Below are 72,089 nucleotides of genomic sequence, written 5' to 3' on the forward strand. Positions count from 1 at the left end.
ATTTCTAGTGATAGAAAAATGTGCACATTCCTAGCATGAGGAATGCAGATGTGTTCATATCACTAGGAATTCACATGCATTCCTACTACTAGGAAATTTAACACATGAGAAATGGTTGAGGTGGGGATGGGGAGGAAGATGAGGGGCGGAGAGAGAGGGGGAATGGATGGGAAAGGGTGAGGGCTAAAGAGGGGGAGAAAAAAAAAGTGATTGAGAGTGAAAAAGGGAGAGAGATAGGAAAAGAGGGAAGGGAAGGGAGAGAGAGGGAGAGGAGGGGGCCTAGGGCAGTTTTCAAACTACCATGTGTTTGAAAAATACTAAAATTGAAAATTGTATGATGAAAGTCACCAAGAAAGGAGACAAAAACTTCTTTAAAAATTACAAGGTGGGTGCTACTAGCCCCTTACATACCCCTTGAACAGGGGTGGATAGAAGTGCCCCTAGGTGGGTGGTGCATATAAATAATGTTGTAGCTAGTCATGCAAATGATATAACACATAACCAACATTCTACCATTTGTTGTATTTGTTGCATACAAGGGGGATAGAGTAGTACATAGTCAATAATCCAAGGCAGTTATGCCCATTGTTTCTCTACACCAAGCGAACTTCTCATTGCTTGCATATTTTTTTAATTCATTTGTAACATTATTGAAATTTAAAACAACAACATCTTCTTGTCTTCAATCATATCCCTCACAAAGTGATATTAAACACTAATATTCTTTGTCTTTGAATGATAAGTAGGGTTCATTGTCAAGAAAACTTTGCTTTTGCTATCACAATGTTAGGTCCCTATAATACTAGTGATTACCCCAATACTGTTGTATTCATATCCCTTATTAATATTGTTGTGCCCCTATTATCCCCATATTATTATTACTGTGCCCCATAGAATCCCTCTATTGTTATTTTTGTGCCTTTATATTATTATTGTTAGGTCGGCTAGGTTATATCATGACTCCTTAGACTCCTATATATAGAAAGGATGATCCGGATTTAAACAGGAATGCAACAAATTACAGAGATAACCATAAACACAGATATGTAGCGGAAATAATGCTTCATTTCATTAATGTAAAATACTGAAAAATGCTTAATAGTAATGGAAATAAACCAGCTAGGGCGATGGTAGCTTATCTCTGAGAAGAGATGTGGTGGCTACATGCCTCTAAACTGTGTTACAATGAGGCTCAAAGGCCTATTTATTGTTTAGAAACAATGGAAAAACCCTTAACATTCCAAAACCTAACCCTAGAAGATGAAACGCCAAACTGTGGGCCCCGTTTGGGTAAATTGGTATATCAACTTCCCGGGGTCGTAACTTTGGCTTATGATCTCCGTTTGACGCGTACAATAGCTCGTTAGAAAGATCTATCCGAGCAAAACCACTTTGTGAAGTGCAGCATCGGCCGATGGATCCATGTGGCCCCCATATTTCCCAAAAAACGTCGTTTAGGGCCTCAAAACGGCTCCGGAAGCTCAGGACCCGAAAAACTGCTAAAAATAGTAAATTGTGCTACAATTTAGGAAACTAAAAAGATCGAAAGAGACAGTTGTGGGGGTCCAAATGGGATAGGTGGGTGGCCACCAACATCCACCTGGATCAAAGGAGGTTTTGTCATTTGAATAATCAAAGAATCACTCATTTGTGTAATATAAAGGAGGTTGCCCCCTCAAAGAGGCTGAATTATAAGGCATTGATCTATCTTTTCTATCTTTTGGTGAGCTGGTTTCATAACATTTGGTATTAGAGCTTTGGATTCTAGGGTTTCGCGTCATCGTGGAATTTTCTCTATAACTTTTTTTTGCGACGTTTCAGAAGCGAAAAAAAAACCCATTTGAGAAGAAATCGTACCAAACCTTGGGTCTGAATTTCAGAGCTTTTCACGCTATATTTGCGGAGATATGATCTGAGTAAGTTGGTCTTTTGTAGACTCTTGAATTACATTCCAAACAGGTGACTTGGGGAAAATCGCCATAACTTTCTCTCTAAGCATCGGATTAAAGTTTCGTAATAAGGTACAGAAAGAGGAAGGACTATAGTTTGCATGTCGTACAAGTTCGCTCTACTGAACTAGTCTATAATCAGGTCATTGCGGGAGATTTGGCATAACTCTTCATTGGAGAATCCAATTTGGATCAGAATGGTGGCATTGGAAAGAGGACACAGAGGGCTACTGCAGGTCACAATTTCAGAACTGGATGATCTAAAATTACAGAGATACGTTAGAGGCAATATCAAGCTCCTACAAAGTGAAAAAAGGTGTGTAAATTTTTTTAAATTTTTGCTTAAGCTTGGTTAGAAAAATTATTTTGAAGGAATTCAAAGGGAATAGTAGAGCATTATTATTATTAATTGATGCCCCAAGGAAAGAAAATGCAAATATCTAGTAAGCAACCTAAAAACTCTAGCATGACTCATGAAGAAGAGGAAGAAATGCTACATGATATATCAAAATTACAAGACCAAGTGCAACAAATGTCACTCTCACAAAAGCTAACAAAAGCTAAGATAAATGGAATAGAATCTAAGATAAAGGGCGTGGAAGCTAAGATGAATGGCGTGGAAGCTAAGATGGATGATTTGAAGATAGATTTGAAGAGAGACATGGCAGATTTGAAGACAGTTTTGAAGACAGATTTGACAAATTTTCTACAAGAAATACTTACTAATGGTGAAAGGGTAGTGAAGGAAACTCATGATGCGAACAAAAGAAATGTTAATCATGATTTCATAGACTCTAATGTGGGATCGAAGACCCACCATATTCCAAAAATCGATATGAGGAAGTTTGATGGCAAGGATCCTGCAACATGGATATTACATATGGAGCAATTTTTCGATCTCAATAATGTGCAAAACACACAAAAGGTACGTATTGCAACTTTACATTTGGAACCAAATCAGTTTGTATGGTATAAATGGATTTTCTCTCGTAAACAAATTATCACTTAGGCAATTTTTATGGAAGAATTGACAACACATTATGAGGATACAAAAAGCAACACTTTTTTTAGCCAATTGATATGTCTCAAACAAAAGGGTTCAATAATGGAGAACATTGAGGAGTTCCAAAAATTGAACATAAGGGTAAAAAATATTCCAGAGGAGCATAGGATTGATGTGTTCATAGGGAATTTAAAGGATAATATCCAACATGATGTTCGCCTTTGGGAACTTGATTCATTAGATAAGGCATTCAAGTTAGCAAGAAAAATGGAAAGCAAAATTATGGCAACCAGGAAGCATACCACTCACAACTATAAAAATGGAAGTGTTGTTACCCCTAGTCTTCCACAACCTATAAGGTTGACACCACAACAATTAGAAGAAAAAAGAGAAAAAGGGCTTTATTATAGTTGTGATACCAAATGCACTAAAGGTCATAAGTGTGCTAAGAAGAAATTATTCTACATAGATTGGGAAGAGGAAGAAGAAAAGGAGCAAGAAAGGTCAAAAGAAGATGATATACTCCAAGAACAAAGCCTAGATAAAGAAGAAATGAATCCGACCATATCTTGTAATGCATTGGCGGGAATTACCACTCCTCAAACCATCAAGATAGAAGGACAAATCAAGAATAAAAGGGTATTAGTGTTGATTGATTCAGGAAGTACCCACAATTTTATTCATTGTAAGGTGCAAAAGAATTGAATTTCTTCCTATATCTAGCACTAGAGTGTCAAGTGATGGTTGTAAATGGAGGAACAATAAATTGCTCTGGAAAGTTCCATAATATCAAGCTATCCATGGGAGAATATGTATTGACTAGCCCAATGCTCTCCATTCCAATGGGAGGTGCTGATGTTGTACTAGGAGTCCAACGGCTACAATCCTTGGGTAGAATAGCTTTTCATTTTCAAGAACTTTTCATGAAATTTTCTGTGGAAGGAAAGGAAGTTGAACTAAGGGGTATTGCAGGGAAACCAGGAAAGATAATCAGCTCTAACGGTACGACAAAGCTTCTAAAAAAGGAAAAAAGAGGTGTAATTGCACAATTATGTTCGCTAGATGTTTCCACATCGAAATCATCTATTTCTCCAAATCTCCAAAAAGTATTGGACAATCATTCCAATGTATTTGAGACTCCCAAAGGTCTCCCACCTATTCATGATCATGATCATGCTATTCATCTGATTCCAGGAAGTGTTCCTCTAAACATCAGGCCGTATGGATATCCCTATGCCCAAAAGAGTGAAATTGAACATATGGTTTAAAAAAAGCTAGAGGCTAGTATAATTCGGCCTAGTCAAAGTTCTTTCTCTGCTTTAGTAGTATTGGTGCACAAGAAGGATGGATCATGGTGCATGTATCCATATTATAGGGAGCTCAACAAGCTCACTATTAAAGATAAGTTTCCCATTCCTATCATTGATGAATTATGGGATGAATTGCATGGATCAATTTACTTCACCAAGTTGGATCTTCATTCAGGATATCATAAAATCAGAATAAAGACTTAAGACATTCCGAAAACAACATTTAGAACTCATGAGGGTTATTATGAATTTTTGGTCATGCCTTTTGGCCTTACCAATGCACCTTCTACATTTCAAGGTTTGATGAATTCCATTTTCAAACCCTTCCTTAGAAAATTTGTATTAGTATTTTTTGATGATATACTAATCTACAGCAAGTCTTGGAAGGATCATGTTGAACATGGTGACAGGGTGCTACAACTATTGGAGGAGAAACAATTATATGCAAAAATATCCAAATGTTTCTTTGGAGTACAAGAGGTGGAATATCTGGGTCATATTTTATCTCATGAAGGAGTTAAGGTAGACCCTACCAAAATTAAAGCCATTAAGGAATGGAAAATCCCCACATCAATAAAGCATCTGCGAGGATTTCTTAGGTTGACAGGCTATTATCATAAGTTTGTTAAGAATTATGGGAGAATAGTAGCACCTCTAACAACATTATTGAAGAAAGATGCATTTTCATGGACTCTCGAAGCAACAAATATCTTCAAACATCTTAAAGAGGCAATGTGCCAAGCACCGGTCTTAGCTACACCGGACTTCACAAAAACCTTTATTGTGGAATGTGATGCTTTAGGAAATGTAATTGGTGTTGTTTTAATGCAAGATGAAAGATCCATTGCTTTTGAAAGTCGTCCAATCAAGGGAAAGTTTTTACACAAAGCCATTTATGAGAAGGAAATGTTGGAAATACTACATGCACTTAAGAAATGGTGACCCTGCCTAATGGGAAGACACTTCAAGGTAAAAACGGATCATGATAGCCTTAAATACTTTTTAGAACAAAGATTATCCTCTGAAGAGCAACAAAAGTGGGTCACAAAGATGTTGGGTTATGACTTTGAAATCATCTACAAAAAAGGGAAGCAAAATGTGGTGGCAGATGCACTCTTAAGAAAGGATGAAGATGTGGAAGCATTGTTGTGTGCCATTTCTATTATCCAACAAGATTTGATAAACGAAGCAAGGGAGGAATGGAAGAATGATGATGAAGTGTGGGCACTTATTCAAAAGTTACAACAAGATTCTAGTACATCTGATACATTTAGCTAGAAAAATGATTCGTTATGGTACAAAGATCACTTATACCTCTGTAAGAATTCCCAACTCAAACAAAATATTCTTATGGAATTGCACACTTCTCCCTTAGGAGGGTGCTCAGGATTCTTAAAAACTTACCACAGGGTTCAGAAGGAATTTTTTTGGGATGGCCTTAAATCAGATATTCAAAAGTTTGTGGCAGAATGTTTGGTTTGCTAACAAAATAAATTTGAAACAATTAAGACCCCGGGTCTATTACAACCTTTATCCATTCCAAGCCAATGTTGGGAGGAGGTTTCAATGGATTTTATCACAGGTTTACCCAAGTCTAAGGGAAAGAGTTTCATCATGGTGGTAGTTGACAGACTTACCAAGTATGCACACTTTTGTGCATTATCATATCCATTTAAAGCCAGTACAGTTTCTACTGAATTTATGGAAACAATTCAAAAGCTACATGGAAACCCAAAGATTATTGTAAGTGATAGAGATCCCATTTTCACTGGAAATTTTTGGACAAAATTATTTTCTTGTCTCGGTATTTAGTTAGCTCATATCTTATCTTATCATCCATGATCCGATGGGAAAACTGAGATAGTAAACAAATGTTTGGAAGGACATCTTCGTTGCTTTGTATCTAATAAATAGACACAATGGTTCAAATGGTTGCGTCTGGATGAATGGTGGTATAACACTTCCTTCCATATAGCAACAAAAATGACCCCATTTATGGCACTTTATCGATATCAGCCACCATCCATCACATCATATTTAAGAGGAAATTCTAAGGTTCAAGCAGTGGAACATCACATCGGGCATCAACAACAAGTCCTCCAAGTCTTAAAGGATAACCTCATGTTGGCGCAGAATAAAATGAAACAACAGGCAGATCAACATCGCAGTGAAAGAAGTTTTGATATAGGAGATTGGGTATTCCTACGGCTACAACCATATAAACAAATGTCCCTCAAGTAAGCTAAGAAGGATAATAAATTATCACCAAAGTATTATGGTCCGTACAAGGTGTTGCAAAAGATTGGTACTATGGCATACAAATTGGAGCTTCCTACAGCTTCTCGAGTGCACCTAGTTTTCCATGTTTCATGTTTAAAGAAGGTTATAGGTGACAAGCTCCCAGTTCAAACAATATTGCTAGAACTTGATCAGGAAGGAAAAATTATATTGGAACTGGAAGCAGTCACAAAAACAAGAACTCGACAGCGATGAAATCAATCAATTTCGAAGTATCTCATCAAGTGGAAGAACTTATCCTTCGAAGATTCCATATGGGAGGATGAGAGTTTCATACAGAAGCATACAAAACTACTCAAGCATTGAGGACAACACTTTTTTGAAGGAGAGGGGCATGTTAGGTCCCTATAATACTAGTGATTACCCCATTACTATTGTATTCGTATCCCCTATTAATATTGTTGTGCCCCTATTGTCCCCATATTATTATTACTGTGCCCCATAGAATCCCTCTATTGTTATTTTTGTGCCTTTATATTATTATTTTTAGGTCGGTTGGGTTATATTGTGACTCCTTAAACTCCTATTTATAGAAAGGAGGTTTTTTCATTTGAATAATCAAAGAATCATTCATTTGTGTAATGTAAAGGACGTTGCCCCCTCGAAGAGGCTGAATTCTAAGGCATTGATCTATCTTTTCAATCTTTTTGTGAGCTGGTTTCATAACACACAATCTATCCTTATAAATTGTTGTACGAACCCCATACCTAAACAAGATATCTATAACCAAGCTACTTCCTTTCTTGCATAAGTAGTTTCCAGGTAATTAAATTCTATAGTTGAAAGTGCCACTAAATATTATATTTATCTCATCCAACTAATTGTTCTTCCAAATAAGTTAAACACATATCCCCTTATATATCGTATGTGATCCATATCTCTAGCCCAATTTTCATCAACAAAGACAGGTATGTCTATCCCTTTTTCCAATCTTGCTCCTCCTTAGTACCACAATCCATAATCAATAGTTCCATGCAAATATCTGAAAATGATCTTCATTTTTTCCATTGCTCCTTCTCTAGTTTTGACATATACCTGATCAATACTCCCACTACATGTGCCATGTCAAGTCTTGTACATACCATTGTGTACATCAAACTTCCAACTACATAGGAATATGGAACATGTGTCATGTCCTTTTCCTCTTCCTATGTATTGGGGCACTTATCTACAAATAAATTTACACCAACATGAATAATGACATTGAACGAGTTACTCCAATTTCCAGAAGACCATATAGAATGAGTACACCAAAGATTAAAAAATTGCAAATGTAGCTAGATACTAGTAGAAAATGATGAAATTAATGACTAGGTGACTAAAAAAGTTAGTCACCGCAATTATTTCAAGTGAATTACTACTAAATTTGAGCAATTTTAAGTGACCAAACTAAAAATGACTAACTTAAATGACTAATTTAGTCTAGGGATAAAATATATGACTAGATAATAAGTGACTAAATTAAAAATGACTAACTTAAATGACTAATTTAGTCTAGGATTAAAAAATATGACTAGATAATAAGTGAAAAAATTATTTCAAGATGAGACTACCCTACAGGCCACCAAATTTTTATCATATCCATGAGGTCAACAATAATTTTTGGTTCAAGATATGGGTAATTTGGATCAAACTTAGCTTTAGACCCTATGATTTTTTTCCACCTCTAATGTTTATGGACAAAGAGATCAATTTTTAAAGCATGTGGGAGCCAAACTACCACCTTTCTCATGTTGACTCCTTGTATTAGAGATCATGGAAAATCTCCATAGATTAGTTATCCTTACTAAAACAAATATTTAATTGGAAATGATCATTAATCCCATGGCACTACTACTTCACTATACTTTTTGACGACATAAAGCATATTTTGATTTCTACCCTTCTTATTTCATGACAAGACTACCCTACAAGCCACCAAATTTCTATCATATCCATGAGGTCAACACCAATTTGTGGTTCAAGATATAACTAAGTTGGAACAAACTTAGCTCTAGAAGCTATGTTATTTTTCCACCCCTAATGTTTATGGACAAAAAGATATCAATTTTCTAAAACATGTAAGAGCCAAAGTATTACATCTTTTCCCATGTTGACTCCCTCTATTAAACATCATGAAAAATCTACATAAATTAATTATCCTTATTAAACAAACATTTAATTAGAAATGATAATTAATCATTACACAAAACTTGTTTTGATATCACCATAATTCACTTTCGATAAATCAACCAAAATCTCCTCAAATAATATTTGTAACACAAAGACCTAACAATTTTCATAAATTAATAAATATTTATAATTAGAAATACCTCCCCAAAAAAAAACTAACATTTTTTTTAATGGAATTTATTTCCCTTGAAAAACACACGAACATTTAACAAGAGCATTTCATTTTAAGTTCCATTCAAATTTTCATGGATTTGTTTCTTTTAAATATCAAAATTGTTTGTTTATTTCCCTCTATTTGAAAGGTTTGTCCATGGGAAGAAGAGAAAAATTCTTTATTTCCCTCCATCTGAAAGGTTTAAAATGGTTTATTTCCCTCCATTTGAAAGGTTTGTCCATGGGAAGAAGGAGAAAAATTATTTATTTCCCTCCATTTGAAAGGTTTATCCATGAGGAAGAAGGAGAAAGGTTTATCCACGGGGAAGAAGGAGAAGTTGTTTGCAATTTTTTGAAAATTTTACTAGTAAAATACAACTCATTACCCAATAAACACATTAAAACCAATAAAATATAGTTTATTCCCTGATACACATGCCAGCTGCAGCGCCTCACAAATGAAAAATTCGGAAGGATCGAGGGTCGAGGCCACTTTCAGCTTTGCATGCCCGCCATATTTGAGATCTATTCTCCTAGAGGGGCTCCCAATGTCCCATAATGACTTGTGGGGACAAGCATGCATACTGTGAAACACATTCCCCTAACAAAGTCCTTGTGTTCATGTTCCTCTTTTTGGTGGATTTCATGTGAACAGAGGAGACCGACTAGTGTTCATGTTCTTCTTTCTGGTGGACTTCATGTGAACATTGGAGACCGACTAAAGACACTAATATATCAATACATCCCTCATCTTTGGTATAGAACCTTTTTTTCATTCTCAGAATCCCACTTCTGCCATTGACCTATGGAAAACTCAAGAGTCAGAGTGGTTTCCTTTGGAGTTCCTTCTTCTTATTTGTGCATTGATTTCTATAAATTTTCTGGCATATCTTCAACTACCTATTGTTTAAATGCCACATCAACATCATTGGAGCCTTTCACTATCACTGGCTATGTCTGTCTTGGTCCCCTCCAGGTTTGCAAGTATGACAAATTTCTAGTGTGTTGCTGCAGTTTCAAGCCATGTTTGATTGCAAAAGTGGACCCTCTGTGATTTGGGTCAACATTTTTTGATGATTTGATGTGGGTTTGAGCTATGGACAATTGGCCTTGCTATTCTTTAGATGTGGGTGTGAGGTGGGGTGGATGAATTTGATGTGGTTATGAGCCATGGCGAAAGACAAGCCAATCCTTAGTGTTTTTGGAGTCTCACAATTAGAATCCAAAAATAGCAGTATTGCATAGAATGAGGATCCTCCTGTTTGATCCTCGTCCTCACAACAACAACAGAGGGCGAAATCTTCTGGAATGAGTGCCTTGAAGGATTCTTTTGCTTCCAAGGATTGTTCGACTTACTTCAGAGTGCCCCCAAGGAATAAAGTATAGAGACACATGCATATACCCCTGCTAGGAACCTGCACCTTAGAATCACTTTTAACTGAAGATAAGAAAATGATGTTGGAAATAAAGAAGACAATGCCTAAATATAAATTATTCTAAGCCTGAAACAACGAATCAGAATTTAGAACAATATGCTAAGGTTGGTGCATGCAGTAGCATGCATGTGCCTCATACACAGACCTATATCACCAAGCAGTGCCTCATTAATGCACCCTCTCAAGGTTGTATTGATCTATTGTATGTGCCTTTTGTACAGAAGCTTAAGCTACATAGGACTGTTGTGTACACTGTAGACATCAAGGCAACTGGATCTTCCATATGCTACTGGACTATGCCACCCTTATTGTTGCACCCTCTACTCAGCCATCACTACTGTCTCCAAAATGATGCCCCTCTCATCTGCACGAGGACCCAGGCATACTGTATCTACTGTTATGGCCCTGTTGTGCAGATCTTCCATGATTGGTATGCTCTGCTGGAGAAGAACCTCTGAGATACACAACAGATAAACTAACACAGTTACTGTTCCATACCAGCTGCTTATAACTGGGCACCCTGCTTCGATTGCTCATGTTGTTGCTAAAGCAGGGCTAAGGCTACCACTAGGTAAGTTGTTTAATTATAAGGGGAAATAGTTGATGATTGTGAAATTCATACTAGTATTTTCTTTTCACTGTAAAGCTGAGTTAAATTATAGGATTGGTAGAAGCTACACATTTTTATGTTGCTATATTCTTTGTAGTTGGCAAGTCATTAGTAGTGGATGGTATACCAAAGTCACATGCCTTGTCATCAACAAATAATCAGTTCAGCCTGTCTTAGCTTGTAGTTCAAACTCCAATTGCATAATGCATTTGACAATATTCTTCAAATATATTTGGTTACTAGTTTATCTATCAGGAAATTTTCTTCCAAGAATCATCCAATGTATCAAAATTCAAGTAAGTCACCTTCTCATGGCGTAGCACAACATATGGCAAAGACCCATAGTAACAATAATAATAGCAACAACTATAGCAGTCACAGGGATGCAGATAGGGTAGTGTTGCTTGTGAATGATTTTCAGAGCCTAGTTCCCTCTCCTGGAAGTGCCCACCAATAGGCCCTCCAACAACAGGGTCTGCATCAACAGGAACTCCACTAGAAATCCATTAAACAACATGGAATTCAATCAGTTGGGTTCCAGACCCCACTCGAGCCCAGCAGACCAAGACAAACGAAGCAAACTTCGCAACAGACTCAGCAAGAAAAATGCATAAAGGCAGAGCCAATGGATGCTTATGACTTTCTTAATTTGGATAAAAGTAGGACAATGCAAGAAATGATTGAAATAGATGATGGGAAGGGCAAGGAAGGGGCAAGAGAGCATGCCCATGGGAGAAGACATGCACAGGGGGAATGACTATATACAAGTGCAGTCTCAGTCTACATTGAGGACGACCACCAGTCGTGAAGCGGTGTTTGTAGAAATTAATGCGGAGCCACCAATAAGTGATGGCAAGGATTCTACAAAGAGTGAAGGAATCAAAATTGCAGCCCGAACTTCATGTAGTATGTTTTAACTTGACCATCATCACGCTTATTTTTTACTTTTCAGTTGCAACTTCTTCAACGGTGAATTTTTTCGAAGTTAAAATTTATTTATTTTTAGGCACTAGTAGGTGTTATCCCAACACAATCCAATCAACACCTACTATTACAGTGAGTAGACCTTAATTCCTCTTTAATAGTAGACAAAATTTTAGGTATACTCTTTATTTTAACATTTAATTGCCAGAAACTAAATTGAATGTATTAGCCTCATTAACACACAATTTGAAACTATATAAGACTATAAGATTAGATAAGGTGGTTTTATTTATTTTCAATAAACGATCACAAGTGTAGCTTAATGGGACTAAATACTACATCAAACAAACAAAAGGACAATGTGGTAGTGTGAAAGACATCTCCTAGAACAAAAGTATAAAGAATTATAAGTACATGGAGGAATATAAGTGCTAAAGTATTTGTTAAAGTGATAGAGACTAAGATTAATTCAATGCAGTTGTATATAAGATAAGAGAATATTATGTATAATGTCCATCTAATGACCACAAGAGTTATTTATTGGGATTCAAAAGTAGATTTACTGCAAGTACATAATGGGAGTGCAAAAGAAACTCCTAATCCTAATCTACAAAAAAGAAAAAACAACCAAAAGCTAATCCTTAATACTCCAAAATAATATAGATACAAAGAAAAACTCATGTCAAACATAAGATGTAGACATTAGAAGCTCATTGGATGTCATTAGAGCTAGAAGTAGGATGAGAGGAGGAAGAAGAAATAAACACAACATAAGAAATAGTTTTAGAAGAAATGGCTTCTAAAAACGTGTAAATGGTAGAGATTTTTGCAAGAGGCACATCCAGAGATGTGGGCCCATATCTTCGCCATTGTATATTTATATTTATTTTTAAATTTTCTGTTTTGTTTTTATGGGATTTATATCTTTAAATCTTTCAAGTCAAGTCTTAGTACCTAGACTATCAATACAACAAATTTTCATACAATGTGTGACTGTAGAGAATAGAGGTGTAGGCAAGACCTATATGCTCATCTCATATATGAGCTAAGTAACCTAACATGTGGATTTGGGATTCAACAGATACAAGGATTTGAGTGTCGGATTCAGATACATTGGACCCCCGAAACATGACACTTTCAGATACGTTATCTATCTATATATATATATATATATATATATATATATATATATATATATATATATATATATATATATATATATATATATATATATATATATATATATATATATATATATATATATATATATATATATATATATATATATATATTAAAAATTAGATATTTCTTACATAAATTCTCATTCATGATACAAATTCATTGATTTCAAACATAGATCTTCATCTACATGTAAGTTTTACTATTTACAAATTAAGTTAGTAACATTATAGCATGCATAGTACATACAAAATTCAAATACAATTGTAATTTGTGACATGCCACATAAATGATAAGTGATAAATGATAAATTATAAATTCATAAATGATAAATGATAATACATATTCAATTCATCAATGATCCAATAGGAGAAAGATAAGATAGTAAGATAAATACACTGACACCTGTAGTTTCCTTATTAAGTCATTAAAATCAAAATGTGTTACATAGGTAGTGCAATGCCAATGTCAAATAGAAATATAAAATATAAAAAACTACAGGTATACAAGCCTCAAGGCAGTAGGTAGCTCATGACTCATGAGTCATCAATCCTCATAGTCATCATCAAAATCAACATCATTGCCCTCATCATCATGGTCACCATTGCTCTCCTTTGTTGCATCCTCCTCCCCTGTATCCAAAGTTGCCTTTGCATCTGCTGATGTGGAGTATGGTCCCTCTATAGTATCACCATCATCAAATCTAACAGGCTCTAGCACTAGATCATTGAGATCCATGTTGGCCAGTGCCAACTCAACACTATTGTCCAGACCCATATCATCAGGAAATACATCCCACATATTTGTCTTTCCCTTCAACCACTCTTCCCTCTGCCTGTAAATAAGATGAAGGTTGGTGTGCACATACACCATTGTCTCTGCCCTGGACTTCTCAAGCTTGCTCTTCTTAACACTATACGAATTCCAATATGTGCTCCAATTCCTCTCGCAAAAAGAGGATAAAGTCACCTAAGAAAGGTTCCTCATGGCTAATTGTTATAGAGGAGGGCTTGTTACCGCATGATTTCCCCACCAAGAATAGGTTTTCTTATCCCCCCTATCTCTAATCAGACCATATCTTGCAAATCAACTAGTGCTAGTGGAAAACTCTGCAAATGCATCCTCCACCTCATCAAGCAATGATCTATCTTGGAAAACTCGCCTGAATGCATCTTTCCTCCCCTATGAGATTTCACCATCCATGTGAGGAGGGGATTTGCAAGAAGGTCCACCATTCAGCCACTCATGGTTGTAGTATTTTGGGTTCAATGAGTGAGACAAACAATGTAAAGGTGTGAAATTCTTGTTCCATATGCTGACAAGAATATCTTGTATAATACCACAGAAGCCCTTTGGTGATGTCTCATACTCGAGGCACTCACTTTGTAAAATAAGGCTACTCACAGACTCAATCATGGAATCCTATCCCTCATAAACCTCTCATAGGATGGGTTGGTCTGTATCTGCAAATTGAACCCAAAGAAATGATAGGGTCCATGATTTGAATAAGTAGATATACCCTCTCCCACCAAGTATCATCTAGCACTGTGTCTTTCACTCTTTTAGAGGCTACTTGATCTGTCTTTCTCCAAAAAGACCAAAACTCTAAAATTACCATGGCCTCTTGACCTCCATCAACTTCTTCAACATGATGAATGAAGATGCAAACTGTGTATCCACAATCTTCAATAATGTTGTATTTATGTACTCCTTGTAGATAGTGAGGGAATTTGTATGATTTTGTACAAATTTACGGATATGTCGTGCATCCCCAATAATGTTACCAATCCAAAGCATATCAAAAGCAATGGATTTCAATGCTAAGTTCAATGAATCGACAGTGCAAGGTGTCCAAAATACTTGTGGATATTTAGCTTCCACAATCATGTCTGCATCCTTGAAAATAGGTGCATTATCTGTAATGATTTGCACACAACAATCAACACCTACATCTTCAATAACTTTAATAAACAACTCACCCATATGTTGTGCATCCTTGTATTCTCCAAGTGTATCCACTGCTTTCGAGAAAACTGGACCATTCAAGGAAGACACCAAGAAGTTGATGAGTGGGTGCCGTGTTGGATATATCCATCCATTAGAAACAATGCTAACCCCAGATGTTGGTCATGATTCTTTAATAGGCTCAAGCATTTTTTTCACCTCTTTTTTTTTCCTTCGTAAAAAATGTGGTTCTAAGATTCTCTGAACTAGGAATCACATACCCTGATGGAGCCCCTTGAGTTAGAGCTCGACACATCTCAATAAATAGAGGTGAGCATGCAACATTAAAGGATATGAAGTTTCTATAGAAAAAGGCAATGGTGAGATCAAGCTCTTCCTGTTTCTCCTTTTGAGAAATCTTGTCCATTGGACCAAGTGAAATTGCCTTTAGTTTTGTTGCTTCTCCCGCACTAGAACTCTCAAATGGGAATTTATTGCTACCTTTCCTAAAAAATGGAAGGGTGTCATCATTCTTGGTTTTTATTTTTTATTTTGCAGCCACATTTTCCATACAAACATTGAACTCTCTTTCCATTTCTTTCCTCTTTAGTAAAGGAACTTTTGTACAAGCTCCAATTCCAAAACCTGGTAAAGCCAACAATTGGCCTTTCACATGGTAATATGTGCTTGTGAAAGTACTGTGGCAAAAGTTTCATCTCAAATTCACATTGCCTCCTCCCTTCACCTTGTTGCTTGACCCTTGATCTCTTGTGACATATTTCGACAAGGGATATTTCTCAATGTTACATTGAGGAAGCCTTCCCTCAACATTACTTGCAATAGAGGTAATACTTGCAACAAACTCTGATGAAATTGGGGGAGGAGGGGAATCTCCAATGGGGAAATTATTCCCATTCCTTTGCCCCTTCCTTGCTGCCCTTGATTGAGCCATGAATATTGTGAAAAAATAAACCAAAAATGCACAAATTTGTAAAAGAAATGCATATGAAAACTTCTGTAATACAAATGAAAAAAAAATAGAGAGGAAATGCACTTACTTGTTTCTTGAATCTCCTTGAAAATTCTCCCACACCCTTTTCTCCTTGCTTCAAAACCCTCACAACAAACCCACAACAAATTTACTGCAAAAGAGAGAAGTGAAAATGATAAAAAAGAAGAATAATTTCGGCTTTGTATGGCCACGCGGGTCACTTTTGCCGGATTTGTATCTGGAAATCGGGACACGATGTGTCCGATTGGGACACAATCCATATTTGATCGTGTCCCAATCGGACACATCATGTGTTGATTTCCGGACATGAATTGGCATGAATCGTGTCTGATTCACCAGATTTGGGACACGACGGCCTATTTCAATGAATCTAGTTTCAGAGTATATGAGCAATACTTTTCCAACTGTAAGTTCAACTCTCATAAAGTTATGTTTGATACTTCAGTGTTTTCAAGTGCTTAATTCTATTTCCCCTAAATATGTTTTTGATTTGCAAGGGTTTAATTCTTTTATCTCAAAATATGTTTATGAAGAAAGGAATTAGCATAGTTTTTGTGATTTTGTTATTTTAGACTCCTTCATTTTTAAAGGCACTGGCTGACTAACAAATTGACAATCCTTATCCTTTTCATAAAAAAATTTATCTCATTGATAATGAATAGAAAATGATGAATTTTCATTGATTATGTTTTTATATGAAAAATATTATGCAGGGTAAAAGTAAATATTAAAAGTTCTGTGAAGGGCAGTTTAAAAATAAAACTATCATAAAAAAATTCCATGATGGGTAAGGGGACCCATCAAATTTAACCCTTGATCACACGTATGATCTGATTCTTTTGGTTGAATTCATGAGATTGGATTCTCCATGCCTCCAATCATGGTGATTTGGTTCTACCGCGGGAATGTGCACAAGGTTGTCCACACTACTGGGCGATGGCCCATACCCAAGCCCTCCATCTCTCTGAGCAACTTCAAAATACTTCTAGACAAGCACAAAGAGGTGCTCAACCAAAGGAGATCTATCTGGGTGGGTTGGAAATGTCAGGAAACTAGGCTATGGAAACGGGCCTCACCCCTAATAAAGATAGTCGTATCAGGGGTACTACCATCCATTAATCAAGCTTTCCAGCCAGATTATGTATTGGGGCATGGAGGGAATCCCAACTATTGGTGGGGTTGGGAAGGCACAAACAGGGGCCTAAAACGAGGATTCGAAGATAAAGCCCATGTTTCATACATTATATTTTGTATAGGAGACCGTTTGGTTCTCCCACATTGTATGGACATCATTGTACTCAATAGTCCCTTTGACCTACTTTGTGGTCAATAGCTGGACATAAATATAATTATCTTATCTTATCTACCCTACGGCCAAGTATTCGAGATTTCTCAAACTAAGAAACCTAGAAGGTAGAGACCCAAAGAACAAATCACTGCCCACATCCAGCAACTGCAGGTTTTCATAATCACCCAATTTGTGAGGCAAAATCCCATAAGAAAATTCTTTTTAACATTCATGTGAGCCATAGAAGTTGGAATTCATATTTGATTGGGAATTTTTCTGACAAGACTATTGAATGAGAGTTTGAACCCCACAAGCTTCCCACATTGTGACAATTCAAGCCATTCGAATCATCGACAACTCATAGACTCTCTTGTGGAAATTGTAACCAAGACATTTAAAGGCTTTGTTTGAATTTTGAACTTCTTGGAGGGATCTTTGAGTCTATAAATAATTTTGTATGTCTTTTAGTTTCGATGTCAACAATCTTATCACTTTGCTTAATGTGGCTACTTGCATTAAGCATACAACTCACTGAATTATTCAACCATTAAGCAAATAGGTTTTGTCAAAGGCCATTTCATCCATGGTGATCTTGTTATCTCCCAAGAGAGTATTACATCAACCAACCAGGCACTTGGATATTAGTAAATATCTTACCTGTTGTAAATGTTAGCCAACAAATCCCATCGTACACTGACATCGATCCCAACATTTACAAAGAACCTTAAGCATAGAATTATTGGCCAGAAAAGAAGAAAGAATAGGCTCGCTTCGTATATATGCATACCCGAAGCATGGAATAGTTGGCCTACCAATAGATAGCATGGAATAGTTGGCCTACCAATAGATAGCTTGAAGACTGATTCTAGGAGCAATTGGGTAAACAAGAATAGGTAAAAGGTCCTTTTTTGATAGCGCATAAAACAAATTTTAGTGGGGTTCCATTCTTGATATGATATAATGGTTGAAGCAGTCATAACACATTCTTCAAATGCCTCTACTACTTTGTGTTAATGGACAACTATTAGTAGTGGCTCTACTTCACCAGTCCACTAGATAGGGTTTCCTTTGGCCTCTTATTTATATGTTGTTGTATTCAATGCTCTAGGATATCTTTTTGCAATTTTTGAACTCAAAAAAAAAAATTGAGGAACTCACTTCTCAATTAGGAGAAATTCCCATTTTGTTGATGGCTCAGTTATCACTCCCAACCTATCTTGTAAATTTGTTAAAGACAACCTATCTTATGATTCTGTTAAAGATGTAGAGTTATGTGTTGACTTGACATTTTTGCAAAAGTTTCTAGAGCTATTGTGGGGAAGGAAAATATGGGCATTCATCAAAGAGCAAGAAGGCTTTCCAGTGTGGCTTAACATCTAATGGAAAATCATCCAATCATGGCATATGGAAATACCTGTTGGAAAGAAAGCTTCAACGTTGGGTAGCCCAATATGTTCTGTTTTAAAGCTGAATCACTATCATGTTTAGAAACTTAGCTACAAGCCTGCAAATCATGTTTTTACTCTTCCTGTCTAATTCGTAGTGCGGGATGCCAGCAATGGAAGATGTTTCTTTGACCCTTCTCTGGGAGAAGTAGAAAGGTAGGAAAATTAACCTATTGTTGTTTTTATTGAAGCTCTACTTGTTGTCTAGAAAGGATGGAAGGATTGGATGGATATATATTTGTATTCAAGGGATAAAGTCAGTGGAAAAATAGGTTATCAGGGCCATAGGCAGAAATGTGACCTAAGAGATACTTGTATAGAATTTCATATGTAATCACACATGTAGAAGATATACCAGAGAAATATGAGAATTGCATAGTGAGCTCAAATATTTTAAGATATCCAGTTCATTTATTATTAAGTAGATATGGCAAGCATGTCTGTTGGTTTCCCAACAATTGTGTTGTTATGATGACTACCATCAATACTAGAATATTTTAGTGTTTCTTTGTAGCCTAAACAACTACCTCGTGGAGTAGGTCTTGGTGATCTCACTCCCACAGTTTATGCATAGGCCATAAAATTAGTGACCGATTTCTTGTATTAATTTCCATATATAGGGGAGACTCTCCCCTCATTTGAGCATTGTTCAAGAAGTTAAAACCATCTCTTAGGTACTAATTATCTACCTTATATATGCATTGTGTTTTAACAATGGTATCAAAATGAGAGTTTGAGTGCTCAACTATATGAACATGCACATTGGTGTATGTGGTAATGAAGAATACTACCTATAATTTAAAATAAGCTCTTGATTATTTATGTGTTTTGTGCATGACATGTGACAGTTGTCCAGTTCAGTCTATCTAATTATTTTACATATAAAGGCATTTTCAAATAGAGAAGTGAAGATCCTGAATGCAATTTTAACACCCATGTACATTGTCATTTTATTTGAGACTCCGCTAATGACTAGAAACAGTGTGATTGTTGTGGGAGGCCAACATAGGACACAATACCTATGAACTGTAGAAAAAAGATCTATGTAAAGACTGCCACTAAATGCAACAACCTTGTAGGCTATCACACTTGTGGATCCTATTTCAGCTCTATTGCACCACAAAAATAATGGGGTGAAGATACAGAGAGGAAATTGGGATTAAGCTCATTTCCCTCTTTAATACAAATTCCCTGTGTTGTGTAGAAAAGTATTGGCTAACCTAGGAAAAAATGTTGAACCAATAGGTACAACCATGTACAAATGAGGGAGGAATCCCTTAATATTTGTAAGAACCCACTCCCTAAACCCAATGTTCAGTCAATTACTTGCATGTCAAACCCCCTCCCAAGGAACATGTTGCAGAAAACACAAGGTGTGAGGGTATGTATGTATTGATGCACTCCACATTTTCATCAAGGCCACACAACGAACCGCAATCGTGGCCTTAATAATCCCATTTCTATCTGCAGGCAATATGTGAATCAGATAAATAAAGGCCTCAACCCCCGACGGAGATTGGCTATTCTTCGATATTCACATTTGCTACTTTATATTAGATTACTATGTATGTCCTCCCCACTAAAATAATCCATTATGGATGCACTACTTGTCTGTCATGATTTCCATGTTGGAATTATGATACAGGTGTTGTACTTGATGGAAACTCACACAAATGACAGTTTGCAGTGCAACAAGTTAACAACAAAGGATTACAGATCAGACTCCAGAGGTTGAAGAAAGAGAGGTATACACTAGTTCACTTTGTCAAAGTAGTGTATACATGTGGGAACACAGAACAAAAAGAGCGTATACCTATACACGCACTTTCACAAAAGGAAAAGAGCATATGGGATGGAAAATCTAGGTTTTTGTCCAAGGTATTGGTCCAAGGTATTTGGTCCCTGGTATTGACCCTAGGTTTTTGGTCCAAGGTATTGGTCCTAAGTGGTTTTGTTCCAAGGTATTGACAAAGGGCCTAAAGCTATATAAGGAGGAGAAGATCATAAGGCCAGGAGTGCAAGTGCATGGATTTCTAAGGAATACTTCTATTTGAAGTATATTTTATGTTGTAGGGGCTATGTTTGTGATTTGATCTAAAATAATTTGTGCACCTTGAATTCAATGTTGGATCAGGATCATGAGACCTGAAGTGACTTATTATTGGATGATCTGATATTGGTTGGGCTAGATCTGACTGTGTACTCATGTTTTATTCTTTAAATGTCATGATTTGAGTTTGTCTGAAGTTTAGAAGTGCAACAATGTTATGAGTTGATATTTGCAGATATGTACACTGGTTCGTCTCTTAAAATGTGCACGAACACATAGGTTATACTCTTCAAAATAGTGTATACAAAATAAAAGCTTCTTTTTCAGATCTGATTGATCTATTTGATCAAATTCTGTTGTTTTACTGTTGTCTTTCAATGAAGTCTTCTTAGATCTGAATGTAAAACTAAATGCATAAGGAGGCTGGTATTTGATTGATTGATTGTATAAGTGAGAAGAAGTGATCTTTGTCACTACCTGTGTAAAGCTTTGTAAGTTGACAATAGATATTCAATACATTGCTGGTTGGTATAGACTTGATTCAAAAGTTTATGTTTGTAGTAGTTTTAAAGGTATACATAGGTTTGATTAATAGAAGTAGCATATACACATAGTTTTGGTTCATCCAAGTAATGTATACACTCTGATGCATGGTTTTTGAGGTTACAGCTGGTTCTGAATGATGATGCAAGTTTCTGGGTTCAGCACAGTGTTCTGGTGTCAGTGATCTGATTGTTCAGATTAACTAAATGTTGGTTGATGGAGTTTAAGTTTAAAAGTTTTTTATGGGTCCAATATGAAAATTGGATGAAAAGTGGTCTTTAGATGGTGGTGTTGTGATCCAGGAGTATCCAGTCTGGAAATTCATGAAACGTGGTCCCTGGAGGAAGAAAGAAGGTCGTAGCCTTCTATAGGTCGGCGCCTACATACTAGTAAACATATTGGTTAGTAAAAGAGCTAAGGGGTTGCAGCTCCCTTCTAGTAGAAGCTGGAAAATGAGAGAAGGTTGTAGCCTTCTACAGGTGGGAAGCTGTGTACTGGTATGAGTCTACACTAGTACAAGATCGTAAACAAATTTTCTTATTATTAAAAGGAGATAGAGATGACAACAACAGGTGCTTTTCACCCACATTGGGTTTCCACCTTAAATATTGGAATTCATGTGTGTTGCTTATGTGTGATGCTTTATTCTGCTTTTACTGCACTATTTAATAAGTTACTGATGTACTGGTTTAAGATCAACACATGATAAATTATCTAAATCACAAGTTCTTTGGATATACGTTGGTTTCTTTAATCATAGTTGCGTGTACACGCTAGTTCACTTCATTGAAGTAGAATATATAAATTTGTTTATGAAATAAAATTATTGATCTGATAATATTGATTCACCCCTCCTCTCAGTATTATTTCCAACATTCCATCGTTAATCCAAAATTTGAAACTTTAGCATCTTTCTTCTTCTGCCATTGAAAAACATTTCTAGAGATATTCTATATATTGACTACTCATATTAATCTGTTCAATCCCCTGATTGGACCCCACACTCTGTATGCCCTAAAGAACATGACCTGTGTTCTTTTAAAGCTTTGCTACTTTTTTCAAATATGAATCTAGGTGTTGCTTCACCTACCATTTGTTTCTGTGATTGACATTTTCACTGTTTGTCAATCATGATTCCTTATCCTTTGTTATGTGTTTGGCCCTAGAAACTACCATCTTTCCTATCTCCTAGAATAAAATACAATATCAAATACACTACCTCTTCATTTACAAAGAATATGCAAGTTCAACATCTGTGGTATTATTATGTGTATCACTATATATAAAATTTAAATTATTTGGAAAAAACCTCATGTATAAATGGGTTCTGATTTTAGAGGTTTTATTGTCTCTTTTGGGCAAGGAACTTCTAGGAAACAGTGTGGCTTTAGGCTTTCCAAGAATATTTTTTTGCATCCTCTTGGGTTCACTTGTAATTATAAACATAGAAAACTGAATTGCAATGTATAGCCTAAAAAAAATTCCATGTGAAAGATGCAATATTTAAGCGAACTCAGGCACCATACTCTTTGGTTGATTTCTCACTTGATGAATTGGAGAAGTAGTAAGAACACTTGGGCTTTGTTTTAATCATGAGTGGCTCCTTGTGATTGGAAATTCTTGATGACCATTATGAAAATGTGACCCTTACTGTGGGCATCCTCCATTGTGACTATAATGTGACCTCTCAAATGCCATGACTGACAACCTTAACAGTGGCAGTGCCACACCAAGCCTGACCTCACATAAAAATTCTCTCCACACAAAGTGATCATATGTCGTCTCCACACACATTATAAGGCGAGATTTCTCTAACCTAATGACCAAACGACTTCCACTCTAACTCAGCCTATGTGCAACTTAGAGCCACAAAACTAGAGTGGCCTCCTCCTTCCACGCAAACATTGAGAACATGATCCTATGCAGACAACAATTATCACAGGGCATATGTGCCTTGATCTTTATGAAGGAAAAAAAATCATGACTGGAAATTATTTTATTTCTTTGTGCATTATTGTTTGAATATTCTATGTGGGGAGCTTGTAGAGATATTCTATGAGAAAATAGATTTGATATGTCCATCTACAAACTAATTCTAGATACATTCTAATGGATAACAAAAATATAGTACAATAACATTGTAGCTAAATAATACTAGCTGCCATTCTATCTGGTTCTCTAGAGAAAAGTGGTGTGTCATGACTAAAGGTAGAGTGAGATGCATGTAGCACTGAATAAGAAAGCAAGTCTATCTCCACCATTTATATGTCAAAGGACGCACTATATAAAGTTGCATTGCTTCGTGGGTGTCCAATCCTACCAGTAGAAACCCAATAGTGATGTTTGGTTTAGGGATATTTGGAACCAGGCCCGTAAGGATGGCTAGCTTGGAAGTTTACTGGAACAATTCTACCCATAGGGGAACAACTTAAGCAATTGAATCATGGTTACTTGAGTTAGAAGGTAAATTTATAACTTACCTGAGTGTACCAACACCCTCTTGGTGTCTATCTGTAATCTTAGTTTAGTTCTTATTAGGAATTTAACCTTACCAGAATTTCTTCCAGCTATTGCCTTCATGCCATGAGTCCTTATCTTAAGAGCAAGGAATGAGAAGCAAAGGCATGGCTAGTGACTAGAGTGAAGTTGCAACAAGTTAGTTGTACTAGAAGGTGCAATTGAATCACTACCTTCAAGGAGATCTAATGCTTGTGAGGTATTTTAGTTTTGTTGAGCTTGTACCTCAAAGGAAGTTATAACTAATGGAAGTTTTCTTTCCCTTCATATAGGTGCTTTCTTGTCCTCCACATACCTAATTAAGTTTGAAATTTGAAAATCCCTCTACATATGAGAAGTGAAAATCCCTCTATAGATGAGAAGTGAAAATCCATTCTTGTTTTTTCTAGCTTGTTTAGTTTCGGATTGATGTCATCCACTTTACTATTGTCGATTATCAAGATTCATAATCTTGCATTGCTTTAATGGCACCAAGAGTAACATAGATTATATTTGTAGGATTTCACTGTTAAGTGCACTTGTAGGAGGTATGATATCACAATAGACAAATAGAAACTCCATTATGTTTATGGAATTCCTAACTATTAGATACTTCTAGATGAGCAGGTTTAGAGATACTTCCTTGGAAAGTTAAACTTTTAACATGAACTTATAGTCTTCCAATGATAGCAATGAGCTCTAAAAACAATGAAACTGATTAGAACACCATCCTCCCCATAAGTAAACCACAATTAGTAAATTATGAACAAATTACTTGAATGGTGCTTAGGTTATGTAACTGAGCTTTTTGAAACTGAAAAGAAATCAGTGTTTATGCCATACTAAGTGAACAATGCTACTTGGAGTAATGGCTAACTTCTCTATTTCTTTCTAGCACAAAGAAATCTCGAGCATTTAGATAAGCTAATTTCAATTTGATGGTTTTCCAGATTATGTAATGGTTGCTGACCTAGACTATGAGTAAACTTGAATTTTTTTAGGCATCATATGGTTTGTACCTTTAAATTGAAATGAAATCGAATATCTTCAGAGTAATTACTCCATTATTTCTTGTAAGGACAAATTTCTCTAGCCATCAATGTGGAAAGCAAAGCATTCTCTTCTCTTAGTTAATTTTAGTTTTTCCCTCCTTTTGGTATCTATTTGAGAAAATCTTGAATATTATACTGAAATTATTGAGTATGTAAATTGTTGGCAGGACTATATAAAAGAAATGGATACCTAATGGTCTCTTGCAATGGAGGCCTGGATCATAATAGGTTTGCTCCCCTTTTGTCTATCAGAGGCATGCACATCTAAAAATACAATGAGAACAAGCCCAACAACACATACTCCTACACCAATAAACTGTCTGATTTTGTATCTTGTCTTCAAGAATATCCATGTAAGGAACAAGACACAAGGAATTGTCCAGCAGTCCAGCAACATGACACTTGTTATTGATGTATAGTCATATTCCCTCACCACGACATAGTTAGCTTCAACATCCACGAAAGCCAACAAAACATAGTAGTACCACCGAGCCCGAAGCCATCTCCTACGATATATTAATTGACTTCCAAACACAATTGACAGAAGAAGATAATTCAAGAAGGACTGTGAGGTTGGTACAACAATTCCTCTGTGGGTAAGCTCATTTGAGGAGAATCCAGTGGATGTTATCAGCAGAGAAGCCACCTGACCTAGAAGAAGGGCTATCAATGTCTTCTTGGAGCAGAGTTTTTCAAAATTTAGAGCGCAGAATGGAAGATGTGAGCTGCAATATGCAAGTTGGTTTATCTCCACCTTTTAGAATTATGCATGATTGTCCTTTAGCTAGGGCCTTGATTATGGTTCTCCAAACTCTGTAATTATTTACTTCATGTTGTCATTGTGTTTGCTGAATTTTCTTTTGTGACTATTTTGTGATATATTATCATTTGATCAAGGTCAATATTTTTCTCATGTTAGATATGTGACATGGTTACAATTATCTCAATGTGACTGTGGTTGTCCCAAAGCTAGACAAGGCTTCATTTTGGTCAATATTTTTCTCATGTTAGATATGTGACATGGTTACAATTATCTCAATGTGACTGTGGTTGTCCCAAAGCTAGACAAGGCTTCACTTTGGGCAGATCCCAGGTGTTTAACTTCAATATTCCTCCTATCTGTTAATAGATCTTCAGTATGTTTTATTGATTCATTTCAACATTGGGTATTTCATGGCATTGGTTACTTGTGCGGGTGGTTTATCCTTCATGCTTCCTTTTGCAAAAATTAATCTTTAATTTTATGTGAACAATGAATTTGAAGACATTTTTTATGTGGATCAGTTTATCACATCTCTTAGAGGCAAGTTTCAGATAGTAAAGAAGCTTCCTTCAAAGCTGAAGGCAAAGGCAGAAGATGGGGTAGTCTTCACCATGCCTCATGTGAGCTGGTCAAACATGTCCTATTACCTGCATTAGGTTGAGTATCGAAGACTATCATTTAATACTTTGGGCTTTGCACAGAAGGATACTAAAAAAGTTTCCTACCATGATACAAATCCTTCCCCTTATAAGAAAGCACAAAGTTTTGCATTTGAATAAGGCATATGCACATCTAGCAAATGATAGCCTGCCACTTGAGGTTTAAAAGCTATGTTGTCATGTGAATTACAACACTCTACTTTTCACTTCAAAAATTGATGAATTGGGTAATTTTTTTTAAATATTGCAACAGCATGGTCCTTTTGTGGCTCTTCATCTTTGTTATGAAATGGATATATTGGTTTTTTCTGGTTGCACTCTTCGCTATACCGATGAATAAGTTGAGGAACTCACCAGACTGAGGTATATTACATGTTTGGAAATCATAATATTTTCCTGGTCAAGTCAAAATCTTTATTGTTAACAATGTTGATCCTATTATCTTGTTGTATTTCTTTCACAAGCATGCCTACCCTTGGTGGAAGGAGGTCATAATTTCTTAAATGAAGAGGAAGGACGGACTATGTCCTGTAACACCAAAGGAGACTCCATTAGTATTGAAATATTTTGATTTTGATAGAAATATTCAGATATATATTGATGCTGAAGAAATATATGGGGGAGAAAGAAGGATGCCTGCCCTCTATTCAACTTATCCAAATATTGTAAGTTGACTGATTCACTCACTTCAACTCATTTTCCTTTGAAGTTGGATTTTCTTATGTCATGCACTCATGCTGATCAACAAAAATATGTAAGTGAGGAAGGAGACTCTTCTTAGTCCTATGGATTTAAAGCCATTCCAAAATCATTCATCTGAAATGGCTACACTAGATTACATGGTGTCTTTGGCCAATGATGTGTTTATTCCTACATATGATGACAACATGGAAAAATTTATGGAAGGGCATTACAGGTAATCTTATATTGTTTTGCATATATCTGGCAGAGAGGATATAATGGTTACCTAGTGGTACGAGTTGTAGTGGTGACAAATTTAGTTCTCTTAGAACAGACCTTTGTAAGTAGCATTAAGAAGCCTTGGGAATCGGGTCACATGTATTATTAGTAATTTTCGATTTAGTTGTTTACATTATTTATTATATGTTGCCTCTTTCTTTCTTAATTTTGTTGGATACTTTCTAGATTGAGTTTCATTTCAATGTAAGTTGTGGAAATGCTTTGGATGCATTAATCTTGTTATCCTAATGATGCATCAACATTTGAGAATTATTGTTATGTTAATATTTTAGAATAAAGATCCCTAGTTGTGAAATCCTTAAATGAACCTCTTAGAATCCCAATTCTAATCAACCCTAAAAGGCCTCAATTTTAACTTAAAAAGTCACTCTGAGTTGGAATTATTTTTTAAAGTGTGACAATGCCTTGGCGATTGATTGAGGGCTCTCTTAGAAATCCTTTGAGTCTCCATATCAAAAATCATTGGAAGCGAAGTTTCATGCAATTGGGAGAGGGGTACATGCTGGAAACATGATCCTTACATCACCCCCCATCAAAAAAGCAAAAAGACAAAAAAAATTGAAATAGGGAAACAATATTTGTCTGTATATCTATAAATATAAAATAGAACAAGAAGAAAGGATAATTGAGTAAGAAAATTTAAATGTAGCCTCCAATAATATCCATGTTGTCCAAAATGCACATAACATGCTTGTTGTAGCTATAGAAAACACTTTTTCCTAAAAGTTGTTGAAGAAAATGTGAAGAAATGAAGTGTGGAAGAATTTTGTTGCTCACAACTGTCTTCTAGTTGTGACAACAAAACTAGATCATAATGCTTCACAAACAACAGAAGTGCTTCTTGTTTGTGTAGGAGATACCTTTGCTCAAACAGTCTGGAAGAAAGTGTGAGGAAATAATAAGTGGTAAATTGTATTTAGAACAAAGACAGGGTGTAAGGGTTTTCTAGAAGCTTATTCAATGTGAAATTAGTGTCAAAATTTATGTCAATGCCAATTTAAAGCACTTGGGCAGGTTCCTATGGTCAATTTCCCTATCAAAACATAGTTAAACTAGATTAAGATGTGCCCATTTTTCCTTGAAATGCCACTTGCCATTTTAGATGGCATTTCAGAATTGTGAAACATTATTTGAAATGTTTTATGGCATTTCAAAGGCATAACTTCTTGAGATTTGTGCTAACAACTGAAAAAGGTTACAGTCATCCTTATATCTAGGGCATTCCTTAAAAAACTCCAATCATATATTAATATTAAATTACCCTTGTATCCCTCAAGCATGGAGCACTTTACTTCTTATTGACTCTTTGACCTTGGAGAATATGACAACTGCCTTGTATCCCTTAAAGCTTGGGTATTCTTCTTCATGTTAACCAACTCCTCATAAAAAGGATCTCAAGTGCAAGCTACAACTTCCTCAAAATGTGGCCACCTCCAGGCTCCAAAAGAGGTGCATTAAAGTAGTGATCCATGTGCACGGGATGGAGTTCTCCTCTAATGTGGTCCTTCAAGATTTTTAACCAACCAACCTTCAAAAATAAGAAACTTTCAAAAATGAGTTATGCCTTTGCAACCTGATGAAAATTTTCTTTTCAAATCTGGGTATAGAAATCAGATCTGAACTAGTGTTCTGATATAACTGTTGGCTGAAAACAATATCTCTGCAATATCATCATATCGAGGCAATGATAAGGTTTTCTTAACACCTCTGCATATTGTCACCAATATCCAAAGAAGGTAACTTCTTTAACTTTGTAAGTCATTTTTGTAGGCTGTAAGCACCCCTAAATCATGATTATAGACCTGACAGGGGTCACAAGTTACAACCCTTCTAAAGAAGGGTTTTTCCCTATTACTATATGTTGGCTTGGTTAATATCTCATAGAATTCATTTTCCATATGTTGGATGATAAAATAGGAGTGCTGGCATAAACTAGAAATTTGTACCATGTGTAAAGGTCCACAGGATCCACTTTTGTATCTGCTCTTGCTGATGTGAAAGAGATGCCAGAAGAAGGTACAAAGTGAACAATTTCCAGCAAAGTGTATCCATGTGGACAGATTGCACATCATTATAAAAGCTACAACAATAAGGTCAGCTCAGAAACAAATCTTGGACATTATTTCAGTTCAACAATCATTCTACAAATGATCCCCTCCCTTAGCCAGTGATGTTCCTTGGTCAAGCTTTCTGGAGTAAGGTAAAACAAAACTTCCTTAAGTGGTAGTCACGACCACTTGCACACCCAATCATAGAATAGTCGGGCCTAAAATCAACTATGGAAAGTTTTGGATGGAATCCTGAGAAGAGGATGGTATAAGTGATGTAATTATGTACAGACAGTTGCACTGGTGCACTGACTTCCATATTTTGGTGCTTCTTATACCCTGAAGCCCAGAAAATGGGACATCCCTTGCAAGGATGGAAAAATAACTGGTGTAAATACCTCAAAACCCTTAAGATTCACACATTAAATTATCCAGAGTAATGCAGATATATCGGTATTTCCAATGCCTCGGAGATGGTTGTATGTTGTCTTGTAGTTGCATACAATGCTTCCTTGTGCATCCTGTTTGCATCTTTTATTTGCATAAAGAGGAACTCTTTTACTTCTTCTCTATGCTAGTTATTTCTCCACACAGTAAACAATTCACTTACTATTGGTAATATACTAGAAAATGAGACTCAACACCCGTGCCAATAACATGCTGGGAACAATTTTTTTGGTGCCCACCTCTGCTTTTTGTTGAAATGTAACATTTTCTTAATTCTTGCATTCAAGTGGAGAATGTCTAAATCTAGAAAGGTGCGAAAGGTTGAACTCATTGTGACAATGAAGGAAGAGATGAATCAAGACCAAACAATTGGTTAATAATTGTCATTCTAAACTTGATCAATGACTACTCATGCATAAATAGTGAGGCATTATTTAGTGACAGCCATCAAATTAAAATTCTCTTGGGCTGGTGCATTATTGACAATGGTGGCATAAAAAATTTGACTTATAGGACCTATTTCAGCAATAATGCTTGCCCCAAATTTCCATCCACATCCATATACACCAAGACCAATTATATAATGCATGCCACAAACATTGAATCATATTTTTAATTTGAGGAAATGGGAGGTTGAACCTTGGGCCTTCATGACCATTTTAGAGGGAACCAGTTGAAAATGGCTTCAATTATTGAGTCTTTATAAATGATGGTTGGGTGCACATTGGTTCACTTCAAACTCCACCTAGAGTTTAAGCAATTTGACACTCTCAACTTAAGCAACACCTTTGTAGACTCTACCTCCTCTGCCCACCTCATTCTATGGATACACCCTAAGTGGTCATATCTCAAAGCTACTGGAAAGCCCCACTGAAGACAATCATGTGGCTATCTACATTGATACTGGCTCCACAATTGTGAAATATGAAGCCCTAGCATGTCATGTGGACCAAGTAACTAAAGCCCAAAACGGGCATTACATTTTTACCTTTTTTTAGTAACCTAGTATGTTTTGTTGAGTTCTGTTTTTATTATGCTAGTATGTTAAGCAATATACCTATGGAATTCTAAGAAGCAGATATAGGTAGGCCTCCATAGTATTTTGACTGGTTCATCCTTAACTAGCATTTCCATGTTATGCTTGCCCACGATTAAAATTAAGTTGTATCATATGGCCACAACTTTTTAAATATAAGCTCTACTAATCCCCACCCCCCTCACCTTGAAAAAAAAACATAAAAAAATAACTAACCTAGCAAAACTTGAAATTTACAATATCCCTTAACAATGAACAGGGATAGTGTTTTTTGTTTCTGTTGGGGGGGTAGGGTTTAGGTTTAGGGTTTTGAACAGTGCCCTTAACTAATACAAACTACACCCAACCCAACAATGACAACTTCAAGTAAAGGTCAATATATACTTCAAAGGAATCCAAAAGTAATGGAATGTATCAATTGCTATACTTACTACCTAGAAACAATTGCAAAAAAGATTCCAATCAAGTCAAAATGTTTACATCATATTACTTCATATTCAAGAATTGGATATTCTATGAATGCATCCAAATAAAACCTTTATGCTGTCATTGTTACTCTATTTTATTCATTTGTAATGGTGAGTGCCAAATTTCTTTTTAACCTAGAGATATAATTTTTTTGTAAATGATTGTGTGTGTGATCCTAAGCACAATTGTACTTTTATTTCTATTTGTTTTTATCTCTGTTGGGCAAGAAATGTGCCAAAATAATCATAATACTATTTGTGCTTCTATTTCTTTATGCCAAACACTTTATCAACAAACTCTATTGTTGTCTCTTAGTGAATGGATTGATTCCAAGATGAATTTTCTCAACAAGCATTTTTTAATGGTAGCAATAGTGTAGTTTTCATTGAATTTTTGCAGTATGCAATGTCAGTGGAAATATGTAATTCACAATAAGAGCATAATATGGTAGGCTCTGTAACATAAGAAGCTACAAAGCTTATATGCAATCATATTTTGTGATCATTTTTCATACCCTCTATTTTGGTAACATTATTAAAAACTTGAAACTTTGCAACAATTTTTTGTATGATCCGTAGAACACCAAATTGATTGCGATAGGTCCGGAGGAAAGTATTTTCCATCATTTTGTACTTGGCACTAAATCAAGCATCAAGTAAGTATTACTCATAGAAGTGATGGTGTATGATACATAGTAGAAATCATTTTTGACAATAATTGCTAACTATCGTTCCCTTAGCAACCAACCTTTCACCTTCCTCCATCTTTCCTGTGAATGCCCCATAAGTAGTACAACTCAAAAACAAACCCCTATTCAAAATTTATTTCAATTGGTTGTTTGCATCCTGAATTTGGCTAGCCTTGCAGAGGTCATAGATCATAGAAAAACAGATGAATGCAAACAATAATCTTTAAGAGCAATATTCCATCACATTATTAGAATGAAATTTCCTTTGGTAGATCAAGAAACCTTCCTAACATGAAATTTGTGTACTTGGACTTCAAATCATCTATTGCAATTTTTTATGGCTTTTTCCCTTTACTTGATGGCAATTTCTCCAAAAGAGTTTCTTCCACCAATTTCAAGATCTCCTCACCTGATAGATACTTCTCCTCGACATTGACATTGGTGAGAAAGGAAGAAATATTATTTTTTGTTAACTAAGAGGAAAGCTCCTTGGTAACTATGATAGGACCAAGAGACACTAGACCTGACTCATATGCAGGTACAAAGTTTCCATTTTGGTATCCAACCAAAAAGTGATAGGAAACTTGACCAGGTGTGAGGGCGTTAGCTTGAATATGTCATTTTATTATTTTGAGTGCTTTATGTAGCTAAGTGACTCTTATTGTTAGGCCTATCTATACTAATAGAGATTGGATGCACAACCTTAGGATTCCCCTTGGTTCATTCAGAGTGGGCTCCCACTAGCTTTGGTTTGAGATAGCTCATGGCATCACACACCTCAAAGGGAATTTTCAGCTATGTGACTTACAAGAGATCAAGTTGGGGGAGCACATTGTCTTCAAATGTTCCATCTAGTAGGAGATAGCACTGTTACATATTTATTGGATTTATTCTTGACTGATAACACTTGTTGTTTGGTTTTTTTTCATGACTCACATCTTATTCATCAATTTTAAAGTTTTGTTTGTTTCTTAGAGTCTATAGCCGAGGGACCAGGCACTATGTCTTGCCTAGATTTCCATTTCAAATCTTAAAAGACAAAAAAAATATCATTTTGAAAATATGTTTTTTAGCGTTTGAAGGACAAGTTTGTAGGCTTATCATGGATTCCTCCCTTATGTTGGAGGAGAGCTAGCCTTATGTGAGAAGGATGATCACCAAGGTGACAATGGGTGATGTTGTCAAGTAACTTTTGGGTTTATAGTTGATAATTGAATCTATATTTCGAAGCATAGATTTTAGAGGTAGCAATGAAGTGCTTTTCTCCTTGGATTGATGGAATGAGTTTAAGCACTTATTCCATTTCTTAACAAACCATCATTTGGTTGATGTTATGGTTCTTTTTCTTTTGAGAAAGAAGCTTCCACAAGATATTTGAAAGCTTTTGTGGCTGCCTCAAAGGCTGGATCAAAGGAGGAAAGGGAGCCACCCCTCCTTAGGGAAGTCATGGCTACCTCTAAGAATAGAGAACTTGAGAGTGAAAACCTAGTTGTGCAAGATGTCGTCTCTATTAATTGTAGGATTTGAACAATCAAATCTATATTTGACATCATATTTAGCTTTGAACAATTTGCATGCTTAATGTAGGTGTTTTTTTGTAAAGTAACAACCTGCAGTACTTTGTATTAATTGGGACATTGATACATTCTATAAGTTATTCTGGCATTCATTTTTACCATTTAGAAAGACATGACAATTAAGGTGATTAGACATTTGTGTCAATTGTGCCATTTTCCTGAATGCATATATTTGCAATATGTTGTAGTTTTCATCTGTAGTGTGCTCTTCCACTTAGTCTCACTTGAGAAGGGATCAAATTTCCAGTTCTGCAGTTTGAAATAATCCATTTGGAAGGATATGAAAAATAATAATTGGTTTTATATGTGAGAACCATTGCAACAAAACATCTTGTTCTTGTTTCTATCTGGAGCCTTTTCTTTGTAATATTGTAGACATTTACTCAGACATCCGTATTAGTCAGGCTTCAACATGCCCCCTAATTTTGATCATCAATAGTCACAAGGTTATCTACATGGTAAAATTTCATGCTGGTATGTTGTGATAAACACAATGCTTAACAACATTCTTCATGTTTTATAGTGATAAAAATACTTTTGTAATTTTTTTTGTGAAACGGATTACACTTTAACTTTGCTTACATTATATATTGTAAATTTGACAGGTTGAGCTTCAATATATGCATGATTATGCAGGGGTCAGTACAAGCATTGTATTGACACCATCTCCAATAACACATTTCTCAGGAGTAATTGGAAATGAGAATCTTTCTGTAGGGGGTGAAGTTGCTTTCTACATTGCATCAGGAAACTTCTTGAAATATGATGAAGGCTTGGGTATTTCAAAGCTTGATTTTGTTTCTTCTTTGACCTTGTAAGACTTGGTCCTTGCCATTCTTGTAAACTAAAATAGTGAATTTTAGTGGGTTTTTTGGTAAAATTTAGGGGCAATTGCAAACTTTTTTATGAAGCATTGCATAGAAAGTTTTTTGGTGTCATACTGAAAGTGACTCATGCTTTGCAGAACTGGTAAGGGTGATACCTTGAAGGCATCTTACTTGCACATTGTTAGTCCTCTAAAAAAGACTATTGTTGGAGCAGAGATATCACATAGCTTTTCAAGGAACAAGAATATGTTCACCATAGGCACTCAACATGCTTTGGACCCACCAACAACAATTAAGGGGTGCCTCAATAATTATGGAACGACAACTGCACTACTTCAGCATGAGTAGAGGCCTACAAGTTTTGTTACTCTTTCTAGTGAGGTGGACACCAAAGCCTTTCACAACCATGCGAAGGTGGTGTTATCTCTGGTTTTGTAGACTTGAAGGATCTGTCATGGATATGCACTATTTGGTACAGATTTAAGTGAAGGTCTGTGCCAAATTTTGATTGGAATTTTTTAGTTTTTCCTTTCAGAATAATTATTTCAGTTCATGTGTTTTCTTTTGAGGCACAAAGCAGCTCAACACCTTGACTTAATTAGCAATGTAGTTTTGTGAAGTCAGATGTTGTAAATTTTATAAGGCATATGCTCTTGAAAATGGGTGTTGCCAAACATGGTTGGCCGGAGCTTCAATCTGGTTGAAAAGTTGTGAAACATTTTTGGTTTTAGGTAATGGTAAGATTATTAACTGAGCTCTTCAGTATTTGATATGGGTGGGGTTTTGTTCAGGCCCTTCATTTCATATTGTTTCAACATTTGGATGAGGGCTTAGACCTTCCCATTTTGATTGAATTAATAATTTGAGGGTGTGTTGGCTTGCCCAAATTTTCCGTGGACATCAGTGCTCGACCTTCAACTAATCCAATTGGTTGTCTTTTTTCTGCAAGAAAAGGAGCTGGCACTATTGTGTGTGTAACATATTCATTTTTAGCCAATAATAATTTTTTGTTGGGATTGATATTAACACCATAGTTGATATTTCTGCTTTATTTCCATCTGATATTTAAAGTTGATTTAATGTACTTTTGCATAGGTGTATTCAAATTCCATAGAAAATTCCCAAGAAGCATATTTATTTGAATCATACAAGGCCACGCATTCCATGCATGACTTGATGGCTATAATAGCAAAGGTATTTTTCCATCTAGTTCAAGATCTTGTGTTATTCTTTTTTGTAGTTGGAAAATGGAATTTTGTTATGAATTGGGATCTACCTTTTCTTAGAGGCCATGGCCAAGGGTATCTATTCCATTAAATTCACCCAAGATTTCATCTTTCCTTATCTATTGAGATATGCCATAACCATGGGCCATCAAGGTTGCTAAGACTTCCACCCACTTTTGGATGGGGTTGATAACTCCGTTGGCCACATTAAATTCATCCAATACTTGAATCTTTCCTCGCTCGTTGAGACAGACCAAAACCATGTTCCATCATGGTTGTTAAGACTTCCACCCACTTTTGGATGAGGTAGATAACTTCGGTGGCCATATTAATTCAGTAGCATGTCTTTGGGTGGCTTTGAACCCAGTTTTGTGCACTGAAATTGCTTTGATTTAACCACTTGACCACAACCCACCTAAGAGGATTTTGAGCAATTCACTTCGATTTGTTTTAATATACAATTAACCATTTATTTACTAGATAAATTGTGAGACTCTTGTGAAAATATCCTTCACAGATCCTGGGTGAGGACCAGATCTAGTTTTACCATGTCAGAACCTAGGTTCATTAAGATTATGACCTCGGTTTGAAGATATCCACCATATAAACTAGGACCACCCATATTTATCATTTCCATCTGTCTTTTGTCATCAAGACTAACATACTGAGGACTTATAACCCATGGAGGCCCATGGTAGTCATTACAATGCAATTTATTAGAATACATGCTATATCCACACATTTTTCTATTTAATCTTTGCATCCAATGTGTCCATTTCTTATTGTGAGATTTACCACATCCGAAAATGGCATTATTCACATCATTTTGAAGAAGTCTACAAAGCTCAAGATACTATTTTTAACATTTACAACTTCCCTCACATTTTTTGGTTCCTGAAGCGCGAGCACTTTCATAACAAAAACATTCAAATTCAAGCGGAAAAAATGGTCCACTCTCTTTTCATCTACTGATATTAGAATGAAGTTTTATTACATGCACTATTTGTTTGTTTGTTTTTTTTGGTTAGAAGAGGGTTTGCTATTGATTTTATGTGACTTTTAATTTATCATATGTAGCATGTTGAGAAATGGGAAAGAATAATGTGTGACATTTATCTTGTAGAAATTGATGATGAATAAAAGGATACCAAGTCTAACCAAGCTACATTTCGGTCTATTAAAGGCGGAAGAACATCTTACAAAGTTGTCTAAGAATACACCATATATAGAGTTTGAACATAAGTAATATATGGATTTTTCTTTTCCAAATATGTTCTTTTTTATACCCAAGATATCATAGCATGAAAAATATATTGTAAAAATTGTTTGAGGACCTCATTGAGGTCGATTTTTCTGATGTCATGCTTGATTGGTACCTTCTCATATGTCAGGAAGACTTTAAATATGAATTAATATGTTCTCGAAACAAATCAGATTCAAATTTTATAGATAGAAAAGATAAAAACAAATGTCAATGTCTTTGTTTGATTGTTACTTGACTCTGTTGTGGGCATGTTACAGGAAATGTGATTGGAAAAAGGATGGGGAGACAATGTAGAGCATGTATTGGATATGATTCATTTGCTGTTAGAGGTCCTCCAGGCACCTGAGCCATCGAATTTGGAAATGTTTCTAGTAGGGATTCCTATTGTTTTTAATATTGTGATTCTTTCACTTCATGGTTATTTTGGGAAAGCAAATCCTTTAAAAATTCCAAACAAGACATCAGTGGACAGGTAAACATTTTTTTATAATTGCAATGTTCATTCCATGATATCCTCTCTTTATTGTTTGATTGTATTTTGAACATTTCTTATGATTTTGTTTTTATCCTTTAACTATGAAATTCAAAATACTTGGTATCGTGTCAATTTAAACAACAACCAAAGCTTGAAGATGAAATTAGTATTACACGATATTGATTGGAATCCTTATAACTATTTTGTGTTAAAAGATTTTCATGACTATCAGAAAAATTTACTTTCATGTTGTTATTTGAGCACATGTTGTTTATATACTTGACCAAGTTCATGCATTAGAAAATGAAATGTTGTTGTGAATAAAATGACAAGGATTAAACATCACATCTTAGATTATTTGTTTTCACAAGTTACCTATAGCTTGAACTTTTTAGCATGTAACTTAGTTGGCATGATTGTGCCTAAGCTTTCCCTGAAGGTTGAATACTAAGTTACTAAGGTGTTATTTTATATGGTGACATTTTATTTGCTTTGTTTATACAGGTCATCTGGCCACATTATAGTGGCCACTATCGCCAAACTGAAGAAAACTTGTTCGAGTTTCTTGCTTGTATGGGGAAAATGGATTTGACATTACTGATGTTGAGGTATATGTCATATAAACTTTTTATAGTCTACTTTAGTTTATATTTTACTGTTCATTGTATTTCATGTCTTACACTCTACATTGTATCTTCTTTTGTTTTCAGAAAATGAACTCAGTATTGATGTTAAGAAGCAGGAATTGAAGAAAGACGCTGAGAGAATTAACACTAGAGCGACAAATGCAAAAAGAGAGAGAGAAGAGAACCGATCTAGCGATATTCTTAGATTCAATATCCCACATAAGACACACACATAGAGACTGATGGTCAAGTCTTCAGAGTTGGTGAATTCACTTGTAATGCCTTGGCAACACAATGATAATGTTTTGAAGTGATGAAACATCATTTCATGTGTAAATTGTAGTTCAAACAATATTAAGTTAGAAACTCATATTGTAATACTTTAACATTTCATATAATATAATTTATGTGGTTGAAATTATTTATAGATGCAATTGATATTGTTTAGTATTGTAATTAACATATGAAACTCTGCGTTTTCATATTAGATGAACATGCACATTGTATGACATTTTTTAAATTTAGTTGCAAAATCATACTAATTAATTTATGTTGATTAATAATGAACACATAAAATCAATCTAAAACTACTAAATTAGTAGTTTATATTGATTAATGATGAACACAAATAAAATGAATATATGACTAAATTAGTCATTTATAATGATTATTAATGAAAGTAAATGAAATGAATATAAACTACTAAATTAGTTGTTTATATAATAAATATGAAACTACAAAAAAAATGACTATTACAAATGGTAAATTTGTGATTCCAAAGGACGACTAAATTTTTCATATATATGACTATTAGTAGCTAATTTGCAATATCTTATAACATGACCAAAATTTAGTCATATTTCTCTTGTCATTAATTGGTTTCAAACGATGACTAAAATTTGCATATATATGACTATTAGTAGCTAATTTACAGTATCTTATAACACGACCAACATTTTGGTCATATTTATTTGGTCATTAATTGGTTTTCTCGGGTGACCATATAGTAATATATTTTGTTGTATATTTGGTCATTAATTGTGGCAATTAATGACTAAATCAATGACCAAATTTATGACTAAATATACTACTAGACGATAAAATTGAGACAACCAATTAATGACTAAGCTAAAAACGACTAAAATTTGGTCGCATTATAAGATACTGTAAATTAGCTACTACTAGTCACCGACTGAAAAATGGTCATTTATATGCAAATTTTAGTCATTTTTTTAGTAATTAATTAGCCATTTTGTACTAGTGAGAAGAAATTTTGAAGAAAAGATATATACGTCCAAGTGCATCACCTTGGCATGCATCGGTTCTCTTTGTTAAGAAGAAGGATTAAAAAATGCAATTATGTGTTGATTTACATCAACTGAATAAAGTCACAGTTAAAAATAAATATCCTTTACTAAGGATAGATGACTTATTTATCTAGCTTAGGGAGGAAAATATATTTTTCTAAAATTGACCTAAGATCAGGGTATCACCAACTATGAATTAAGGAGGAATTTGTCAGTAAGGTAACATTTCAAACTCATTATGCTCTTTATGAGTTTGTAGTTTTACATTTTGTACTATCGAATGCACTAGGAGTTTTCATCTTCCTTATTAATGAAATTTTTAGGAATTACTTGGATAAGTTTATTAGTGTGTTTCTAGATGACATCTCAATATATTCCAAGTCCAAAGAAGAACATGAACAACATTTGACGTTGGTTCTACAAGTACTTGGGGAGCATCAACTATATGCAAAGTTTAGTAAATGCTCATTTTCATAAAATATATACATTACTTGGGTCACATTATATCATAGAAGGGGATAGTAGTGTAACCAAAAAATATTAAGGTAATCATAAAGTGGCTAACACCTAAAAATGTAAAAAAGGTGAGGTATTTCATAGGATTAGCAAATTAGTATGGAAGATTTATTGAAGGATTTTCAAGAATATCCCATACTATCACTTTGTTTTAGAAAAAAGGGTGAAATTTGTGTGGACTCAAGGATGTGACAAGGCCTTTCATCATTTAAAGGCTTTTCTAACCAACTCACCCATATTAAAATTAGCAAATATGAATGTAGACTTTCCTTTTTGGACGGATACATATAAGGAAGGTTGGGGTGGATTGCTATTTGAAAATGGCCATGGCATATGTAACAACCCCTAATTGACTTTCTATGAAAATAAAATAAGGACAAGCTCATGGGACAAGTATTCCAAGCTCAATGGTAGGCAAACACTATAGTGGGAATCACTTGTGGCTTATTAATGGCTATGGAAATTGAAAAAGGAAAAGAGACAAAAATTAGAATTTAATTATAAGGAATAATGAAAAATATGAGAAAAGGAAGGTGAAGAGGCACAAATATTCATGCAAAGGAACATAGAGAAAAAAATGTAGGAAAACGAAAGGAAAAGGAAATGAAAACACAAGACATCAATGATGAAAAGGCACTTGAGAAACAGTTGATAGTTTTTTGACCCAACCCTTTATCAATATCATAGAGAGAGCTCCAAGAAGAGAGAGCAAGCAAGCAAAGGAGAAGCAAATGGAAGTAAAGGAAAGAATGGGAGCGCAAGGAGAAAATTGGATCAACAGCTTCAGCAAGAGGATCTTGCACATAACATGTTGCATGTGTGATTTTCTTGTTGAGATGTGAATGCATGGTACACAAATTTGGTATTTAGTTCATTTGTTGTCATTGGCATGGGTTTTTCCTAGTTTTACTGTGGTTTCAACCTTTCCATTCCATTTCCTGGATAGTCATGGTATGATAGGATTCATTATTTCTTGAGAATTATATTGCTAGAATATTTTGGATCTGGGTGAGGTGGTCTCAGGAAAATCCCAAGGGATGGGGGTGGATATTTTTTTTCTGTGGGAAGCCCTTGACAGGTGGGTGGAAATAGTAAAATTCCTCAAGGTATGGTGAAGGAAATTTAAGGAATCTAGGCTTTGTTGGGTTTTGTGATCTCGAAATGGGTTTAGGTAAGATCACAGTAGCTTGAGGGTGGAGGTGGTTTAACCTCTAGAGTCCCTTGTTGGTTATGACGTAGTTTATCCCATGAGATCCCACATTCATGCTTGGAATATGGCATGGGGGTGATTGGCTAGAAGAAAGAATTAGTTTAGTCCAATCTATGGTCAAGTGGTACATGAAAGTCCCTGACTTGGTTGGCATTTGTATATGTTATTATAATTTATTTTATTATTGAAATTAATGAGCACATGTACTAGTTATTATGTGGATTTAATGGTTGATTTTTCATGGCCTTAATTCCAGTTATATTTGGGTTATATTCATGGTTCTATTATGTGATCTAGTAATGGCTCTTATTCATGATTTGATAAGTTATTGAATGGTTGATGAATGTATGGGTTAACAAGTGTTTCTACAACTAGCTTGAGAGGGACTTGAGTCTTCTTGGATATTCTCATATGAAGTTCATAAGTTTATTTTCATATATGCATTCATGACCTGTAGTTTTCATGTTTACTATATTTTTAAGAAAATTTATACTATACATTAGGCATGTCTAGGTCAAGACCTTGTTCAAGTTTTGAATGGTTGGCATTGTTATTATGATCTTAATCATGACTCTAGAAAGTTATAGGCAGTTCTAGGTAATGGTTTGGAGGATAAACTAAAAAAATGGCATAGATCTTGCAATGCTGGCACAAAACTGAGGAATTTGGGTCATAACCACTGGTAGTTAGGTTTATGGTTGTAGATAGCCTCATAACTCCATGTCTGAGGTGTTATGGGTGTGTTTGTGGATCCAAGTAAGTGAAAATGAGTTCCAACCTAGGGATTGATCACCTTGGGTGGTTATCAGTCTCCTGAGTGGTCTATAGTTCATGTGGGATGTTAGTAAGGTTTTGGATTGGAAGCCCCACTTCCATAACTGGAACTTGGAGGTCGAATCATATCATAGTGACACCTAGCTCATGTTTACTCTAGAGAGCTTCTAAAAGTGGGTAAATGTGGGAGAAGGGTTTAAAAACTAGTATCAAAGTGAGGTTGCAACACCATACCTCAGGGTCAATTCATATTGTTATGTATGAATATCAGTTGTGTACATGTTTACTATGCATGCATTGTGGTGGTCATGGTTATCATGTACGCAGTTTGTGTCATCATGCATCATGTTGAGATGTTGATATATTGATCTCTCTCTCTCTCTCTCTCTCTCTCTCCATATATCTATATCTATATCTATATATATATATATATAGAGAGAGAGAGAGAGAGAGAGAGATATAGATATATATATATATATATATATATATATATATATATATATATATATATCATGCTAATCTGGACTGATTTGTGGAGATGTGATAGCCTCCCCTGGGATACATTGAGGTATGATTTTGATTATGGTTTCTATTTGGTTTATCATACATAACATGTCTACAGGAAAGAGAAGGCCAAAGATGAAGAGAAAGGATGGTGGACTACACTTCACACGACTCCCCTCACAGGCATGATGTGAATTCCACGAAATGGGAAAGGTCAGTCGAGCAACAAGGAGAAGAGTATTATCCTAATCTAGAAAATGCACTTAGGAGTCTGAAGGAAGAGATTAGAAGTTGCAAAGTAGATAATAACAGGCTCATTGAGGCACAAGAAATGTTTTCCAAAGCTTAGGAAAAACAAGCTAAAGTTAATGTAATCATTCTTAAGATTCTTACATATTTGCAAAAGAAGGGATAGTTGGGGATGAGTTATGAACATGAGGAGAACACTAATGGGGCATATGGAAGCAAGTATCATAGAGGGCATAGGATGGATAGAGAGGATACAGTAAAGAGTGGTAGGTTCTTGGATACACCTCATAGGAGGGGTAGTACTTATGGATTTCACTCTAGTTTCAGTTCTGAGAGACATCATTGTCATCACCGCCAACACCATAAGAGGAGTGAGTAATTTCCAGAGGAATTTAAGGAAGTTAAGACTCCTACTTTTGATGGAGAGATGAATAAATCAGAAGATGTAGAAGCATGGCTGCTCGGGATGACGAAATTCTTCAGATTTCATGATTATTCCTAGAACATGAAAGCCAAGATAGTTACCTTCAATCTCAAAGGGAAAATAGATATCTAGTGGGAAGGTGTGAAGATTGTCAACAGAATTAGAGAAGAGGAGCTGGTTGGGATGAGTTTGAGAGACTATGCAAGAAGAAGTACCTATCCAAGGAAAATGTGAGGATTGTCTTAAAGGTGGGATTGTCTTGCAAATGTGAGGAAAAAGATGAAAGGGAAAGGGCAGAAAAATGAACCAAGATTCAGTTGGATTGAGGTCAAAGGTAGGGTTCATAGTTTCACTATCAAAGGCATAAGGAATCCATAACTAAAATTTATCTATGGGAAGTTGGAGGAATTAACCAAGTTGATGAAGGAGGCAGGGTATGTGCCCAATACCAAATTTTTTCTGCACGATGTAGAATACAAGAAAAAATAATAATTTTTATCCTATCATAGTGAGAAACGGGCGATTATGTTTGGCTTATTAGTATTCCTATGAGAATTCCTATTTGAATCGTCAAGAATCTTCATGTTCGTGGTGATTTTCATACTACTTCCAAACTCATTTCTAAAATTGCAAGGCAAGAACTTATTCTGAGGGACACAAATCGATATCAACATTTCAAGGATGGGATGTGTTCTTGTGGGGATTTTTGGTGATACTAAAAAAAGATACAATTATATGTATGTGAATTCCTCTTATAAGGAAAATTAATTAATTCCTAGTCTTTAGCCTCTTGCATCGACAGTGTACACTCCAAGCATTAGAAGATGATCACACTAAATTAACAGAAATTTGATCCTTGACCTTACTAGATTTAGGATCAAAGACCAACCAGTCATTTTGAGAAGACACGGGTAGTATAAAATTGTATTTGATTGGTAGTCCCAAACTTTCTATTGGCAAACACCATTGTGATCTAGTTTCATGCCCTTCACTGTCCCCTTTGATTTCTAGTATCTTGTTATTTGGAGTTGGAGTACACAATTACCATTGCAGAAGATACACAAAAGGAAAGTTTTGTTGTATCTAGATATTATCTCAGGGAAGATATTTAGCTTTCACATGATTGGATACCTTCTTGAAGAAAGATAAAGAAAATTGGTGCTATATGTTGATGGGATCCAGGAAATGGATTGAGTGTTAGGTGAAGGCTCTCACACCCGTATAAGATCATCGGGCTAGTCCAAGAATTTTTCCACCAGAAATAGTTCCTAAACGTTAACCACTTTACTATGAACAAAATATGCATTAGTATCTAGATTGTTTCAGTGGCTAGAATGAGTGATGAACACCAGTTTAAATGCACCTAACAATTTCCACCTCATTATTTGAGTATTGGTTATTCTTTGGAAAAAAATATCTAAAGTATTATTACCTCTAATAAAATTGTTGGAGAATTGACATTCAGCCACAAAAACTTCGTTTGTAAAGTATTTCAGTATTTATCTTATGCAAGTAATTCATATAATATCAATTTTCAAGATATATATTGTAATATACCCAAATTTCCACTTTGTAGATGTCTCGACTTTAACACATTCATTGATTCAATGGTTTATGGAGGGTACTAATTTTTGCTCGGAAACTTTTGTAGAAGGTGCAACAGTATTTGTTAGAGAGGAAAAACAAGTTTTCCTTTTGGCCAAGATGAATCCCCTACTTGCTGAATCATAAATGAAAGGTTATAAATCTTGGGAAGACTATTTCTTGTTTGGGAAATTCCTTTGGTAAATATTTTTTTTTAGTTGTTGATTATTGGAGATGGATAATAGCCAACTTTAAAAAAATAAACAATCAACCTCAAGTAATCTTGACCTACTTCCTTCCAACAATATTGCAATTGTTGATAAATTTCTAGAATTATGACACATTTGTTTATCTTTCCTTTTTCTTCTTCTCCGGTAGCCTATAAAATGTTGGAAAACGTATCCCAAATATTTTATTGGGCAAGCAAAGTGGGGTGAAAAGGATTGATATGCTATCTTTGAATTTTTTGTAATTGCACTTTACGAAGTGATCAAGGGGGATTGGACATACCCAACATTATTATACACATGATTTCCATTGTTCCTGTGGATTTGTGCAACATCTCCACGAGATTTCCATAGTTCTGTTATTCCATTAGAAGCTGATGTACATTGTGCTTGTATGAATTTCCATTGTTCTAGGACATTTATGTTAGTGTATCTTTCTTTTTAAATTTAACCTCTTGCTACATTCTTTAGAATGTATATAGAAACTCAAATTTTGATTGTATTTCACTGTCGATATATTTCACTTGCTTATTGGCTTCCACATTCCCCACTCCTCCTATCGGCATTCCTATGCACCTTTCATTGCAATTGCTAGTTATATACACAATTTTGAAAAAAGTTATTGATCTATTTTAATTTTTCATACTGTCTTAAATGTGAAATGTGTTGTAACACTGATATGATGTATTTTCTCGTCAAAAGTCATTATATTCCTATCTTTTATTTTTTGTAAAAAATAATAATTCATTTTCACTTTTAATTCATTTAAAGTTTTAATTTTCAATAAATATATATATATATTTTACAAAATATATATTTTTATTATTAAATTTTAAAACTATTTAAAATATATATATATATATATATATATATATATATATATATATATATATATATATATATTATTTTATTTAATGTATTTTTTTAACTTTTATTATTCTATACCAGCATTTTAAACTTGGTTTCGTAAAATGATTTATGTCTAACTATATGTGATGAAATGAATTTTAAATCAAAATCCATTCCAGTTTCAATTCTCAAATTTTATAACGTAGAAATTAAAAATAACATGTTATTTGAGAAACATTTACATCATTTTCACTTAGTTACCATCTCATGAATATTTTGTGAAGGTTTTTTAAAGAATGTATTTTTGAGTGGGTTTATTATAGAATAAAATTTTTAAAATAGTAATAATAATTTTTATGTTTATTAATAATAAATTAAAATAAAGTTAAATTTTAGTTAAATTTTATGTTTTTTTTTAATTTTTTAATGTAAAATGTATTATGAAATAAGTGTTTTGATGTTTGTGGATAACTATTTAATTTAGATAGTTAACTAATATAAAATAAAATAATATATGAGCTAATACATGGGAACACATGGTAGCATCTTATTTGATGATGACATGGATTTATTGATGAATGACATGTGATACCTTCGAACAGTGAACAAGACACATCATCATGAGAGATTTGGTGCCACCAGATGCCACCACTTGGCAGGAAATGTTTGGCAATATCTTATTGGTGGAAAGTCTAAAAGTGGGTGACACCTAGCACCACTCATAGGTTTCCAGGTTTTGTAAGGATGTCATCATGGAGATGACTAGGGAACCCTAAGGAAAAGGTCATATGGATTGGTCACATGGTCCCTAGAATGCAATTTAAGGCTTGAAGGCACAATTATATGCAACGATCATATGGTAAGAAAGGCCTAGCCCAGAGAACTTGGAAGTCAACCCATGGTTGGCTAACCTTGCTCCACGAGCACACAAAATGTACATATATGTGACCAAACAATCAATTGAACAAAAAACACTCATAACACACACTTTGTTGTTGTTACAGTTCGATGGCATTTAGTTGATCATGGTTTTGAAATGGACAACCAAATTTTTCTTTATCTTTTAGCTCTATTGTACGTAGTGGTGCTTTGTGTAGAGAGATGTATAATTCATATGCTTTGTTTGAAAAAGTAGCTCATACACCCGTAGAGGTAGACGACGTGGACAAGGGTGTAACCATATATTTTATTTGTGGTAGCAATACATGTACACACAGAGGTATCCCATGTGGACAATGATGTGTCCATATGAGTCTTGCTCAATAGGTCATGGAGGATGTGTTGTGCTAACCGATAATGAATTCATGCGCTAGAATTGAATTATATTAACAAGTGGCTATGCACCACCTCCAACCCTGAGTGTAACTACAATATAGTATGAGAATATGGCCCAGCAAGGACCAGCATGCAACTTTATTGGTGTGGACATTATGTTGTGACTGCCAATACCTGTGTTCGAGCCCTGATAGTCATCAGGTCAGACTAATGTTTTAAACTATATGTTATATTTAGTTGAATGGTTAATCAGATTGAGATGAGTATTTTATTGTACTAGTGTTGGATTCTGGTCATTTTGTAGAAGTGTGCCCGAAAGAGGCTTTTTGTGGAAGCCTTAACTTAATATATAGTTTTATATGGCTTTATGAGTTTTGCAGGTACAAGATTGGTCCAAATTGGATTTTGAAAGAAGTTGAGTAATTAGGGATCATAGATGAATGCAACCAAATGTGTATGATGTTATTTTGACACATATTTGATGGCTAGAATCTCTTGTGTTTGTTTTGAGAGTCTATAAGCATGTTGCAGTTGTTTTGGATACATGGTGTAAATAAGTTCTGAGAAGGGCTTCAATGGCCAGATTGAAGAACTGGTTGAGGTAGTGTATGGGAAATAGTATGACAACCTATAAAAAATATTTTTATGTTTATTTATTCAGTGAAAATGGTTGCAGGTTGTGATATTTATTGCAATGATAATGGTTATAGGTTGTGATAGTGATTATAGTGGAAATGGTTGTAGTTTGTCATAGTGATTGCAATGGAAGTGGTTGCAGGTTTTGATAGTGATTGCAATGGAAATGGATGAAGGTTGTTATAATTATTGCAGTGCCAATGGTTGTGATTATTACAGTGGAAGTGACTGCAATTTGCAGATTATGATATTGCTTATAATTTAGTGATATATGATGATAGTGGGTCTAGTTCAAAAATGATATGAAATAGAGGTCCACGGGGAAGTTGGAGAAGGAGATGGGTTCCTCCACTGATATTGAAGCCTAGAGTAGATTGGAGCCCGCACATTATCGAGTTTGGAGCCTCAATCAAGTTGGAGCATAGAGTAGGTTGGTGGTCACTCATTATCGAGGTTGGTGGCTACTCATTATCGAGGTTGGTGCCTCAATCAAGTTGAGTCTACAGTGAGCATTTTCCTACACCTTTTAAGGTTGGTCCCTCAATTAGGCCATAGCCTACCATAAATGGCAGCTTGCAATTCTTTGGGATAGTTGTCTCCAACATGTTTGAGCTTGCAATTCTTGGGGATAGTTGTCTCCAACATGTTTTTGCTTGCAAAATCTATATCAAGAATCAAAGATAAAGAAGAAGGCGGTTTGTGGTTTTTTCCCATATGGGTTGCCACGTAAAAAGCTTGTGTCTCTTTGTGATGTGATGGCTTCTTGATATGTTATTGATATGATGAATCATTATTATAGTTGATGATATAATGCTCATTATTTGTTGCAATATGGTTGTATGATTATGAAAAATTGTGAAATGGTAAAATTGATCTTACACCGATTCATCCCCCCATAGATGCCCTTCATCCCTACCCTCCCCTACAGTGTGATCTTTGGGCCAATAAGGGTTTTTGTACAACCCACAAGCCATACTTATCACTTCTTTGTACTTGCATCCATTTCCATTTGGAGAAAGAGAGCAAAGCAACCTCACCTTCTAGCTAGTTTTCTCTTGAAAGGGTTTGTCTTATATCTTATGTTAATTTGTGGTTTGTGTGTTTTATTTCTTGTTCTCTATCTTTTTTCATATTTTATGTATTACATTTATAATCATAACACATTGATTCACAAATCCAAAAATCTAAAGAAAAAATAACAGTGATAGTGTATATTTCAAATTTTAAGTATAACTTCATGAGATCTATTATGAAAAACTATTTAGCGCGACAATTGATAGATCAAATTGCAAACATTTATTCCATGAAATGCAATGTTTGTGAGCTATTACTACTGCATCAAATTTTTCCATAAAATGTGATGAATGTTAGTTGTTGTCCTTAAAACAAAGTAAACATATATGTTATCATATAATAAGAAATACATATAATTTAATATTTGAAGATATTATTTAAAATTTGATAACAATTAGTAACTCACTAGATAGACAATACAATTATAAACTTAAAGAAATTGACATTTACCTTACATGATCTATATTTTTAACATCTTTCGGAAAAAATCACATAAAAGATATTCTCGTCAATATAAGAGATATTATTCTCATCAATATAAGAGATATTGATGAGAATATTTCTTATGTGATTTTTTTCTCAAAAATATTATAGATCATAAGAGATATTATTCTCATCAATATAAGAGATATTGATGAGAATATTTCTTATGTGATTTTTTTCTCAAAAATATTATAGATCACAGAAATCGTAGCTCAAAAATGATCTATATTTATAAATATTTCATAAACATATATCCAAAATACATCATATAAAATATATTTTTATAATAAATATACCATATTAATGTAAAAAGATAAATATGTATAAAAAATCCTTAAAATATATATATATATATATATATATATATATATATAACATATATCTGTGTTAGACCATGGAAAACAAATATACAATTGATCATACTTTTGACGATGCACTAGCTTTTTACCTATATGAAGTGGTTTGCAAAAAAAAAAAAAAAGCATACAAATAAACCGTAGAAGGCATTGAAGTAAAAACCAAAATACTAATCTCATCATTATGTGCTCCCTACTATGTATCTCCCCTACGAGATACAAATTAGAGTACTCCACCCGGTGGAGGAATTGCCCGGGAATTGTAACCTGTCAGGAAACATTCTGATTCAGATGATGGTGAATGGAGAATTGCGGTTGAGTGAGATAGCCACCTCGACGTGGGCAGCAACAAAGAACGGGCCTTTAATGCACTTAATAGCGCCCATACATCACCATGGTATGCCCACATCATTCGCTGACGTGTGACGATCTGACAGGACCAGGCCTCCTCGGGGAAGGTGTGCTTGCAAATTTTGAATTGTATAATGTCGCTCATTCGAATTTGAATGGTATAATAGCCCTCGTTCCAATTTGAATTTTGAATTTCTGAACCCGCATGCACTATTTTGTTTTATTAGAAATTTGAAGCGGAAGGCTAGGGGCTCTGGGAAAAGAATGAAGCGTTTACATTTGGGCTAGGGGCTCTGGGAAAAGAATGAGGTGGTTACATTTGGACTAGCATATATATATATTATTATTTAGGAATCTTTTTTATAATTCAGGTGTCAAATTAGAAGTGGGGGATTGCTATCCACTAATCTAATTTGACTCATCACTATTATTCAAAAAAATCCATGCCACATAAAATTTAATATTAAATAAATGATAATAAATATTTATTTAATAAATTAAGATAAAATTTAATATTAAACAAAATATAATTAAAAAAAGTTAATAGTTAAATTATATTTATTTATTCGATATAAAAGTTAATATTATATAAAATATAATAATGCATTTATTTCATAGATTGATATAAAATTTATTTTTAAACAAAGTGCAATAAAAACCAATAATTACACTATATTAATATCCTAGATTGATATAAAACTTAATATTAAATAAGATATAATAATACATTTATTTGATAAATTGACATAAAATATAATGTTAAATAAGGTATTTATTATTATATAGGGACTTGCTTTCATAGTAAGAGAATAGTTAATAATTTTCATTGGTGGAACACACATGAAAAAGCTTGGTCTCCCAAGTGGACATAGAAAATTTGTGAAGAGTAGAAAATATTAGTATTGTAAGTATGAAAAATGAGGAATGCATTAATATATTTACATTTGCTTTGATGACAAAATGATAGGTACTTTTGACAAGTTTTACAAATGATAGGGCGAACAATATTCTAAATTTAAAGGGACATTTAATGAATTTGTAGTGATTATTTAATTGTGTATGTGTGTTTTTTAAGAGATCACAAATTTAAATACAAAGGGGATTAGAGTATGTACACCTATACACAATTTTATAATTAAATTGTTGAATGGAAAGACATATTACTTATGGAAGGAACAAAATAATTTCATACATTAATTTGATTTCTAACTTAACAATAACTTTAAAATTAAATTATTTTATTTATTATTATTATAATAAAATAAAATTGAATTATTTTATCTTTCTAAAAAATATTCCTTCCATTAAAGTGTGATGGCCAAGACCTCATTTTGTTGAAGAAGGGTTCTTCAATACCATCTCCACCCAAAAGAAATCTAGTGGTTACAAAGGGTTTCACTTGCTTTAGTTGTATTTCATATCCTATATTTTAGATAATTTTATTTGGTATCTTTAATTGTAATAATAATAAATTGTTTCATTTTATATATATATATATATATATATATATATATATATATCTATATATATATATATATATATATATATATATATATATATATATATATATATATACACCTTTTAGTCGTCCACCCTTCTCTTTGTTTCAATCATCGATCCTTAACATTCCAATACCCCCTAGGTTCATCCCCGCCCTAAGGTGATTCCCACTATCGTACAACAAATTGGGGTGTATCACCGCCCACACCCACAATCGTTTTCCTATTTCATTTCCAATATTCCTTTATCCATCACTGCTGAACTATGCCTATATCCATCGCCAAGTGCACCAACATCTACCCAAGAAGGGTAGTCTCCTCCATTGGCTTAGATATTCACACTGAGAATGAGTAGTAGATCAAAATCTTATCATGAACTAATGAAACTGAGTTCTATGCATTTTGGTTTTTACAACTAATTTATTATTTTAATTTTTGCAGCAACATCAATTTGGAAATACACTTGGGAGTGCTAAGAGATGTGAGGGTGACTTATAAACCCATTTTCTAGATTAGTCATGATGCCATTTTTCCACTACGTGCATGAGTGTCCATTATCTATGTTGGGAATGAAGTTCCATTTTATAAAAAACAAAAATGCATAGCTGGACCAAATTTTAATACAAATATATGAATTTGGACTTAAGTATGTGAAAAAATCTTCATTGACTTCTAAACGAATGATGTGGATTTGATTTTATATTCTATGAACGTTAAATTACTTTTCTTGAATGTTGTTAGAATGATTTTTTTTTCCAAGAAATTCTGACGTTTCCAAGTCAAGTTGTCTTTATATTTATATCTTACCTGATGTTCCATGTATGGACGAACATATCATTACCATAAAACTTTTCAAAGTTATAATAGTAGATGTATCATGTCCATGAAGAGAGTATATATCTATATATATATATATATATATATATATATATATATATATATATATATATATAAACGATAAAGAGATACTGGGAATGCAAGCCATTCAAAAATAGATCCATGTTAAGAAGGATTCAACATAGATCCATGCTAAGCTTAGGAAAATCAAGGCTTATTTCTTAAAATTGTAAATATCAGACTCGAAATGTAGGATATTGCAAAATGTAACACAATTCAACCCCAGAAAATAACTCAAACAATATCAAACTCATAGAAAACAACCGAAGTAATATCAAACCCAAAAAATTGTTAATACTAGATGTTGAGGCATATCCATATTATTTAACATACAAATAATTTGTTTGTGAGAAGCATTATCCATCTTCAAGGATCCAAGCACATATCCATCTTATCATATGATTTATATATTCTGATTCTTAATCTCAGTTTTATCTTTCTCGGTGCTTGACCTTCAACCAGTTCATGCAGAAACAAAAGGATATCAAAATATTTGAAGGTAACATTCTCAATGTTTCTCTATGTTAATTCTTAAACTTGAAACATTAACACAACAACAAGAGATGTATCAAATTCCTAAAAGTAACATTTTAAATTTTTTTTGTGTGCTAAAGCATGGTAAAAAAATTCGTTTTTGATAGGGAGCATACAAATTGCTAGAATTTGCTAAGACAGGGGGGAATCCACAGATGTAGTGCCCCCATGACTAACATAATAGGGTAGGATAAAATTAGCTGTGGGGTAATTATATTCCCTGCCCCAACCTTCCCTTCTAAGCCTCTGTGCATGTTAGTGCAGATAATAACATGAATAATTCTCTGCCCCATCCTGCCCTTCCAATCCTCCATGTGCATGTGAGTGCGAATAATAACATGATTAGGCCTATCTATATTAATTCTTAATTTTGAATATGTTAACAAAGACACATAGATGGGTATCAAATTCTTGAAGGTAACATGGAAAAACTATGTTCTAAGAGGAACTTGATAAGGAGCATAAAAATTGTTACTGCAAGGAATTTGATAGGCCTATGGGGGTCTATAAAGGTAGTGTGTCCATAGAGGGAGTGGAATCCCTACTAACATAATAGGATTAGTTTTGGTGCAATTATGTTTCAAGGCTCAACCTAGCCTTCCCCTCCAGGGATCTATGTGCATGTATCTCTAAAAATATGTATAATAACCATGGAATACACCTATCTATCTTGACTCTTAACCTTGAATTTGTCAGCACAGACATAGAGATGAGTATCAAACTCTTGAAGCTAACAATCTCAACTTTTTTTCAATTTTAAAAAACCGCAACAATCTCTTGAAGCTTGAAAACTCTCCTTAAGGTCTTATAGCATTCCAACAAACTCCCTGGAAAGCTAGTGGCCTTTGTTGCAAATGTATACTTCATTGAGTGCTTATAAGACCTTATAATTACCACTAGGCACCATTCCAAGCTGACAACTCTGATGTATGCCAACATAATTTGTTGAGGAGCCTATGGGTCCTGTTAGTGTTGATCAGTCTTTCAACTTTACTATGCAATATATTTTGCATGTTGAGGGTTCCATTATTGACCTAATTTTTATGTTTTTGGATTTTTGATGTCCCTAAGGATTAACAAAATCTATTATGGAATTCTTCTTTTTACTGTAAGTGACTCATCTCTAAGGGCCAACATATAAGCTTTCAAGTTTCAAAGATTTTTTTATTGTTGCATCTATGTTGCCTGTGTGCTAGTTGATCCATAATAGAATTTGTAGAGTAGTAAAATTGCCTCATATCTAATACAAATGGGAAGAACCTCTAATCCAAATGATGTGTTAAGATCAAGTAAAAAGAAAAATATTTTGACCTTTACAGTTGAAACTTGAAACTAGGATGAATTTTATTAACCAAAAATCTTCTTAACTAACAGTGAAACCTAGGAATTTGGTGATAGGTAGCAAAGGTAATCACTTTTAGAGATGAGGAAATTGCATATTTATTGACAACACAAGTTGTCATCAAATTTTGACTCAATTAATAATTCTCATTCCTGAAATTAACCAAGCTACTAGTTTTTCGAATGGTGTAGTGTTTGGTGCCAACCGTGTTACTTGTTTCCATTATGTTTCTAACTAGTAGTAATGTGTAGGTTACATTGGAGAATAGTGTTCCATTGGTTTCCATATTATATGCCTTTACATTGGAGAATAGTGGGCCATTGATTGGTATATTATATGTCTTGCAACTATAGAAGTAGTTGTACATGGTACAAAAATATAGTTCATAAATAAAATTCTATAAAGTATCCATGTTGGTGTAGCAAGTGGGCTATAAATCGTTCATTTATAGATCAAAAAGATGAAGCATAGTTGATAGGTTAGTCTATTCTCCTTTTCTGGATTGTCATTCATCTATTTTCTACTATGAAATTATAAAATTGTGTTTGGAACTAATTCATATTTTTGGTTCATATTTACTTTGAAGTTGAAGTGGAGGTTAAATCCCCTCCACATATAGATTAGATGTTTAATATATTATTTTATTTTAATTACTTTAATTGGGTAGCATTGTCTTGGGCCAGCCCAAAACTAATTTATTTTTTTACATTTCATAGTTTTACACCATACTCAATTTCATTATAGAACTATATTTAATCATCTTAATAAATTGTTGTTTTTCCATGTTTAGATTGCCACAAATTGTGCTTGTACCCACTCAATGAGAAACTAGAAATTACAAAAAGCAAATAAATGCTTTAGAGAGGAAAAAAAAATCTTTTTGCAAAAGGGTACAATGAATATTACAAAAGAAAAGAAGTAGGAGGATCACTCTCAAAGAAATTTCTTATTCATTGATAGAATTTAAGTACATGTGAGAATATATATGAAGTTGGGTACTGCATGATGGATTGTTTCAAAATTTTCTACATATTCAACCTTGGCATATTATGCCAGAATTTTATAATAATACAATTTTATTAGGGATATTTTTTGGTCAATGATAAGGCAATAATAGAGACATGAGTGACATGAGTGTTATTGGAAATTATTTTGGAATTATAATTAATTTAAAAAGAATAATATATATAGATATATATATATATATATATATATATATATATATATATATATATATATATATATATATATATATATATATATATATATATATAATTAAAAATGAATTATCATTATTACAGTTAAATATACCAATGGTGGCCGCTACTAGTTAGTGGTAAGTATCTCTTGGAGTGCATCTGGCTGCATGATGATGTGTGTCAGGGTCTATATGCAGGAAGACATTGTGGATTACTCTTTCAACCTTTATGATGAGGTTCCTATCTGGCAAGAACCACCACATCATACCAAGGCCTATACCTACTCTTTCCATTTTGTTCCTGTTATGAAACCAGCTCACAAAAAGATAGAAAAGAGAGATCCACGCCTTAGAATTCAGCCTCTTCGAGGGGGCAACCTCCTTTACATTACATAAATGAACAATTCTTGGATGATACAAATGACAAAGCCTCCTTTCTATATATAGGAGTCTAAGGAGTCACAATATAATCCAGCCGACCTAACAATAATAATATAAAGCCACAAAAATAACAATAGAGGGATTCTATGGGGCACAGAAATAACAATATGGGGGTAATAGGGGCACAACAATATAAATAAGGGGTATAACTACAATAGTAATGGGGTAATCACTAGTATTATAGGGACCCAACATGCCCCTCTCCTTCAAAAAAGTGTTGTCCTCAACGCTTGAGTAGTTCTGGATACTTCTGCATAAAATTCTCATCCTCCCATGTGGAATCTTCAGCGGATAAGTTCTTCCACTTGATAAGATACTCTGAAATTGATCGATTTCGTAGCTGTCGAGTTCTTGTTTCTGTGACTGCTTCCGGTTCCAATATAATTTTTCCTTCCTCGTCAAGTTCTGGCAATATTGTTTGAACTGGGAGCTTGTCGCCTATAACCTTCTTTAAACATGAAACATGGAAAACTGGGTGCAATCGAGAAGCTGCAGGAAGCTCCAATTTGTATGCCATAGTACCAATCTTTTGCAACACCTTGTACGGACCATAATACTTTGGTGATAATTTATTATCCTTCTTAGCTTGCTTTAGGGACATTTGCTTATATGGTTGTAGCCGTAGGAATACCCAATCACCTACATCAAAACTTCTTTCACTGCGATGTTGATCTGCCTGTTGTTTCATTCTATTTTGTGCCAACACGAGGTTATCCTTTAAGAGTTGGAGGACTTGTTGTTGATGTTCGATGTGATGTTCCACTGCCTGAACCTTAGAATTTTCTCTTAAATATGATGTGATGGATGGTGGTTGATACCCATAAAGTGCCATAAATGGGGTCATTTTTGTTGCTGTATGGAAGGAAGTGTTATACCACCATTCAGCCAGAGGCAACCATTTGACCCATTGTGTCTGTTTATCAGATACAAAGCAACGAAGATATCCTTCCAAACATTTGTTTACTATCTCAGTTTGCCCATCAGATTGAGGATGATAAGATGAGCTATGAGCTAACTGAGTACCAAGACAAGAAAATAATTCTGTCCAAAAATTTCCAGTGAAAATGGGATCTCTGTCACTTACAATAATCTTTGGGTTTCCATGTAGCTTTTGAACTGTTTCCATAAATGCAGTAGAAACTGTACTGGCTTTAAATGGATGTGATAATGCACAAAAGTGTGCATACTTGGTAAGTCTGTCAACTACCACCATGATGACACTCTTTCCCTCAGACTTGGGTAAACCTGTGATAAAATCCATTGAAACCTCCTCCCAACGTTGGCTTGGAATGGATAAAGGTTGTAATAGACCCGGTGTCTTAATTGTTTCAACTTTATTTTGTTGGCAAACCAAACATTCCGCCACAAACTTTTGAATATCTGATTTAAGGCCATCCCAAAAAAATTCCTTCTTAACCCTGTGGTAAGTTTTTAAAAATCCTGAGTGCCCTCCTAAGGGAGAAGTGTGCAATTCCATAAGAATCTTTTGTTTTAGCTGGGAATTCTTACAGAGGTATAAGCGATCTTTGTACCATAACGAATCATTTTGCCAGCTAAATGTATCAGAAGTACTGGAATCTTGTTGTAGCTTTCGAATAAGTGCCCACACTTCTTCGTCATTCTTCCATTCCTCCTTTGCTTCGTTTATCCAATCTGGTTGGATAATAGAAATGGCACACAACAATGCTTCCACATCCTCATCCTTTCTTGAGAGTGCATCTGCCACCACATTTTGCTTCCCTTTTTTGTAGATGATTTCAAAGTCATAACCCAACATCTTTGTGACCCACTTTTGTTGCTCTTCAGAGGATAATCTTTGTTCTAAAAAGTATTTAAGGCTATCATGATCCGTTTTTACCTTGAAGTGTCTTCCCATTAGGTAGGGTCGCCATTTCTTAAGTGCATGGAGTATTGCCAACATTTCCTTCTCATAAATAGCTTTGCTTAAAAACTTTCCCTTGATTGGACGACTTTCAAAAGCAATGGGTCTTTCATCTTGCATTAGAACAGCACCAATTCCATTTCCTGAAGCATCACATTCCACAATAAAGGTTTTTGTGAAGTCCGGTGTAGCTAAGACCGGTGCTTGGCACATTGCCTCTTTAAGATGTTCAAAGGCCTTTGTTGCTTCCGGAGTCCATGAAAATGAATCTTTCTTCAATAATGTTGTTAGAGGTGCTGCTATTCTCCCATAATTCTTAACAAACTTGCGATAATACCCTGTCAACCCAAGAAATCCTCGCAGATGCTTTATGGATGTGGGGATTTTCCATTCCTTAATGGCTTTAATTTTGCTAGGGTCTACCTTAACTCCTTCATGAGATACAATATGACCCAAATATTCCACCTCCTGGACTCCAAAGAAACATTTGGATCTTTTTGCATATAATTGTTTCTCCTCCAATAGTTGTAGCACCTTGTCAACATGTTCAACATGATCCTTCCAAGACTTGCTGTAGATTAGTATATCATCAAAAAATACTAACACAAATTTTCTAAGGAATGGTTTGAAAATTGAATTCATCAAACCTTGAAATGTTGAAGGTGCATTGGTAAGGCCAAAAGGCATGACCAAAAATTCATAATGACCCTCATGAGTTCTAAATGCCGTTTTCGGAATGTCTTCAATCTTCATTCTGATTTGATGATATCCCGAACGAAGATCCAACTTGGTGAAGTAAATTGATCCATGCAATTCATCCAGTAATTCATCAATGACAGGAATGGGGAACTTATCTTTAATAGTGAGCTTGTTGAGCTCCCTATAATCTGGACACATGCGCCATGATCCATCCTTCTTGTGCACCAATACTACTGGAGCTGAGAAAGAACTTTGACTCGGTTGAATTATACCAGCCTCTAGCATTTCTGCAACCATACGTTCAATTTCACTTTTTTGGACATAGGGATATCTGTACGGCCTGATGTTTGGAGGAACACTTCCTGGAATCAGATGAATAGCATGATCATGATCACGCATAGGTGGGAGACCTTTGGGAGTCTCAAATACCTTGGAATGATTGTCCAGGACTTTTTGGAGATCTGGAGAAATAGATGATTCCAATGTGGAAACATCTAGCGAACATAATTGTGCAATTACACCTCTTTGCTCCTTTTTTAGAAGCTTTGTCATGCCATTAGAGCTGATTATCTTTCCTGGTTTCCCTGCAATACCCCTTAATTCAACTTCCTTTCCTTCCACAGAAAATTTCATGAAAAGTTCTTGAAAATTAAAAGCTATTGTACCCAAGGATTGTAGCCATTGGACTCCTAGTACAACATCAGCACCTCCCATTGGAATGGAAAGCATTGGGCTAGTCAATACATATTCTCCCATGGATAGCTTGATATTATGGCACTTTCCAGAACAATTTATTGTTCCTCCATTTGCAATCATCACTTGACACTCTGGTGCTGGATATAGGAAGCAATTCAATTCTTTTGCTACCCTACAATGAATAAAATTGTGGGTGCTTCCTGAATCAATCAACACTATTACCTTTTTCTTCTTGATTTGTCCTTCTATCTTGATGGTTTGAGGAGTGGTAATTCCCGCCAATGCATTACAAGATATGGTCGGATTTATTTGTTCTTCATCTAGGCTTTGTTCCTGGAATATATCCTCTTCTTTTGACCTTTCTTGCTCCTTTTCTTCTTCCTCTTCACAATCTATGTAGAATAATTTCTTCTCAGCACACTTATGACCTTTTGTGTATTTGCTATCACAATTGTAACAAAGCCCTTTTGCTCTTTTTTCTTCCAATTGTTGTGGTGTCAACCTTGTAGGTTGTGGAAGACTATGGGCAACAACACTTCCGTCTTTATAGTTGTGAATGGTATGCTTCCTAGTTGCCATAATTTTGCTTTCCATTTTTCTTGCTAACCTGAATGCCTTCTCTAATGAATCAGGTTCCCAAAGGCGCACATCATGTTGGATATTATCCTTTAAAGACCCTATGAACACATCAATCCTATGCTCCTCTGGAATATCTTTTACCCTTATGTTCAATTTTTGGAACTCCTCAATGTGCTCCATTATTGAACCCTTTTGTTTGAGACTTATCAATTGGCTAAAAAAAGTGTTGCTTTTTGTATCCTCATAATGTGCTATCAATTCTTCCGTAAAAATTGCCCAAGTGATAAATTGTTTACGAGAACAAAGCCATTGATACCATACAAACTGATTTGGTTCCAAATATAAAGTTGCCATACGTACCTTTTGTGTGTTTTGCACATTATTGAGATCGAAGAATTGCTCCATCTGTAATATCCATGTGGCGGGATCCTTGCCATCAAACTTCCTCATATCGATTTTTGGAATATGGTGATTCTTCGATCCAACATTAGCGTCTATGGAATCATGATTAACATTTCTTTTGTTCTCATCATGAGTTTCCTTTACTACCTTTTCACCATTAGTAAGTATTTCTTGTAGAAAATTAGTCAAATCTGTCTTCAAATCTGCCATGCCTGTCTTCAAATTTGTGTTCAAATCTATCTTCAAATTGTCCATCTTAGCTTCCATGCCATTCATCTTAGCTTCCACGCCATTTATCTTAGCATCTGTTAACTTTTGTGAGCGTGACATTTGTTGCACTTGTTCTTGTAATTTTGATATATCATGTAGCATTTCTTCCTCTTCTTCATGAGTCATGCTAGAGCTTTCAGGTTCCTTACTAGGTGTTTGCATTTTCTTTCCTCGGGGCATCAGTTACCGATAATAATGCTCTACTATGCCCTTTGAATTCCTTCAAAATAAATTTTCAAACCAAGCTTAAGCAAAAATTTAAAAAAAATCTACACACCTTTTTTCACTTTGTAGGAGCTCGATATTGCCTCTGATGTATCTCTGTACTTTCCAATCATCTAGTTCTGAAATTGTGACCTGTAGTAGCTCTCTGTGTCCTCTTTCCAATGCCACAAGTCTGACCCAAATTGGATTCTCCAAGGAAGAGTTATGCGAAATCTCCCACAGTGACTTGATTATAGACTAGTTCAGTAGAGCGAACTTGTACGACGTGCACGAGTCACTGTTTCAACCTTTGGATCTGAAAAACACCCACAAGAAACTACAGTCCGTCCTCTTTCTGTACCTTCTTACAAAATTTCAATCCGATCCCCAGAGAGAAAGTTATGACGATTTTCCCCAGGTCACCTGTTTTGAATGTAATTCAGGAGTCTGCAAAAAGACCAACTTCCTCAGATCATATCTCCGCAAATATCACGCAAAAAGCTCTGAAATTCGGACCCAAGGTTCAACGCGATTTCTTCTCAAATGGGTTTTTTTTGCGACTTCTGAAACGTCACAGAAACAAAGTTATAGCGAAAATTCCACGATGACCTGTTTGGAGCAGCGAAACCCTAGAATCCAAAGCTCTGATACCAAATGTTATGAAACCAGCTCACAAAAAGATAGAAAAGAGAGATCCACGCCTTAGAATTCAGCCTCTTCGAGGGGGCAACCTCCTTTACATTACATAAATGAACAATTCTTGGATGATACAAATGACAAAACCTCCTTTCTATATATAGGAGTCTAAGGAGTCACAATATAATCCAGCCGACCTAACAATAATAATATAAAGCCACAAAAATAACAATAGAGGGATTCTATGGGGCACAGAAATAATAATATGGGGGTAATAGGGGCACAACAATATAAATAAGGGGTATAACTACAATAGTAATGAGGTAATCACTAGTTTTATAGGGACCCAACAGTTCCCTAGGCATTAGGCTTTTTTCCTCGCTTGTTAATCTAGGTGGAAAATTCCAAGTTTCAATTTCTCTTGGTATTACACCGAGGAGTCTTGATTATGATTTGCGACATTATTCAGGGTTTTCTACTTCGATGGAGAATATATGGCCCCACAGTTGGGGGCTGATGCTACTGAGACTTCACTCGAAGCATTGAGTTTTGCTAAAAATTGCTTCTATCTTAATAGCCCCATCACTCTCCCAACAATTGAAGGGAATCTCTCTGATCCAACTAGTATTTTAGGGTTTTCATCTTCTGGGTTTAGAGGGGTTTTTAGGGCTCTTGTGTCTCTTGAGGCTATTGGAAAGCCTCTCGATTCTAGGTTTTCTTCAAGTGTGGAGGTGCCCTCCCTAGTATAGGGTTTTCAAAGAATGTGACAGTATAAGAATGCTTACTATTTGGTGGGTCTTCTGAGTAGGTGGGGGGTGACTAGACTAGGGTTTCAATGGGTATATCAACCCCTCTAGTAGGAATACCCTCCATTGGTATCAATGTTGATATAGTCACTCATAAGGAAGGTTAGAAGACGAAGGTACCATGGTAAAGGAACATGATAGGGTTTTGATATTGGGTGACAGTCTTTAGTTTTATGACAATGTGGACACTGTATATAGGGTTCTTATTGGTTGGGTATGTGGTCGGAGTTACACAACTTCTCATTTATGGAAATGGGCTCAAGAATTTTAGAGTCAGGTGATGGATATTTTGACTAAAATTTCCAACATGTCGAGGGGTTGGTTTTCCTTCAGATTCTACAAGGTCAAACAAGAAAGTTGGGCCCTTTCCAGGTATTGGAATATCGAGATGGCCCCCATATATTTTAAGCCATGGACTCCATTGTTCAACCCTGCATGAGGGCAATTGGGGGATGGATCAATTTGGGTCAGGTTGTCGAGGTTGTCACTACATCTATGGTTAGAAGATATATTTCGGTGCATTGGGGACGATTTGGGGCATTTACTGGATTATGATCGAGGATATCTAGAGACTGGAAAAAGAGAATATCCCAAAATATTGGTTCATTTAGGCATGATAGAGGGTGTGATCGCTAGTTTGGAACTTCATTTCCAGGGGCTTTTGCATCTATAAAAATTAGACTATGAAGGTTATCTATTTTGATGTCACAGATGTCACGAGATCAACCATGTATATAGAGGTTGTCCCCTCCTATAGAATATCACTAAGGAGGTTGGTGCTAGGATGACAAAGCATTAGGATGGATTGGGGTCTGGTGAACAAACCAAGAATTCTCCCATGTACAAGCAAGGTCCCTTAGTGCATGAGGCGTCTGACAAACATACTATTGTGGAGTGTAGGGTGTTCCATGGTTCTGGTAACAGCTCGCGGGAATGACATGGAATAATTCTTACCTCCCTACTAGTGGGTACTTCTCCTTCCCCTCTCACTCACCATACTCTCTCTTTTGTTTTCTTTCCTTCCTCTGCATCATCTATCATGGGGTCTACTTTTTTATCTCCTAGGATGGGATTCATTAAGAATGCACCTATCTTTTTCCTGATGCCCATTCCTTCCTTCCCTACTTCTGATGAGGAATCCTCTGAGTATAAAGGTTGATATTGATACAATATGCATTCCTTATTCTATCCCACCTATATTTATGCCTGTCTTTAGGACCTTGTTCCCAATTTAGGTGCTATCTTACACTGTAAGCTACCTAAGATACATAGGGGTCGACAATCTCATATCTCCAAAGCCATTCATATGGCCAGCTAGGACATTGCTATTGGGCATCAAATATCCTTATATGGGGTTCTTCGAGTGAAGCATACCCTGGTCATATGTTCCTAATGAAGTGGATCTCTTTCAATTGACGTGGGTTAGCTAGTAATCCCAAAAAAGTAGCGTTGAAGAGATTGATTTCATCTGACAATTTGGATATTGTTTTCTTACAAGAATAAATCTTTGGTCACAGTACACATATTGTTAACTTTTTGGAGGGTATGTTTAATGAATGAGCCTTTTTTCCATTGATGGTCGTGGGCATTTCGAAGGTTTGGTCCTTGGGGCCAAACATAAATCCATCAACCTACTTTCCTCCTGGGGTGGGGAAGGTTTTATTACTGCGGATATTTTTTCTGAAGCAATGGGGATGGAGCTTAGGATCATCAATCTTTATGGACCATGTACTGGTAGAGTTGAGTTCTGGAATACTTTGATGGAACATTCTTTTATGAAAGTGGATAACTTGATCCTGGGAAGGACCCTCAATTTTTCCATAGGAATTTCAGAGATTTTGTGAGAACATGCCCATGTGGACTCAGACCCTCTCTGACTTCTTCTCTCAGATGACTGAGAAATATAATTTGTTTGATATTGACATGGCCAAAATTCTTCCCACATGGAGGAAGAAATGAATTAGAGAGGCTATGATTGCTTGTAGAATCAATTTTTTTTTTGGTTAAGGATGCTATGACGCAATCCATTCCCTTATTTAGACAACGGTTGAGCTTAGGCGGCATATCGAATCACCATCCCATCTACCTGAAAATGTTTGGAAACATTAGCAAGCCCATGGCCACCTTTAATTTTAACATGATACCATTGTAGGAGGAGGAATTCCAAACCTTGGGTCAGGATACATGGCGACCATGCATTATTAGGGATGATCTTCATGTAGTGAGACAATTTGTAGATAGCCTTCATAGACTTAAGATATTGACTATCGAGTGGGTTAAGCGTAACAAGAAGAAGGACTAGGAGACCCTAAATCATATTGAATCTGAATTAGAGATTTTAGAATGACCTGGTGGTGGGGGGTATGATTATGTTGATGCCGAACTGAGGGGTATTCAGTTGGAAGCTGAGAAAATAAAAAAAAAATTAAGACAGAGAGGAAACATGGAGACATAGGAGCATAATGATTTTGGTATAGGCGAGTGATCAAAACACAAAGAAATTAAACAATATGATAAGGGTAAGAAGGCCATTAACACTATCTGGTCATTGGTAGACAATAATGGGTTGTGGATATTCAATTTTAAGGATTTAGCACATATGGGGTCTCGTCACTTTCGTACACTTTTTTCGGCTCCTGTACATTCCACCCTTACTGAAATTATCTGGATCGCCAGATTATTCCCTTGATTTTTTAATGAAGATAACAACAGAGAGTTCACAGCTCTAATTAGCTCAACTGTAATGGAAGGGAATTTTCAATGCTCCAAGAAAGAAAAAAGTAGTGGGCCAGATGGTTTGTCGATAAAATTCTTTCTATCTATATGATAATTGCGCCTCACTTATTAAGAGTTGTGGAGAGAAGCAGAATATATGGGAAAATGTATGATGTTTTTAATACTACCTTCATTGCCCTCATCCCTAAGACGGACGACCCTAAATATTTCAATGATTTCCAACCCATCTCGCTATGTAATTGCATATACAAAATCATAGCCAAAATTATTACTAACAATATTTGTCCCATTCTCTCTGACCATGTTTCCTATGAGTAGTTTGGATTCTTTGATAATAGAAAAATTCATGCGGCTATCAGTGTTGCATAAGAGGGACTTCACAATCTAAAAATCAATAAATTGAAAGGTATGATTCTAAATATTGATTTATCAAAAGCTTTCAATAAATAAAATTGGTTGTACATTCATATGCTACTCATGCATGTGGGATTTAACATTAATTTCATCAATTGAATAATGTGATGTATCACTACTACCAAATTTTCTTTATTGATTAATAGAGCTCCTTCTGATTTCTTCCATGCTGATCAGGGTTTGTGTCAAGGTTGTCCCCTTTCCCCACTTATCTTTCTCTTGATCATGGAAGGTCTTAGTAGAATGATGGGATATCACAAGAGGATCTGGCATATTAATGGTTCCCTGATGGAAGTTAACACCTCCTTGACTCATCTTCTATTCATTGACAATGTTCTTATATTCTTGAATGTCTCTCTTCATGATATTGATGCTTTTAAAGGTATTTATGAAGTTGTGTACCATGTGATGGATTGAAGTTGTCTAGCATGTGATGAATTGTTTCAAAATTTTCAACATATTTAACCTTAGCATCATAGAATCGGTCTTTTTTTTGGTTAAGGATGCTCTGACGCAATCCATTCCCTTATTTAGATAATGGGTGGGCTTAGGAGGCATATCGAATCACCATCCCTTCTACCTGAAAATGTTTGGCAACATTAGCAAGCCCATGGCCACCTTTAAGTCTAACATGATACCACTGTAGGAGGAGGAATTCCAAACCTTGGTTTAGGATAAATGGGAACCATGCATTATTGGGGATGATATTTATGTAGCGATACAATTTGCAGATAACCTTCATAGAATTAAGAGACTAACTATCAAGTGGGCTAAGTGTGAGAAGAAGAAGGATGAGAAGACACTGAATCATATTGAATCTAAATTAGGGCTCTTAGAATGACCCGGTGGTGGGGGGTATGATTATGTTGATGCCAAATTGAGGGGTATTTAGTTGGAAGTTGAGAAAATATTTTTTTTAAAAGACAAAGAGGAAACATGGAGACTTAGGAGCAAAGCGATTTTGTTACAGGCGTGTGAGGAAAACACAAAAAATTTCAACAATATTCTAAGGGTAAGAATACCATTAACACCACCTAATCATTGGTAGACAATAATGGATGTGGATATCGATTTTTAAGGATTTATCACATATGGGGTCTCGACACTTTCGTACTCTTTTTTCTGCTCCTAGAAATTCCACCCTTACTGAAATTTTCTGGATAGCCAAATTGTTCCTTTGATTTGTTAATGAATATAGCAACAAAGAGCTCATGGCTCCAATTACCTTGGGTGTATTGGAAGGGAATTTTCGATGCTTGAAGAAAGATAAAAGTCTCGGGCCAGATGGTTTGTCAATAAAATTCTTTCTAGACTTCTATTTGCTGAATGGGCCTAACTTATTAAGAGTTGTGGAGGAATGCATAATATATTGGAAAATGTATGATGATCTTAACACTACCTTCATTTCCCTCATCCCTAAGACAGATGACCCTAAATTAGATCTAGCATTTCTTAAAATATGCAGAGACTCCTCCATCATCCCGGTCTTCACCCAGATTAATCATCACCTCCACACTCCTCAGAACCATCGATTAGCCATTTTTAGTCAAACCTAGTTGTTGGATGATCTGATCTCCCTATTTATTATATAGCCATGGTTTGGTTCTTCAACTTGTCCTGAAGATGAACCACACTAGTTGGTTCGAAACACATTGACAAATGTTCTATCATGTGATTTACGCCGAAAAACTTTTTCGTAAACTTGATATGGATCACAGAAGCCTCAGTTCAACCCTAAATCTTTCAATGATTTCTGACCGATCTCGCTATGTAATTGCATATACAAAATCATCGCCAAAATTATTGCTAACAGGATTTGTCCCATTCTCTCCCACCACATTACCTATGAGCAATTTGCATTCTTGGATAATAGACAAATTCATGAGGCTACCAGTGTTGCATAAGAGGGACTTCACAACCTGAAAATCAAGAAATGGAAAGGTATGATTCTAAATATTTATTTGTCAAGAGATTTCAACAAATAAAATTGGTTGTACATTCATATGCTACTCATGCATCTATGGTTTAACATTAATTTCATAAATTGGATCATGTGATGCATCACTACTACCAAATTTTCTTTATTGATTAATAGAGATCCTTCTGATTTCTTCCATGCCGATTGAGGTTTGCATCAAGGTTGTCCCCTTTCCCCACTTCTCTTTCTCTTGATCATGGAAGGTCTTAGAAGAATGACAGGGGATGCCAAGAGGAACGGACATATTAATGGCTTCCCAGTGGAACTTAACACCTCCTTGACTCATCTTCTATTCGTTGACAATGTTCATATATTCTTGAATGGCTCGGGTCATGATATTGATGCTTTTAAAGGTATTTATGAATTTGGGTACCACACGATGGATTGAAGTTGTGTACCACGTGATGAATTGTTTCAAAATTTTCTACATATTCAATCTTGGCATCTTATGCCACAGTTTTATAATAATACAAATTTATTAGGGATATTTTTTAGTCAATAATAAGGCAATAATATAGACATGAGTGTTATTGGGAATTATTTTGAAATTATAATTAATTTTAATTTATAAATATATATATATATATATATATATATATATATATATATATATATATATATATATATATATATATATATAATTTAAAACAATTTATTAGTATTACAATTAAATATGCCAAATAATATTATCTAAAATATAGATATGAAATACAACTAAAGCAAGTGAAACCCTAGGTAACAATGAGATTTTTTGGGTGGAGATGGTATTGAAGAACCCTTATTCAAAAAAATGAAGCCCTTGGCCATCACACTTTAATGGAAGGAATATTTTTTAGAAAGATAAAATCAAATTAATGTGTGAAATTATTTTGTTTCTTCCATAAGTAATATGTCTTTCCACTCAACAATTTAATTATTAAAGTTTATAGAGGTGTACATACTCTAATCCCCTTTGTATTTAAATTTGTCTTCTCTTAAAAAAAAACACATAAACAATTACTCACTATAAATTCATTAAATGTCCCTTTAAATTTAGAATATTGTTGACCTTATCATTTGTAAAACTTGTTCAAAATACCTATCATTTTGTCATCAAAGCAAATGTAAATATATTAATGCATTCCTATTTTTCATACTTATAATACTAATATTTTTTCCTCTCCACAAATTTTCTATGTCCACTTGGGAGACCAATCTTTTTCAAGTGTGTTCCAGTAATGGAAATTATTAACCATTCTCTTACTATGAAATCAAGTCCCTATATAATAATAAATACCTTATTTAACGTTATATTTGATGTCATCATATAAATGTTTTATTATCTCTCATTTAATATTAAGTTTTATATCAATTTATCAAATAAGTATAATGTAATTATTGATTTTTATTGTAGTTTGTTATAAAAAAATAAATTATATCAATCTATCAAATAAATGTATTAATTTATTGAATAAATAAATATAATTTTATTATTAACATTTTATCATTAAATTATGTTAATTTAATTATATTTTATTTAACGTTAAATTTTATTTTAATCTATTAAATAAAAGTTTATTATATTTTATTTAATATTTAGTTTTATGTGGCATGGATTTCTTTCAATAATATTGATGAGTCAATTTGGGATAGCAATCCTCCTACTTCTCGTTTGACACAGCCATAACAGATTTTCCTATTATATATATATATATAACTTTCTTTCTTATATATATATAAACTGTAATCTAAACTTTCTTTCTTTTTTATATATTTCTGATCAATTTTATCTAAATTTGCATAAAGATTTCTTAAAATTGTAAATTTGAAGTTTGTAATCTGTAAAATTTGAAGGCCTTAAAATAATTTAGATGCATTTTATCTCAACCTATCAAATAAATATTTTTGATTATTATTATTATTATTATATATATATATATATATATATATATATTTGTGTGTGTGGGGTATATTTTATTTATATTTTATGAAACAAATATAATCTAACTATTGGAAAAATTATTTTTTAGTATATTTATCTGAATTTTAATAAAAAATTATTGAAATTGTAAATTTGAATTATGCAATTTGTGAAGTTTATAATTTTTAAAATCTGAAAGTGTCACAAACCTACCCCTGACATACATATATAAAACAAAAAAAATAAATATCCGAATATTTTAACCTTGCATACTTAACTTACCATGTTCACGAATTTGCACGTACTTGCTATGACAAACAATCCACTCGGACTATTAATCTTATTAAAGAATGTTCAGAACTATTTACCAACGTCAAGTACGCATTGGTTATGAAACCTTGGCAACTTTTGAACGTTTTTGGTATGTATGCATCGCATTTGACACATAGGCACCGGATATTAACGCTGGCATTATATGTTGCAACCGGAATATTAATCCGGCGATGAACTGTTGAGCGATATTAAATTTATGGACAGGTGTTTTAATGTTTTACAGTGCAGCTGGCCTGCCCTTCCTGCTTGACCATGTGAAGTGGCAGAGCCCCATACCCTCATTCCCTGCGCCTCAGGTTCCCGCCTCATTTCGACGAAGGAGATCATCCGGTCGAAATCTGAGGGTGGAGGTTTATCGGAGGGTTTTTAGGGTTCGTATTAGTCGGCTTGAGTCTTCATTCAGTTCATTTGGACCTGGTGCCGCTCCCAGGTTTGGCTTGTCTCCTTCGCATACAGGGGATGCCTTCCATGAACTCCTCTGCCAGAATTTATCCGCTACACAGGACTTCGGCTTTCCGGAAATCCTAACCTTGCAGGTGATGGCATTTGTTACAGTAGGTTTTTCCGATTATCCTGTTATGTCAGTCTTTTAATTCAAGCATCTCCTTCGAATTAGTATGTGTATTAACAGTTCAACTGTTTCTCTGTGCTTGAAGGTGGTTGTTGTGGCAATGAACTCCTCCTATGTGCCGGACGTTGGACCCTCAGCAACCCAACTTTTAACATCATTTAATGGGTAAGTAATTTCGTGCTCGAACTGTTTCCCGGGTGCAATGTTTGGGGTTTTTACCTTTCGACTGGTGCGGTCATGAAATTTATATATAGTCGTTCTCGTTATTTTTATTAGGCTCCAGATTTCCATTTCCTGGCCGATGTAACCCAATTCAAGGTTCTTGAGGCTTGCCTCCGAGGCTGCCTACAATTTTTCTTTTGTAGCCCCTGACTTTGTTGTCTCGACCGATTCTGTTGGATTTGTGAGGAACGCTCTGTTCCGTCAACGGGAGATGCCTTGGCAGTTCCCGCGGTTAAATTATCTCAGTTTCCATCTGTTTATTTCTATAACCATTTACAGTGTAATTATTGGTAACAGAGTAGTTGAGACTACGGGATTGGACCGGTCACGGAACATCTCTCTGTTTTTGTTTTATAATGCAAAACATTGTTATTTCTCAAGTTCGCCGTTCTCAGGCATGTTTACTCGACTCTGTAGTTATAAACCCATTCAGGGTTTTTCTGAGCAGTTACTAGTATACTATACTCACCTCGCCTGAGTGGTTTATATGTGTATATAATGTCAGTTCTGTTATTTTGATACACCGGTTCTCATTTTACTGTGATATTTATAATCAGGCTCTCATATTCTCGGGATATTCTTATATGTGTTCTCTTATTTCTATAGCACAGTGGAACCGCCGTTGTCTTAAGGGAAATAGCAGGTGGTTCTTTTCCTGTTCCGTATTTGGCTATAATACTTCTTTGAACTGTTAGAATACCATACTATCGATATGCAAGGTTAGTGATAGAAGATCTTTGTTTACTGTTGAAAAGATATGTGCGACTATTTCGACGGTAGAATCCACACCGCTTATTGCATTTGCTATTCTGGTCTATGGTGAAATATGTATTTTATACTTGTTTTGTATATGCTTGTTCTACAGTTTATACAGACTGTCATGTATAATGTAGTCTTGTCTGACCTTCTGAATCTCATTATTGAACATTCACTATACAGTAAATCTTACCAGTTCTGGTAATTTTTGGCTCGGGTCTGATATTTTATTCTCTACTAAAGTGTACAGACTTATGGTCGACAAACTGGTTTATTCCTTATATATGTAAAGTAATTCATCGGTGTTCTATATAGGGATATTTGACTTCTGTCTTTGAGTTTCTTTTAAGGACCAATATCCATGGCAAAATTACTATATTTTCATCTCGAACAGTTAACGTTACCGCATGTAAGTAAGGATAAAAGATAAGTGGGTTTTTTCTTTTTTTTTATAGATAATTTCACAGTCTCTCCTATTGTACTTTAGACTTCTGTAACTTGCAATTAACTGTAACATCAAAGATGTATATTCATCAATAAGATAGTTTCCAGAAAGTTTCCACTTACCTGATCCGCCTGGTTGTAGATGTGTTACAGAGGTTCACCTGTACACCTTGCTGCTCTTGACCACCCAACCATGAGATCCAATGCCGAAACTGGAATCTCCCCCCGAGCTATCTTGCAGGCCCAAAGCCCTCAACAAGATACATGCAACTTGTGCCTGGTTATCTGGTCCTCACCAGACTTAACCAGCTTCTTTTTTTTTTCCCTTTTCTGTCTGTCCCTACAGCACAGAATTTTTGTCTCTACCCCCCCCTTTTCCCTGGAGGCCTCTCCAGTTAGGGAGGTAGTTTCATACAGTTTTCATAACTGATTTCCTCTTTCAAATCTTCCTTTCAGAAGTTGCCAACATTTCAAGAAATATATATATATATATTTAATTCACAATAAAATAATATGGTTAGAGTTTAAAAACAGTCTTTCAATTCTAACTTTTTACCACAGTAAAATTCCAATATTACATTTTCCAGGGTCATCACATCTCCCCCTCCTGAGATTGGACATCGTCCCGATGTCTGATTTCCATAAACAATTCCGGGTAAGCCTTTTTAATGAGCTCTTCATCTTCCCAAGTGGCCTCATCAGGTCCATAGTGCTGCCACTGCACTTTAACTTGGGTAATAGCTCGCTTCCACAGCTGCACTTCTCTCTAGTCGAGGATTTTCAGTGGCTCGACCAGAACCTCGCCTTCCGATTCGACCCGTATATCCTGCCATTTGATCACATGTTTAGGGTCGTAAATGTATTTTTTTAGTATAGAAACAT

General features: G+C 34.9%; 2 pseudogenes; both read left to right on the top strand.

Annotated features, from left to right (window-relative positions):
* Positions 1–11,623: 11,623 nt before the first annotated feature.
* Positions 11,624–27,206, top strand: LOC149212489 (rhamnogalacturonan I rhamnosyltransferase 1-like; annotated as a pseudogene).
* A 6,793-nt stretch (positions 27,207–33,999) lies between these two features.
* Positions 34,000–34,796, top strand: LOC149212490 (mitochondrial outer membrane protein porin of 36 kDa-like; annotated as a pseudogene).
* The last annotated feature ends 37,293 nt before the right edge of the window (positions 34,797–72,089 follow it).

This window comes from Pinus tabuliformis, chromosome 1_1 (assembly GCF_031772625.1).
Source record: "Pinus tabuliformis cultivar Carrire ecotype Pingquan chromosome 1_1, CPIR1, whole genome shotgun sequence".
NCBI lineage: Eukaryota > Viridiplantae > Streptophyta > Pinopsida > Pinales > Pinaceae > Pinus > Pinus tabuliformis.